At 45.7% G+C, this 72,089-nt stretch overlaps 1 protein-coding gene across 2 annotated transcripts; it reads right to left on the minus strand.

Annotated features, from left to right (window-relative positions):
• Positions 1–30,494: 30,494 nt before the first annotated feature.
• On the minus strand, positions 30,495–58,785 carry LOC132887162 (NACHT, LRR and PYD domains-containing protein 3-like). Of its 2 annotated transcripts, XM_060922626.1 has the most exons (11): positions 58,699–58,785; positions 58,390–58,459; positions 57,551–57,667; positions 57,340–57,397; positions 55,646–55,850; positions 53,627–55,400; positions 48,138–48,311; positions 39,220–39,393; positions 32,868–33,041; positions 32,606–32,782; positions 30,495–32,458 (listed from the first exon to the last, which is right to left on the minus strand). In XM_060922626.1, the coding sequence occupies exons 2-11, from the start codon at positions 58,440–58,442 to the stop codon at positions 32,440–32,442; spliced, it is 2,925 nt and encodes a 974-aa protein (XP_060778609.1). In that variant the 5' UTR covers positions 58,443–58,459; positions 58,699–58,785; the 3' UTR covers positions 30,495–32,439. The 2 variants fall into 2 exon arrangements, with proteins under 2 accessions (XP_060778609.1, XP_060778610.1); XM_060922627.1 differs by lacking the exon at positions 32,868–33,041.
• Positions 58,786–72,089: the final 13,304 nt, after the last annotated feature.

Consider the following 72,089-nt stretch of genomic DNA (forward strand, 5'->3'; position numbering starts at 1 on the left):
AAAGCCTTGATGGCCAACTGTACCTCCTCCAGCACTGACTTCAAAAAAGTCAGATACAAGATGTTTTGAGGATCATTGTACATGGAGTATAAAACTTCAGCCATGTAGCAGTGTTCACTGGACTTGGTGACTGTGAAATGCAGTTTAAGTGCCTCCCACTGGTCCAAAATGTGTGAAACCGCTGGTTCAATGGAGAGCCAACGTGTAGCACACACCTTGGTTATTTGTAAGGGTTTCTCCCCACAGTTGATGGTCCCATATAGTGCTTTGTAGGCCTCCCTGCGCTTTGGAGACACTGAAAACCAGTTATAAGTCTCCCGTACCAAGTACTCCACACTACGGGGGATGGTGTCATTGGAAGCATGGCTCACAGCAAGCTGCAGAGAGTGACATACACAGTGAATAAGAACCAGATCTTTAAGACCATACTCCTCCTTCAGCACTTTATGAACCCCATTGTTAATCCACGTCATAATAGAGGCATTAATGCTAACAACTGAATGTTTTAAAAACATTAGAACGTTGCTATTAAGTTGCGAGAACATTACCCTGTAACATTCAGGGAATATTAGGGTGTGGAGTTTTTGTTTGGTTTGCAGAACGTTTGGCCAGAACGTTAGAACAGGACATACTGAGAACCTCTTTAGAACATTATTTAGGAACCAGCTTTTGATTTCTGTTTAATGGAAGTAAATAATCATAATTATAATTAGGGTTTGGACTAATTGTTCTTTATTATGTATTCACTACAACAGTAAGCAAAGACAGTGTCACATTAATCTGATCTACCAGAAATTAAGCCATTATGTTCATCTCATCTCATTATCTCTAGCCGCTTTATCCTTCTACAGGGTCGCAGGCAAGCTGGAGCCTATCCCAGCTGACTACGGGCGAAAGGCGGGGTACACCCTGGACAAGTCGCCAGGTCATCACAGAGCTGACACATAGACACAGACAACCATTCACACTCACATTCACACCTACGCTCAATTTAGAGTCACCAGTTAGCCTAACCTGCATGTCTTTGGACTGTGGGGGAAACCGGAGCACCCGGAGGAAACCCACGCGGACACAGGGAGAACATGCAAACTCCACACAGAAAGGCCCTCGCCGGCCACGGGGCTCGAACCCAGGACCTTCTTGCTGTGAGGCGACAGCGCTAACCACTACACCACCGTGCCGCCGCCATTATGTTCATTTTAAACAAATTAGTCCCTGCATGTTCATTAGTCAATTGCTGTCTAGTCAACTGCTGTCTAGCACTGTTCCCTCTAAGCTGCGCGCCTGCGCAATCATGCAGTGCTCCCACGCTCTCCGCGCAGAGCAACTCTATGCCAGCACAGAGAATTCTGAATGGGTTAGCTTGTTAGCTTTACCTGCTTTCCTGGCACTCCTAATTTTTTTTTTTTTTTTTTTAGTCAATATTAAACTGATGGCCAGACACAATTATAGACAATAATACACAATAAAAATATTTTTCATTATTTTGTGTGTTATTACTATTAGTAAAATAAAATGTTTGTGACGTTGTAGCTTACGTATGGCACGTCCACTGGAACTGTTACGTGCCATCATGTTATGATTCTGTTGCTAGTGCTTGCCGTTTGAGTTCGGAGTGTGAAGCTGAGGTAAATGCAGCAATGGCAAAACGACCGGGTATGTCCATGCATCAAGCGAGAATAAAAAAGAAATGTGAAGCTTTTAAACTGGAATGGTTGTCAGAGTATGTGCGCACGGACGGACAGGATGTAAAACTTGGACATTTTTTCATTTTCGAGTGAGAAAGGGCTGCTCTGCAAGACGTGCTGCGAAGCCAAAGTAACAAGCGAGTTTTCGGAGGGAAAAGTATGGACTGAATGGAAGTTGGACTATCTCAAGCGCCACATTCAGCAGAAAAGTCATTTGAATGCTGTTGGGATTGTACGGAGGCTACGGATGGGAATGGGAATTGGTGCACTACTGCAGGAGAGCGCGAAAGATCAAGAGAGGAGGAATGAACAGTCACTGAAGAAGAAGTCAGACCGTGAGCAAGTCAAAATTCTTATCAACGTCGGAATTATCCTTTACTACTAGTTTAAATTGTTTCTGTATTATCATGATGGCTTTGTATAAAAGCATGTTAAATACTTTAGATGAAAAAAATATTTCTTCTCAATGCTCGTTTGCCACCTTTAACTTGTTGAATGTTGCCCCCTAGTGGACAAAAGACATACTGTTCTGATTTTTTTTTTTTTCTAGGCAAAACCAAGTTCTAGATACTAAGCCCAATGTACTTAAGTTATGGACTTTTATGGTCCTTATCTGTCAATCATGGACATAACAGGGAAAAATTGCATCCCCTGACAAAAATGTCACTGGTTATGTGTATAGTCCAATTTAAGGCAATGCTCACACTCGCAGCATCCCAAATTATTTCCATTGGTGCTGCAGGGAGTCAGGGACACTTTATAGGAAGGTATTATTGCTATTGGAGTGATATTTGCCTCAACACACAAAAGTGATGGGTAATGGGTTTGCTGTATGGTACTGTACAGATACGGTATGGTAAGATTATTATACAGTTGGCCTGCGTGTATGTCTGAAGTTGCTCACAATGGTACAAGGCAAGTGCTCAGGGACTTGGCACATATGCTCAGGCACATGAAAAATTAGAGGGAACATTGCTGTCTAGGCATCATTCTCGGTGTTGCTGTCATCTAGTTGAGGTCCTCCATTCTGGGTTTTATTCTGTAATAAACCAATGAAAAAGTAACTGAATAACACACCAATTTATAACCAAATAACATACGAGCTGATAACTGATTTTAAAATGTTACACCACAAGGTATGCATGTTTGTATGTATGTGTCATTTTCTTTCCCTTTTATATTAATTTATTTTGGGGTTTGTTATTCACCTTTGGCAGCTTATACTTAGACCCTTCAGGCCTGTGGGCTGCGTACTTCATGACATCGGCGACTTCTTGAAGCACATCTTTTTTTTTCAGATTCTTCTTTTTGTATGCAAAGGTTGCAGCCTCTGAAATAATGTACACAAAATTAAACAAGTAAGGACAGTAGGCATCTTCCTATTGTCAGTATCTAAAAGTTGATTCAACCTATGCATGTCCTGACAATATCAAAAAATACTTACTGACTAATACCCTGCATAATTGCAGGTTCTGAAAAGGCACTTTGCCTTTCCTCCCCTTCATGCTGTACTGCTCCCACAGCCTGTTTTCTGCAATGTGGCAGCACATCAATCTTATCCCTTCTGGTATGTCACGTCCTCCCAAGGCAGCCAGGGCCTTTATCTATGTGAAATAAAACAAGAAAATAAACATTAGTCAATTATTTCAAAGAATTTTTCATCTCTACTTATTTACCCATTCGTTTGCCATTCATTTCATGGAAGTCATTTTAGAGTGAAGACAGTACACAGCTAAAAATATAATAAATAATACCAGCAGATTAGATCCATCTAGAGGACTCGTCATTTATAGTGGATAGATTTACCATTTACAAGTATAGTTACCATTTTGCCCCGTATGTGTCATCCTGTTCCAACTTGTCACAGAGCTCCTGGAGCTCGTGTTTGGTACGCAGTGGCTGGGGGATGAGGTCCTCAATATCTACAGGCTCACTGCCATCAAGGCAGTTGGCTGACATCCTCCTGAGAAGGTGTAGGATTTCTCATTGGTTTTCAAGTAGAGTTTGAACCTTAATTTTCAGCTGGATGACTGCAAAGATAAAAAATATGATAGGCCACCATGTGAAATAGACGTGTTGTTCACAAGCAAATAGCACTATGGTCATGATCAATAACATCAACCTTAATGATTCAGAATATATGCAAAATATGACTCCCTTTCATTCTCAAGCCTCTGCTCTCTAGAGGCAGGAGTGCTTCTCTTAGGTGTCTCCATCGACGGGCTTTGCCTCCAGGGGGTTGGTGAGCACGGCTGCCTGGTCCCTGATGTGCTCTGCCTCGGGGGGGTGTTGGTGAGCGCGGCTGCCTGGTCCCTGATGTGCTCTACCTTGGGGGGGTTGGTGAGCACAGCTGCCTGGTCCCTGATGTGCTCTGCCTCAGGGAGGTTGTTGAGCGGGACTGCCTGGTCCCTGATGTGCTCTGCCTCGGGGGGGTTGTTGAGCGTGGCTGCCTGGTCCCTGATGTGCTCTGCCTCGGGGGGGTTGTTGAGCGTGGCTGCCTGGTCCCTGATGTGCTCTGCCTCGGGGCGGTTGTTGAGCGTGGCTGCCTGGTCCCTGATGTGCTCTGCCTCGGGGCGGTTGTTGAGCGTGGCTGCCTGGTCCCTGATGTGCTCTGCCTCGGGGCGGTTGTTGAGCGTGGCTGCCTGGTCCCTGATGTGCTCTGCCTCGGGGGGGGTTGTTGAGCGTGGCTGCCTGGTCCCTGATGTGCTCTGCCTCGGGGGGGGTTGTTGAGCGTGGCTGCCTGGTCCCTGATGTGCTCTGCCTCGGGGGGGGTTGTTGAGCGTGGCTGCCTGGTCCCTGATGTGCTCTGCCTCGGGGGGGGTTGTTGAGCGTGGCTGCCTGGTCCCTGATGTGCTCTGCCTCGGGGGGGGTTGTTGAGCGTGGCTGCCTGGTCCCTGATGTGCTCTGCCTCGGGGGGGGTTGTTGAGCGTGGCTGCCTGGTCCCTGATGTGCTCTGCCTCGGGGGGGGTTGTTGAGCGTGGCTGCCTGGTCCCTGATGTGCTCTGCCTCGGGGGGGGTTGTTGAGCGTGGCTGCCTGGTCCCTGATGTGCTCTGCCTCGGGGGGGGTTGTTGAGCGCGGCTGCCTGGTCCCTGATGTGCTCTGCCTCGGGGGGGGTTGTTGAGCGCGGCTGCCTGGTCCCTGATGTGCTCTGCCTCGGGGGGGGTTGTTGAGCGCGGCTGCCTGGTCCCTGATGTGCTCTGCCTCGGGGGGGGTTGTTGAGCGCGGCTGCCTGGTCCCTGATGTGCTCTGCCTCGGGGGGGGTTGTTGAGCGCGGCTGCCTGGTCCCTGATGTGCTCTGCCTCGGGGGGGGTTGTTGAGCGCGGCTGCCTGGTCCCTGATGTGCTCTGCCTCGGGGGGGGTTGTTGAGCGCGGCTGCCTGGTCCCTGATGTGCTCTGCCTCGGGGGGGGTTGTTGAGCGCGGCTGCCTGGTCCCTGATGTGCTCTGCCTCGGGGGGGGTTGTTGAGCGCGGCTGCCTGGTCCCTGATGTGCTCTGCCTCGGGGGGGGTTGTTGAGCGCGGCTGCCTGGTCCCTGATGTGCTCTGCCTCGGGGGGGGTTGTTGAGCGCGGCTGCCTGGTCCCTGATGTGCTCTGCCTCGGGGGGGGTTGTTGAGCGCGGCTGCCTGGTCCCTGATGTGCTCTGCCTCGGGGGGGGTTGTTGAGCGCGGCTGCCTGGTCCCTGATGTGCTCTGCCTCGGGGGGGGGGGGTTGTTGAGCGCGGCTGCCTGGTCCCTGATGTGCTCTGCCTCGGGGGGGGGGGGTTGTTGAGCGCGGCTGCCTGGTCCCTGATGTGCTCTGCCTCGGGGGGGGGGGGTTGTTGAGCGCGGCTGCCTGGTCCCTGATGTGCTCTGCCTCGGGGGGGGGGGGGTTGTTGAGCGCGGCTGCCTGGTCCCTGATGTGCTCTGCCTCGGGGGGGGGGGGTTGTTGAGCGCGGCTGCCTGGTCCCTGATGTGCTCTGCCTCGGGGGGGGGGGGTTGTTGAGCGCGGCTGCCTGGTCCCTGATGTGCTCTGCCTCGGGGGGGGGGGGGGTTGTTGAGCGCGGCTGCCTGGTCCCTGATGTGCTCTGCCTCGGGGGGGGGGGGTTGTTGAGCGCGGCTGCCTGGTCCCTGATGTGCTCTGCCTCGGGGGGGGGGGGTTGTTGAGCGCGGCTGCCTGGTCCCTGATGTGCTCTGCCTCGGGGGGGGGGGGGGGGGGTTGTTGAGCGCGGCTGCCTGGTCCCTGATGTGCTCTGCCTCGGGGGGGGGGGGGGGGTTGTTGAGCGCGGCTGCCTGGTCCCTGATGTGCTCTGCCTCGGGGGGGGGGGGGGGGTTGTTGAGCGCGGCTGCCTGGTCCCTGATGTGCTCTGCCTCGGGGGGGGGGGGGGGTTGTTGAGCGCGGCTGCCTGGTCCCTGATGTGCTCTGCCTCGGGGGGGGGGGGGGGGGGTTGTTGAGCGCGGCTGCCTGGTCCCTGATGTGCTCTGCCTCGGGGGGGGGGGGGGTTGTTGAGCGCGGCTGCCTGGTCCCTGATGTGCTCTGCCTCGGGGGGGGGGGGGGTTGTTGAGCGCGGCTGCCTGGTCCCTGATGTGCTCTGCCTCGGGGGGGGGGGGGGGGGTTGTTGAGCGCGGCTGCCTGGTCCCTGATGTGCTCTGCCTCGGGGGGGGGGGGGGGTTGTTGAGCGCGGCTGCCTGGTCCCTGATGTGCTCTGCCTCGGGGGGGGGGGTTGTTGAGCGCGGCTGCCTGGTCCCTGATGTGCTCTGCCTCGGGGGGGGGGGTTGTTGAGCGCGGCTGCCTGGTCCCTGATGTGCTCTGCCTCGGGGGGGGGGGTTGTTGAGCGCGACTGCCTGGTCCCTGATGTGCTCTGCCTCGGGGGGGTTGTTGAGCGGGACTGCCTGGTCCCTGATGTGCTCTGCCGCAGAGGGGTTGTTGAGCGAGACTGCCTGGTCCCTGATGTGCTCTGCCTCGGGGGGGTTGTTGAGCGCAACTGCCTGGTTAGGGCCAATGATATTCTGTTCTTACTGGTGATGAAATGGAATTAACGGAATTTGGGGTTTTGGAGGCAAATAATCAATTTCATATTTCAAAGCCTTCTGCTGTCTCTACAGCAATTTTGACTTCTTAAAGTAACTTGTACTCAGTATTTAACGTGTTTTAATATGTTTTGGCAACACTACGAGGTCCCACTACTAAGCTGTATCTCAAAACTCAAAACAACTGGCAGAAGAACTAAACAACATAACTTCGTCATGCTGCATTTTTTTCATCACACGACGTCATATCTCTTTTCACCAGAAAAGCCACAGAAGCCACCATACAGGTAGTGCAAGACAGATTAAAAACAGACAGGACGCTCAGGAAATGCACAAACCTCACAGTACAAGACATCACTCAACTCCTTCAGTTCATCGCCACATCCACATACTTTCAGTTTAGGAATACAATATACAGACAAAAGGAAAGTTTTGCCATGGGAGACCCACTATCGGCCATCATGTGCGGCTTTTTCATGGAAGACCTGGAGCAGAAAGCACTCACTACAATACCGGCAGAATACAGACCAACACTCTAGAAATGTTACATGGATGATATACTGGAAAAAGTGAAAATGGGATACACTCAACAACTCACCGACCATCTCAACACCATAGATAATACCGGCAACATAACATTCACACATGAAGAGGAAACGGAGCAGTCAATAGCATTTTTGGACTGTGGCAGTGGCGTGGTCAAGCGTCGGTCTGTGACCGGAGGGCGGAGTCAGGGAAGGTAAGTGGCAGAATCACTGCACCTGAGGTTGATTTAATGTGTTTGTGTGTCTTCCCCAGTGACTGCGCCCTATTTAAGGAGGAGAGTGAGAGCAGAGCAGGCTCTCTCCTGACCAGAACACGTGTGTGTGGCATGTGTGTGTGTGTGTGTGTGTGTGTGTGTGTATATAGTTATATATAAATAAACAGGTAGAAGCTGAAAAGCTGTCAATAAAAGAGTGATTGAGAACTCAGTACTGGCCTGCCGTGCTTCTGTGCTCCACCCACCTAGAACGCTTGCTACAGTGGTGCCGAAACCCGGGACGGAGTGCAGGAGTGAAGGTTCGAGGCCCTGGTGCTGGCGCAGCAGGAAGATCGCCGGGCGTTCCGGCACCTACTCGCGTCAGCAGGGTCCACCACCTCCACCACCGCGGGCCCTTCCCACCTCACCCTGACAAAGATGGGCCCGCACGATGACCCCGAGGCCTTCTTCATTCTCTTTGAGCAGGCAGCAGAGGCGTGGGGTTGGCCGGTGGAACAGCACGTGGCATGCCTCCTCCCCCTCCTCACGGGCGAGGCGCAGCTGGCCGCACTACAGCTCCCCACCGACAGCCGGCTGGTCTACGCAGACCTCCGCAGGGCCGTCCTCCAGCACGTGGGTCACACTCTGGAGCAGCAGCAGCAGTGCTTCCGCGTGCTGCGCCTGGAGGAGGTCGGCTGGCTGTTCGTGTTTGGCCGGCAACTCCGTGACGCCTGCTGCTGGTGACTGAGGGCCGACAACCGCACCGCTGAGGATATCATCGATCTGGTGGCGCTGGAGCAGTTCGTCGCTCAACTTCCAGAGGGAACCGTGGAGTGGGTCCAGTGCCATCGCCCGGCGTCACTGGATCAGGCCATTGAGCTGGCGGAGGACCATATGGCGGCCGTTCCAACGGCAGGACAGTGTGTCTCCCCTTCTCCCCTCCTCTCTCTCTCTCTCTCTCTCTCTGTTCCTCTCCCTCGCCCCATTCCCCCACCGCGGAGGCGGGGGCCAGCTCCACCCCAGCCGGCCCGCCGCACCCCCGGTGTCCAATCTTCTCCTACTTCTGTGTCTCCCCCCCCCCTCAGGTGAGTGATATCCGGAACACTGGTGCAGAGAGCCAGCCCAGGCCGGTGTCCTGGCGCTGCGGGGAGCCGGGGCACCTCCAGCATCAGTGCTCGGTGATGGAGGTGGGCGTGGTGGTCCGGATCCCTGACGCGCCAGGAGCCGCCCTCGATCGGGCCGGAGCGTACCGCATACCGGTGAGTATCCAAGGGGATACGTATCAGGCTTTGGTGGATTCCGGCTGTAATCAGACCTCAATCCACCAAAGCCTGGTGCAAGATGAGGCATTGGGGGAAGCACAATTGGTGAAGGTGTTGTATGTGCACGGGGATGTTCACATTCTGTTTCGAGGGGAGAAATTTATAGTAAAGGTGGCGGTTAATCCTCGGCTCACCCACTCTATAATTTTGGGGACTGATTGGCCGGGATTTCGGGATTTAATGAGTCATCTAGTGAAGAGTGGGTCCTGCCATAGTTTAATAAGGGGAGGTCCCGGTGTTGCGTTGGCGGGAGCAGCTGTCACAGAGCCATCTACGTCAGCTCCGAGTCAGAGGGAGGAGCCGTTGGCCCCTCCTCTCTCTCTTGGGGAATCCCTCGCGGATTTCCCATTAGAGCAGTCGCGAGACGAGACTCTGCGGCATGCATTTGACCAACTGAGAGTAATCGATGGTCAAATGCTCCAGCCAAATGCCACCCTGTCCTTCCCCTACTTTGCGATTATAAAGGATAGATTATACTGAGTGATGCAGGACACTCAAACTAAAGAGCAAACCATGCAGCTTTTGATTCTGAAGAGCTGCCGGGAATTGGTATTCCAGGCGGCTCACTTTAATCCCGTGGCCGGACACTTAGGGTAGGATAAAACACTAGCCTGAATAATGGCCCGGTTCTATTGGCCAGGGATTTGTGGCTATGTCCGTAGGTGGTGTACAGTGTGCCGCGAATGCCAGTTAGTAAATCCAGTGGCCATTCCAAAAGCGCCTTTGCGCCCTCTACCATTAATCGAGACCCCGTTCAAAAGAATTGGGATGGATCTCGTCGGGCCATTAGATCGGTCAACATGAGGGTACCGCTTTATATTAGTTGTAGTGGACTATGCAATGTGATACCCGGAAGCAGTGCATCTTTGCAATATCTCAGCACACCATATTGTGGAGGCACTTTTCCGCATTATCTCCCGAGTTGGAATCCCGAAAGAGATTCTGACTGACCAAGGCACCGCGTTTGTGTCACGTGCACTAAAGGAACTGTATAAGTTGTTCGGGATTAAGCCGATCCGCACCAGCGTTTATCACCCACAAACAGATGGTTGAGTTGAACGGTTCAATTGCACCCTCAAAAATATAATTTAAAAATTTGTAAGTGAGGACGCACGTAATTGGGATAAGTGGCTCGAACCCTTGTTGTTTTCAGTGTGAGAGGTCCCACAAGCCTCCACGGGGTTCTCCCTGTTTGAATTGTTATATGGGCGTAAGCCGTGCGGCATTCTAGATGTGCTGCGGGAAAATTGGGAGGAGGGACCTTTACAAAGTAAAAATGAAATCCAATACGTTATTGATCTGTGCGCAAAACTCCACACACTCGCCCACCTAACCCAGGAGAATTTGCGGCAGGCCCAAGAATGACAAACCTGCCTGTACAACAAGGGTACACGCCTCAGGGAGTTCGCACTGGGAGATAAAGTACTTGTACTGTTGCCCACATCGAGCTCTAAATTAATCGCCAGGTGGCAAGGACCCTTTGAGGTCACACGGCGAGTTGGGGACGTCAACTATGAGGTGAGGCGAACGGACAGGGGTGGGGCGTTACAGGTATACGACCTCAATCTGTTAAAATGTTGGAGTGAGGAGGTCCCCATGGCGCTGGTGTCGGTGGTTCCTGAGAAGGCGGAGCTGGGGCCGGAGGTTCAAAAGGGAAAATTGGCATCACCCACCACTCCGTTCCCCTGTGGAGCCCACCTCTCACCAACCCAGCTCGCGGAGGTCGCCTGGTTGCAAACAGAATTTTCTGACGTGTTCTCGCCCCTGCCCGGCTGCACCCACCTCATAGAACACCACATTGAGACGCCCCCGGGGGTGGTAGTGCGTAGCCGCCCTTACAGACTGCCCGAACACAAGTAAAAGGTGGTTCGGGAAGAACTCGAGACCATGCTCGAAATGGGCATTGTCGAGGAGTCCCACAGTGACTGGAGCAGTCTGGTGGTCTTGGTACCCAAGGCCGATGGGTCGGTCCGGTTCCGTGTAGACTATAGAAAAGTCAACACGGTGTCTAAATTTGATGCGTACCCAATGCCTCGTATTGATGAGTTGCTCGATCAACTAGGCACGGCTCGCTTTTACTCGACACTGGATTTGACAAAGGGTTATTGGCAGATCCCCTTGACTCCATTATCCCGAGAAAAAAATGGCCTTTTCCACACTGTTTGGCTTACACCAGTTTGTCACACTTCCTTTTGGGCTGTTTGGAGCGCCCGCTACGTTTCAGCGACTGATGGATAGGGTCCTCTGCCCCCACGCCACCTATTCTGCCGCATACCTTGACGACATCATTATTTATAGTAATGACTGGCCACGACACCTACAACACCTGAGGGCCGTCCTTAGGTCGCTGAGGCGGGCGGGTCTCACAGCCAACCCAAAGAAGTGTGCGATTGGGCAGGTGGAAGTATGGTATATGGGCTTCCACTTGGGCAATGGGCAGGTACGTCCCCAAATTAACAAGACGGCAGCGATTGCGGCCTGCTCGAGGTTCAAGACTAAAAAGGGGGTGAGACAGTTCCTGGGGCTGGCTGGCTATTATCATAGATTTATACCTAATTATCCGGACGTCATCAGCCCGCTCACTGATCTCACTAAAAAGGGGGCACCAGATCCGGTCCAGTGGATGGAGCAATGCCAGCGGGCTTTTTCTGAGGTAAAGGTTGCACTGTGTGGGGGGCCACTGTTACACTCCCCTGACTTTTCTCTCCCTTTTATATTGCAGATGGATGCGTCGGACAGAAGGCTGGGGGCTGTTTTGTCCCAGGAGGTGGAGGGAGAGGCTCGCCCAGTGCTGTACATAAGTCGTAAGCTGTCAGTGCATGAGGGGCGCTACAGCACCATAGAGAAGGAGTGCCTAGCCATCAAGTGGGCAGTCCTCACCCTCTGTTACTACCTGCTGGGATGCCCTTTCACCCTCTGTTCAGACCAAGCGCCCCTCCAGTGGCTCCACCACATGAAGGATGCCAACGCACAGATCACCCGTTGGTATCTGGCACTCCAACCCTTTAACTTCAAGATGGTCCACAGGCCGGGGACGCAGATGGTGTGGCGGACTTCCTCTCCCATCAAGGGGGGGTGGAGTCGGCTCCAGGCCGGACGGCTGCCCGGCCTGAGTCGGGCGGTGGGGGTATGTGGCAGTGGGGGCGTGGTCAAGCATCGGTCTGTGACTGGAGGGCGGAGTCAGGGAAAGTAAGTGGCAGAATCACTGCACCTGAGGTTGATTAATGTGTTTGTGTGTCTTCCCCAGTGACCGCGCCCTATTTAAGGAGGAGAGCGAGAGCAGAGCGGGCTCTCTCCCGACCAGAACACGTGTGTGTGTGTGTGTGTGTGTGTACAGTTATATATGAATAAACGGGTAGAAGCTGAAAAGCTGTCAATAAAAGAGTGATTGAGAACTCAGTACTGGCCTGCCGTGCTTCTGTGCTCCACCCACCTAGAACGCTTGTTACATGGACCTAAAAATACAACACACAGAGAATGGCAACATCAAAATAAAAGTACACAGAAAACCCACACACACCTACCAATATTTGAACTGGACTTCCGAACACCCCATAATGCACAAATTATCAGTAGTCAGAACATTACATGAACGCGCAACAATAATCACGGATCCACAGGACAAAGAACAGGAGGAACAACACATACAACACGCACTGAAGGCATGTCAATATCCACAGTGGGCAATATCCAAAGGGGCAGAACAGGTCAAGAACAACAAAACACAGAAGAAAGAGAAAAAACAAAGCAAAAAACAAGAACACAGGGGAGTAGTAAGATTGCCATACATCAGAGAAATAACGGAACACATCCAAAGAGTAATGAGGAAACATAACATCAACACACCTGTTAAACCACACACAACACTCCGTCAGATCCTGGTTCATCCCAAAGACAGAATACATCCGGAAAACAAATGCAACACCATATATGAAATTCCATGTCAATCATGCAATAAAACCTACATCGGGGAGACAGGAAGGAGCTTCACCACAAGGAAAAATGAACATAAGAAAGTGTGAAAAGGAGACAGCTACAAGACAAACCCGAACAATAAAAGAAAAGGCACAACAGGAAAATTACAAGTCAGCCATAACAGACCACTGCAAAAGAGAAAATCACATTATGGACTGGGGGAATGCCAGAGTCATCTGCACAGAAGATAACAAACATCAGTGCTGCATCAGGGAGGCTATGGAGATCCGAAAGCGAAGCCCGAGGACCATCAACCGGGATGAGGGAGCATACATGCTCTCCCATACCTGGAGTGCCATCTTGCAGGGGACGAACGGACAGCAGAAGACGTGACCGACCTGTCAAACCAGACAGGAAGGTCACGCCTTCCGAAACATCAGCTGATAAGATGCGTCACCAACAACATCCGGTAACACTCTGAGGAAGACGACAGTTACATACGTCAAAACATTTCAGGTAACCAAACCTAAAATTAGATGTCTGATAAAAAAGAAAAAACTAACCATAAGATGTATCTACTTCAGATTTTGGGTGAAAATACCCGAAAGTGCCCGAAACAGAATTTTTATATGCAAATGTACTAAATGAAATGGAATTACACTTTTCTGAAATGGAAAACATCAATTTTTGAAACGGAAAGTCATTGGCCCTACCTGGTCCCTGATGTGCTCTGTCTCGGGGGGGTTGGTGAGCGCGACTGCCTGGTCCTCTGTGACCCCAATGTGCTCTGCCTGATCCTGTTGCAGGCATGAAAACGGGTCAGGGGTGAAAAAGGTGAGAAGGGTGCGCGAGTGGTGACGTGGCCTCTGGTGTTGTTTTATTTTGTTTGGGGGGGGTCCTCCCTCAGAATAAATATTATAGCCTCCTTACTAAGTATACTGTATTGACATTTGCACAAGGACATACAGTACAAATACATGTAGTTATAGTGAAATTATGCCCTGGAAAAAAATGCGAATAATAGAACGAAGAAAGTGGAGAACACACAAGGAATAGTGATCATTTTTTCCTTTTATTTGCCTGGACCACCAGTGTCTCTATGGCCTGCTTTCGCCGAGTTGCCACATGTTTCAGCCTTGCCTGCTTCTCTCCTTCAGCAGTCTGTTTCTTGGCCTGCTGAGCACTGCAAGTTGCTTGAGAGCCATACTTGCTCTGCTGCTGTTGCTTTTCCTCCTTGTTCACACTCTGCTGGTGTTTGTATGTGGCTGCTGCAGAGTTAATGTTCTGTCCACTTCCCCAAACTTCACGTCCTCCCTTCTAAAGAGCTGCATAGCTGTCTTCCCCCTGGACATCAGCATGTACTTGACCGTGTGTATTGCATTAAATGTTTCCATGTTCATGTTGCCACTCCTTTGATCAATTACATCATTCATCAGACTAAATGAGGACTCGACTCTAGGTCCATGAAAGATGGAGAGGCAACACTTAACCAGTGCACCCAGGGAGGGGTACTTGTCTGGTTTGTCGAAGACATGACCCCACCACTCCACGATGATCTCTCCCTCCTTGAAGCTGGGGATGGTCAGGTCAACACTGAACCGCACAAGTTCCCTCTGGATATCCTGGTCTGCTGGCAAGAGGTGCCCCAGCATACCACTCAGCCTGCCGAGATATGGACTAACCTGCAGCTTTCAGTTCTTTTTAAATCAAGGCTGAATACTTTCTTCTTTGCTGCTGTCTTTTATTAAATCAAATTTGAGACTTTTAATTTGATTTCTTTCAGCACGGACAGCACTACAAAATGGCGTCTCCACTATACAGTGCCCTATATAGTGAGTAGCGAGCAATTTCGGACACAGGGATTGTCAAAAGACGGGCACGCCCTCTTTCGAACGCTGACGTAATCAAGCAGGAAGTTTTGTTTGTTTTGATAGCAGTCAGGAAAGTTTGAAAAAAGTAGGAAATTCAGTCCGATGACTCAATCCAGCTTCCAGCTTCTGGTGGTCTGGTCTGCACTCTGACTGATGTGTGCACGCTCTGGCCAGCAGGAGAAGAGGCGCAAAATGATGCTGCTTGCCCTTCACAGCGAGATGTACTCGTCACTATGGCATCAATATCAAAGCAAGAGGAGGAGGCGCAAACCGGCATGAGCTGTCTATGGGTGCGAAGTGACCTCCTTGCCCTTTGGGTCAATATCAACCCCCCCCCATTTTTTTCTCATCGGATCTACACGATTCACGTAGGTCGCCCATTTTGGTTTCAAAACGGCAAATTTCGCCGAAAGGTGAGGGATTTTCATGTATGCTGTTGACAGATGAGCGGCAGGAAGAAGTGGTTACCCCATCAAAAGCAGGAGGATTGGGCATGGGGACAACATAGTCCTCTTTCATTCTCTTCCTTGGTGTTGGTAGCTCATCATCTTCATCTAAAAATCAGCCAAACATCACAAAATTCAGACATTTCCAAAACAACTGAATTTTATTGAATGGCAAGACTTGCTGCTGTCAAGGGGGGATATGTTTTCAGTTTTTGTTTACAAAAAATAATTCTTCTAGTTCATTTTAGTATTGTCCAGTCTTCAATACACATGCCTTGTAATGAAACACAAATATGATGAAAAAAGATGAAAAGCATTTGACCAGTACTCACCATCACCATCGGCATCTACTGATTCATGGTCTGTCTCTCGAGTTCGGAAACGTTCTGGTGTCCGGCGTGTCCTCTTGCCTGGGCCCGTCTCAGGATCAGACTCGATGGTTGAGGTATCCTCAGCCTGTTGCTCAAACCAGAGGGCTTTCTCTTAGCTGTCTACAATAAAGTAGCCAGAATGATATACTGAATAAAATGTTCACAAAATTTGAATGTTCTTGCATAGAAAATTAATGTTATTGCATCTGTACATGTATGTACAGCAGCGAATTACTCCAGTCCATTACATTAGTCATAAAAGGAGAGACTCCTTACCAGTAAAGGTGTTCGCAAAGATCCTGACTGGCACCCTTTTCCAGCGTTGCTTGTCAGGTTCCTCACATTGCCGGACTCTACTCGAGCAGCTTGCTACTGAGCCGAGTGGCCAGTAGCAGAAATGACCCTAGGTACAAAAACAAAAAGGGATCACAGCTCTTAGGTTTGTCTTGAGTAAGGGAAGTAGTGACAGTCATTGGTTATTGTTACCGGTACTTTAGGTTAAAATCCATAACAAATCTTTCCTGCATACCTCGGCTTCCGTGCCTGTCCAGATCACTGGCACAACAGAAACTGCACCATGTTTGCTCAGGAACTCCACCACAACGTACATCTTGAAAAACAAAAGCATATTACAAAAATGGAGTTGAGAGGTTCACAAATTAAGGTTATTAATGCAATAATTAAGAGACCCACAAACATTTGTGAGAGGTTCACAAATTAAGGTTATTAATGCAATAATTAAGAGACCCGCAAACATTTGTCCAAGTCACTTTGTATCTATGTCATGCATTAATTGGCTAGTAGTCTAGTTTACTATTTGCATAATTAATGCTACACTGCTATTTTCAAACAGACCTACTAGTATATGCTTATTCATGCAAGAGCCTCATGAATGTTGATTTTCCTGTGTCATCATGCTCTACTCTGATAGCACGCATGGTCAAGCGTTCTGCAGAAAAAACTCTCATGTGTGCATTTCTCCTATGCACACTATACACCCCAATGATGCGAGAATCACATGGCTCAGTGAAGACAGCTTCAGAATGTTCATACACTCAACACGTGAAAGAGTCCTCAGGCATGTTGACAGCATGAATCACCTCGCAGCATGAATGATTAGGCAGTACAAAGGCATTGTTTGGTGACTTTGTTGATACTGTTGGGTTGCCCTTCACTGCTAGTTCTGGCTTTGTACTCCTTTCACTTAGTCTTTTGACAATTTGTGCCATTGGCCTTCTTCCTGATCTTACAAGCTTTTTGAGCTCATGCATGTAGTTTTCAAATGGAAAAGCTGAACAGGCATCTAAATATCCATGCTCCTTCACTTCATCAGCTAGATGAAGCAGAGAGTGCACATTGTATACAAGGAACTCGTTGCTGTATAACTTGCGGCCCTGTGAAACAAAGTGCACAAGTAGTACGTTGGCATAGCCTCTGTGCGTTTGAGCAAGCTCAGGACTCACAAGGATGGAAAGGGCAACACTCAGAGTCATGAAATGATCATACAAGTCCTGCCTAAGAATTTGATGCAAGGCTATTTTCCCTGTATAAAGCAGGAATTGTCTGTATTCTGTGGCTTTCCACCAGTCCACATCTGTCAAGGGGCGTGGTTTCCGTGCGAAGGTAGAGGGGATAAATGTTTTCATTCCCTCCAGCCGGAGACTTATCTGATGGATCTGGTCTGCTGAATGCCTCACATCTCGTCTACCTCGCATCCATATAAGTAACAGCCTCTTCATGCAACCCAAACACACTTGATGCATATAGTCTATAGGGAACAATTTCACCATATCAATGGGTAGCAAACATAGGAGAGATTCCCCATGGTGATGTTCTTCGTTCGAGTGGTTCCAAAATGAAGAATCTGTATGAAGATCTAGGTTTTCTACTTCTGGGTAGGTTATCTGTCTGAACCTCTGACCTCACTGAGCACATTTGTCACATCCAAAATACCCAGTAAATGACTTCGTCATTTTAACCATGGCCCTTGCAGGTGCATCACAGACTATGCATCTGAGGGTGACGTGAATGGTTTCCTCGCCATCTTGCAGACCATGCTGAAGAATCATCTTCAGATCTTGAATGGTATCATTTAAGAAATCCAAATCAGTGGGCTTGGATTTTCTGCAGGTCAAGGCTACAGGGAAGACTGTCATTGGCTTTATGTTCACTATAGCACACAGTACTGGCCACAATGACACAGTTGAGCTTCTAAACAATGGCAGGCCATCAATGTTCAATGAAAGTTCTACTCTATCCACTTCTGCTCTTTTATGCAGTGGATACATCTTCAAATGTTTCACCAGCTCACTAGCCAATCCAAAATAATAATAGTCCATTCCAGATTTGACTTCAGTTTCCACATGGCTAGCAGTGTGCAGCAAAGTACGAGCTGTACTCGGTAGATCAGGATGGCCAGATGTCTTGAGTACTTTTAGAAGACTGTCCACAGCTTTTTGTTTGACTTGGTACTCTGTCACCCAGGATGATAATTTGTCCTCAAAACTATCACTTTCACTTTCTGAATCTGCATCTGATGACACTGTTTCATGTTCGTCAATGTAGTCCCATCCACCATCGGAATGATCATCATGATCATGGTAACCATCGGAAGCAGCATCTTCAAATTCTGATTCATTGGTAGCCGTAGAACCTTCATTTGTAGTTGTTGTCCTGATTTCTGCCTGTACTTGTAATGCTGGTAGTGGTGGATGTGATGCTCCATTATTATGCAGGTCTACGCACTCTTTGTTAGACGATTTGTCACTTTCGTCACTTTCCACAAATGTGTCTCTGCATGGCTTCTTCAAAGTTCTAGTGGCTGCAGCCCACCTACGTTTTTATTCCTGCTGTCGAATTTTCTTCATGGTGGATGGAACTAGTATTCTCTGGAAAGCAATCAATGAAAATAAAAAATATATATATATAGCATGCAGACATGCACCTGTACCATGCAAATATGTATTTTAGAACCTTGACTGTTCAAGACTGGTCAGTATTTTAATCTAGTTTAGATATGGATGCAACTGAAGGTCCAGAGATTTCTATATATATTAGTCTTTATTAAAAATTAAACATGAATAAATAATATTTTCAGGGATGTAGCCTAGGGAATCTAGCACTAAAATGGGCGGACCTAGAAAAAAATTTCTTTTTGCATGACTGGTATCTATATATAGCCTAGTACTCCAGAAAAAAAAAATCTAAAGAAATCTAGGTGGGGGAACATGTTTAAATATTGATGTTTCTTACCCCCTACCCCCTGTAGGGTTGCGGATGGACGTTTCAAGATGTAGGCATATATTTATGTAGTGTATGTAATTTTTATCATCAATTACTGGTCTCCTCCCATGACAAGATATGGCAGCATGTTTATGCTGCAAAAATACCCGTTTTAAACTTTTTAAACAGTATTTGGAAATGGAAAATGTAAAAAATTGCATATTTTCACTGGGAACAAAGTCAAATGTAATAAAATATCATAAAATATTATTTTAACTGACTGGTGTGAATTGTTATACTGGTTGAGTAGAAGTATGAATCTCGTCTAGATTCATATATTTTATTAAGTCTGTTCCCAGTGAAAATACAATATTTTTTTTTACATTTTCTGTAAATTAATAGTGTTTAAAAGTACAAATTGGGTATTTTTGCAGCATAAACATGCTGCCAAATCTCTAGCCATGGGAGGAGACCAGTAATTGATGATAAAAAAAAAACACATACACTACATAAATATAATGCCTACATCTTGAAACTTCCATCTGTGCCCTCCTGGACAAATTTTACCAGGCACATTTACTTTACGGGAATGTTCTGGGTCTAATTTAGACTTGTCTAGAAAAAGCCTGAAAGTGCGCTTTCAATGCTTTTCGCAAACACCAGGCCCCATGTGCTCTCTACAGGACCAATTTCTAAAGACTTAGAAACTGTGCAGAAATGTTTTCTGTGCAGAAATGTTCCTCGTACTTCCTTATTCCACCTTACTTATGTTTGGTTGATGATGGAACGATGACCCACAAAACAGATGGATTTTTCTTGATAACTCTTCGATGATTCAAATCCCTCCTTGCACGCAGCAGGAGATATGCAGTGCGCATGCACATGGCCTTGAGCTAATCGGTTGGAAACTCCGAATGTTCGTTCCACGTTCCCCTGACGTTCATGCGCAATGTTCTCTAAATGTTTATGGTAAACATTTCTAAGAACCTTCAAAGAACGTTCGCGGAATGTTTTCATTTAACAGAACCAAAATAGAACTTCTGTGGAATGTTAGTTTAACATTTGGTGCTAGTGTTAAGTGTTGTCTTAAAAAAGAGAAACTCCTGGGGATAGGGACTGACAATAACTTACCATATCCCATGATTTTGGGTCAGGATTTTCCTCTATTGTGTCAGCTCGTAGCTGGTAATAATGAGTGTATTGTGGCTGTGACTAGGGCAATGGCTAAGAGTAGTGAGGAGGAAACTCCACTTTCTGCTTTGCCCTTTTTCAATGCAGATGTTGAGGCTCTGCCTGGTAAGAGCTGTAAGTCAAAAAGACAGAGGAGACAGGAGAAGTTCCAGTTTGGAGTTTCTGGTAGTCAGGAGGATCCTTGTCCAGAGCTGGCAGAAGTCCCTGTAAAAATTCCCCAAGATATGGCTCTAATGCAGCAGCAAGACCCAGACACTGGCTCTTTGTTTTGGCAGGCTCAGCTCAGTGTTGGGGAGGAGATACCAGGGCAAGGTTTTGCTATCAAAGATGGAGTTTTGCATAAAATGGGAGGGGCTGAGGCCAGGATGGTGGTTCCATTGAAGGCTAGGGGGGTAGTCTTTGACCTGGGCCATTCCATACCATGGGCAGGCCATTTAGGCAAACATAAAACTGTTGCCAGAATCAGCCGTTACTTTTATTGGCCAAGTATGGCAAAAGACATTGCAGATTTTTGTAAGACCTGTCCTGAGTGTCAGAAAACTGCAAGCAGAGCTCCCCCTAAGGTCCCCTTAGAACCTCTTCCTATAGTGGGCACTCCTTTTGAGCAGTTGGGTATGGATGTAGTAGGTCCCCTTGAGTGCAGTAAAGCTGGGAATAGGTTCATGCTTGTGATTACTGATTACGCTATGAGATATCCAGAGGTTTTTGCTCTTAAAGCTGTTAAGGCTAAGACTGTTGCCATGTGTCTGATCCAGTTGTTCTCAAGGGTGGGGTTCCCTAGAGCTATAATAACTGACCAGGGGTCCAACTTTATGTCCAAACTTCTCAAGCAGGTGTATGGGTTGTTAGGCATAACAACCCATACACCTGCTTGAGGATGGGTTTGTCTCACCCACAAATGGATGGCCTGACTGAACGGTTCAAGCAGACCCTTAAGCAGATGCTATGCAAGTTTGTAGATGAATCGGGCTCTGACTGGGACAACTGGCTCCCCTACCTTTTATTTGCTTATCGCGAGGTGCCGCAGGCCTCAACTGGATTTGCACTTTTTGAATTGCTCTACGGATGTGACGTTCAAGGCCCCCTGGTACTCCTGAAAGAGACCTGGATGAAAGAGGAGACCCCACCATTGCAGGACACTCTTTCTTATGTGTTGCAGATGTGTGAGAGGCTGAAGAGCATGGCAGAACTGGCACAGCAGAACCTTGAGCAAGCCCAGCAGCGCCAGAAATCCTACTACGACCACAGGGCTCATGCTCGGAGTTTCAATGAGGGAGACAAGGTGTTGGTGATGCTGCCGAGTGACTCCAGTAAGTTGCTCGCCAAATGGCAAGGTCCCTTTGCGGTGGTGCAGAGGCTCGGCTCAACCACCTATGAAGTTGTCAAGCCAGGAGAGAGGCGCTCCAGATGAGTGCTGCATATCAACCTTCTGAAGGAGTGGAGGGAACGTCCAGGTGTGAGTGCAGAGTCCCTGATGATCCGTCGGGTGCAAGAAGAGGATGAGGTCGAGGAGCAGTACCTACCTTTACCAACAGAGGGTGCCCTTAACCTTGACCATCTCTCCCCTGACCAACAGGTGGCCATCAAGTGGCTCTGTGGTCCTCACCTGTTTTCAAAGAGCAACCAGGTCACACTCAGCTGGTGAGTCATCACGTTTCCCTGTGTGAGGGGGCAGCTCCTCGTCGCATGAGTTACAGGATTCCAGAGTGACTCCTTGATGGACTGAGGAAGGAGACTGACCAGATGCTCGCCATGGGGATTATCGAACCATCCAGCAGCAAGTGGTGCTCCCCAATAGTCCTTGTCCCAAAGAAGGACGGCAGTCTTTGGTTCTGCATTGATTTCAGTTCTCAGTCATGCCGTTTGGGCTCCACGGTGCTGCTGCCATCTTCCAGAGATTGATGGATCGTGTGCTGGAGGGAATGCAGGGGTACGTGACTGCTTACCTTGATGATGTAATTATTTACAGTGCGTCATGGGTGGAGCATCTACGTCACCTGCGCGAAGTCCTGAGGAGGATTGAGGAGGCAGGCCTGACCATCAATCCAGTTAAGTGTGCCATCGCTCGGAAGGAAGCAGAGTACCTGGGGTATGTAATTGGCGGGGGTGTCATCAAACCGCAGGTGCAGAAGCTGGAGGCTATCCAGCAGTGCCCTTTGCCTCAGACCAAGACCCAGGTGCGGTCATTCTTAGGCATAGCTGGGTGGTACAGGAGATTCGTGCCAAACTTCTCGGTCAGGGCAGCCGCCCTCACAGAATTGACCCGAAAGAACTCCCCAGTCCAGGTCCGGTGGACAGAGGATGCCAGGAAGGTGTTTGAAGACATTCAGAATGCCCTTTGCCATAAACCTGTGTTGTACTGTCCTAATTTTGAAAAGCAATTTGTTTTGCAGACAGACGCCTCTGATACAAGTTTGGGGGCAGTGCTCTTGCAGGGTGAACCAGGCGAAAGACATCCAGTGGCGTACATTAGTCGGAAGCTGTATCCTAGGGAGGTGCGCTACTCAACCATCGAGAAGGAATGCATGGCGGTGAAATGGGCCCTTGACACCTTCAGGTATTACCTCCTTGGCCATAAGTTCCTGCTGGAGACAGACCATCATCCTTTGCAGTGGATAGACTGCATGCGTGATTCCAACACATGCATCACCAGGTGGTACATCTCCATGCAGCCCTTCCGATTTACCATCTGCCATATCCCAGGGAGGGATAACGCCACTGCAGATTTCCTCTCCCGCCTGCCGGCGTGAGACCAGAGGTGTGGGGGGGTGAGGGTCATGGATGGACCGCACATTTCCCTTGCCTCGGGGCTGTGAGGCAGCCCTTGTTTCACTGCCTACCTGTGCCTAAATACACACATACACACACACACGCCAACTGGCAACTCCAGGAACATTGAGTTAAATGCTAAGACGCTAAACTTTGCTGGTACTCTTTTGCCCATGAACACTGTTTCACCAAAGACATTTATGGAAAGAAAAACGCAACACAGACTATTTCGAATGTTTCTTTTAATGTACCAAGTTGCTGCAGAGACTTAGGTGCTGAAAAGAAGAAAAGTAGTATACCGTTTCTTGCAGTGGTGATGAACTGTCTTGTTGCATCCTGCAGGTGGCAAAAGAGTGCTGACATGAAACAGAGACTCATTTATTTCATTCCGGCCGCAATTGTTCCAGTCCATTTGCTAGAACATCATAGGGAAGACAGAGACGGCCTTGATCAAGCCACTTCTATATCTCTGTATTACGGTGATGTTTTGCAATGTTTAGTTTTAATGTTTATGTTGTCAACTTGTTGTTTAAATATTGTAGAATGTCCTTATGATGCATCAGAGTCTGTAATGTTATTGTTTGTGTTTAGTGATTGTTATGTGTTCCCCTTTCATGTTGGAATGGTGCTGGTCACCTTCTTTATGTATGTTAGTCTAGTCCTGTGTCTTTAGTCTAGCGTTTGACCTCATGTGGTGAGTTTGTGTTGACATTGACTTTGCTGCTTGTTGTTCTCTGCTCTTAAAGAGACATAGCAAATATTTTCTGGGATATTCTAGTTGACAACTTTTGTATTTTTTTTTGAAAATTTATTTTTGTACAAATCTATTTTTCTAAAAATATCAAAAATACCAAAAAAAAAGGAACAGCATGTTTTGAACATTGTTTGGCTAAACATTGCCACCAAGTTTTAAAATAAAAACTCTTGCTTGGATTTTTTTGTCCTCTCCCTCTGTTTTTGGCCTGATCCATTTGCCCTTAGAGGCGCCCGCTCATCCATCCCATTACAGACACCCTAGGCCGTAAATCGATGATTGACTTTGTAGTCGTTTCATCTGATCTACAGCCATATGTCTTGGACACTCAGGTGAAGAGAGGAGCAGAGCTGTCAACTGATCACTACCTGGTGGCGAGCTGGATCAGATGGTGGGGGAGGAGGCCTGACAGATCTGGTAGGCCCAAATGTATAGTGAGGGTATGCTGGGAACATCTGGTGGAGGCTCCCGTCTGTCAGATCTTCAACTGCATACCGGGGGAGGATGGGGACGTTGAGTCCAAGTGGACCATGTTCCACACCCCCATTGCCGAGGCAGCTGTGCAGAACTGCGGCTGCAAGGTTGTTGGTGTCTGTCGTGGCGGTAATCCCCGAACCTGGTAGTGGACACCTGTGGTGAGGGGAGCCGTCAAGCTGAAGAAGGAGTCCTATCAGGCTTGGTTAGCCTGTGGGTCTCCAGAGGCAGCTGACAGACACCGAAGGGCCAATCGGAATGTGGTTCTGGCAGTCACTGAAGCAAAAACTAAGGTGTGGGAGGAGTTCAGTGAGGCCATGGAAAGTGACTTTCAGTTGGCCTCAAAGAGATTCTGGCAAACCACCCAGCGGCTCAGGAAGGGGAAGCAGTGTTCTGTCCCTACTGTTTACAGAGAGGATGGAGTGCTGTTGACCTCAACCAGGGACATCATCCAACGGTGGAAGGAATACTTTGAGGATCTCCTCAATCCCACCTTCATTTTGTCCAAAGAGGACACAGAGTCCGAGGGTGCTTGGGAGGACTCGCCCATCACAGGGGCTGAGGTTGCCGAGGTGGTTATAAAGCTCCTCGGTGGCCGGGCTCCAGGGGTGGATGACATTCGTCCTGAGTTCCTGAAGGCACTGGATGTTGTTGGGCTGTCTTGGCTGACACACCTCTTCAACATTGCGTGGAGGTCAGGGACAGTGCCTCTGGATTGGCAGACTGGGGTGGTGGTCCCTCTTTTTAAAAAGGGGGACTGGAGAGTGTGTTCCAACTATAGGGGGATCACACTTCTCAGCCTCCCTGGGAAAGCCTATGCTGGGGTGCTGGAGAGGAGAGTCCAGTCGATAGTCGAACCTCGGATTCAGGAGGAACAATGCGGTTTTTGTCCTGGTTGTGGAACACTGGACCAGCTCTTTACCCTTGCAAGGGTACTGGAGGCTGCATGGGAGTTTGCCCAACTGGTCTACATGTGTTTTGTGGACCTGGAGAAGGCTTACGACCATGTCCCTTGTGGTGCCCTTTGGGGGTTGCTTCGGGAGTATGGGGTTCAGGGCCCACTACTGCAGGCCATTCGAACCTTGTTTGACCACAGCAAGAGTTTGGTTCGCATTGCCAACAGTAAGTCGGACTCGTTCCCAGTGCATGTGGGAGTCCACCAGGGCTGCCCTTTGTCACTGGTTCTGTTCATAACTTTTTTATGAATAGAATTTCTAGGCACAGCCAAGGGGTGGAGGGTGTCTGGTTTGGTGGCAGCAGGATCACGTCTCTGCTTTTTGCGGATGATGTGGTCCTGTTGGCTTCATCAATCTGTGACTTACAGCATGCGCTGGGGTGGTTTTCAGCTGAGTGCGAAGCAGCTGGGATGAGGATCAGCACCTCCAAGTCCGTGGCCATGGCACTCAGCCAGATACGGGTGGAGAGCCTACTCCGGGTCAGGGGGAGTTGCTACCTAAATTGGAGGAGTTTAAGTATCTCAGGGTTTTGTTCATGAGTGAGGGTAAGGGGGAGTGGGAGTTGGCCAGATGGATTGGGGCAGCGTCAGCAGTGATGTGGACACTAAACTGGTCTGTTGTGGTAAAGCGAGAGCTGAGCCAAAAGGCAAAGCTCTCAATTCACTGGTCCATCTATGTTCCCACCCTCACCCATAGTCACGAGCTATGGGTAGTGACCGAAAGAATGAGATCGCGGATACAAGCGGTACATATGAGTTTTCTCCGCAGAGTGGCTGGGTTCTCCCTTAGAGACAGGGTGAGAAGCTTGGTCATTCGGGAGAGACTCAGAGTAGAACTGCTGCTCCTCCACACCGAAAGGAGTCGGTTGAGGTGGTTCAGGCACCTTGTTAGGATGCCCCCTGGATGCCTCCCAAGGGAGGTTTTCTGGGCATGCCCCACTGGGAGGAGACCCCGGGGGAGACCCAGGACATGCTGGAGAGATTACATCTCTCGGCTGGCCTGGGAACGCCTCGGTATTCCCCCAGAAGAGCTGGTGGAGATGGCTGGGAAGAGGGAAGTCTAGGCTGCTCTGCTTAGGCTACTATCCCCGCGACCCAGATCCAGATAAGCGGTAGAAGATCAATGAATGGATGGATGGGTTTTCACCACCACAACCAATTCTAGTTACTCTTAACACCCAGGATCAAGCTCACACTTTGTTTCCTCCAATACACACAAGGAACACACACATGGCTGGTATGCAAATTAGCTCTCCCTCAGCATTTTAATGGCTCACCAGCTGTCTGTAGCCCATAGATTTATCACAACTCTCTACTTTTACCCCTTTTTAATCCAGCTATATTTAAAAACATTACAGGTCACTGATCTACCCTCCACAACACAGTGACATCAATTAGTATCCCATAACACATACGACAAACACAGAGTTTTTAAAATGCTTGCCCTCTGTTAATGCAGCATTACTATAAAATAATTACAGGTTTGATGATACACTTCCTCAACACATCAAACATACACCATGACTTGCTGTAGATCTTTTCATGCAACACCTGATCATTGCAGACTGATGTTTATCCATATCTCAATACCTCAGGATTTTCTGGCCATAAAAAAAAAAAAAAAAAACTGCCCATTCAGACCTTCATCCACCCACACCAGGTGGATCATGAAGTGGTATTCACAGGAGTTACTCTAATTCTGCATGACCTGTCTCACTCTTTTCAACTCTGCCCAGGACATAATCACAAAAAATCACATCTTATAATTATTCCTAGCAGAGATTTGTATGCAAATTTTCAAATTGGGCAATTCTGTTTGTGTTTCTTATTATTACAAAAAAAAAAATATTCCCCCCCCCCCCCAACACCTCATAATCTAATCTCTGAGCTGCTGGAGTTTACACACAGCCACAAACATGCAGCTGCAATGATGTCATGAGAGCCAGCTCCATAAGGCAAATGGCTTCCCTAGCTCACACACAATCTCTCCTGCTTTAACCAACCCAGAAATGACCTATACAAATATCCTTACAACTACACAGTTAATTTGAATTTATCAACCCCTGTAATGGCATTCAGCATTTGCCAAACTTGATTCCTCTTAGCGCTACACTGACCAATTGCCACCTTGCCACCCAACTATCTGATTAAAATCATAAAATGTCATTGCACAAGTGGAAATTTGCATCAACATTAGCCCTGATACATCAGACAAGCTGAAAAGCAGTCAAATCAAAGGAAGCGTAAGGTCAGCATGTATGAACCTGGGCCCATACACACCAAACATGTGCATCTGAATGCAGACATGTGTTCAACTCCAGAGCTCAGATTCAAGCCAAAACAAAAATATAGCATGTTCACTGAATTTGGAGAATTTAAAATCTTAACAGCTGAACTTGCAGATGGAACCATTTGCACAGAATATTAATTTACTTCAAAAAAACACAAACCATGTACCTCTGTATGGCCAGCCATGTTCTTTGCAAAGCCTCCAGAAATCAGAACAGCTATTATAAGTATTCTGACCAAATCACATAGGGGTCACCAAACAGTATGTCATGGAAGTCTATACCTCAAAAGTAGCCAAAAAATACACTTACATGAAAGAAGTTGCCTTAAATGCTTTTATTGCATAGACCCAATACAAAGCACTGAGTGATTCCTTGAAAATCAGTGAAGTCTAAGTTCCCTCCATTCATTTTTAAGTTGGGTCCCTTTTTGGGAGACCCATCCTAGGACTGCCCCAGGACTGCCCCAAAACAAAATGGCAGCTCCTATTAAAATCATTGTGAAAGGACTTTCTTTGTTGGAAACATACTTCTGATTGGCTGCCTAATATGGCATTTCTCCTTGGCTGAAACAGATTTCCCACTATTTTTAAAACAGACATACTTCCATTTGCCATATGGCTTTTTAAGAGTTTTATTTCTTTATGTCAGGTCTGTGTTTGTCATACGAAATGCTTTTACAATGATGATCAGTGGTGGAGTCCAAAAGATGATCACATATACACGCTAAACATTTAAACTCAAAGTGTACTTAGGCTCAGCTTGAAGGAGTTTAATGTTAGGCTCACCTTAATGAAGCTTAAAGTATAACATAATCATAAATTCATGCTAATACAACAATTTCACCATGATCTCAATTTCACCAGAGCCTCAAAAATAAATGTACCAAGATAAAACAGCTTTGTGTGTGTGTGTTTGGGGATGTGTGTGTGTGTGTGTGTGTGTGTGTGTGTGTGTGTGTGTGTGTGTGAAGCCTCTCAAATATTGAAACAGGAGAGGAATCTTTCTAAACTAGCTCACAGTGGATCAAAGGAAGATAACTGTGGCTACAGAGATGGAAATCTTAACATGTCTGATGCTCCCAAGACAGTCAGTCTTCAGGAATTCTAACATACGTACAGTATGCTGATGCCCCCAGAGACATAAAATACTCTCACAGTTGCTGAGAAGTATCGATAAACAGGCAAAAACAGGGCAAGACTAGATCAGAAACAAAAAAACAGAACAAGAGTCAGGAAGCCAGGAAGGCAATAGGATTACAATGGCTTGGTAAATGTGATCAACAATGCAATAGTTTGCAAAGCCTAGGAGTTGGCAGCATCCCTTTTATGCACGCGCTGATTGCACCTTAATCCTGGACAAGTGCTAGTCATTAGAGGCACATGCTGTACAGAGCGTGTGAGTGAAAGTTTATTACATGCACCAATGCGCATGGATATGACATGTATGGATTTTTTTGAGGGAAATAAGAAGAGAGCGGGGAAACTTGGGACAGGTGAGACATAGGACAGTTTGTATTCCCATAAATTAATTTCAACCAATCGGGTTTTAAATTACATCAGAAGGTAGATGTTGCCCCTTTGAGTAACTTTCTTCCCTTGAAGTCATGAAGTTGCCCACTGCAGCAAGGTTTGTACAGTTAAATATTTTTCTCAACTAAAACTTGTATTTTCTACTTCACATCCACCTCCATTCTATGGTGTAATGTATGCTGGTGAATTTGGGATTTGTTAGGAATTAAAGTATGTTGCCTCAAGAACTTTAGAAGTTTAGAATTAAACTTAAAATGTGACGAGCTGAGAAACAAATGCCAGAGGGAATTGCAAATACTCTCTAATGCAATATGAATGTGATGCTACCTGCAAAGAATTTCACACAATCTACAAAAACTGAAAACTTGTCCCAAGTCTCCCCACTCTCCCCTACCCTGACATGAAGGATGAGGCTGATGCTGAACTGAAATACATCTTTGCTGGACAAAATGCATCTCCGATACTTTGTTCCAGTGGACGGCTCTTTTCCTTACCAGACTGGCGTGATCTGGAAGAGTCTTATTTTTCCTACAAAAGACTGTACTATTGACACTGTGGCTAACATCAAGAAATGGTCCGTGGGACATATAAAACTCAGAATAAAAGTGTATCTTTTAGCATAAAGTGTGAGGTATGTGCTATTGTACAAAAGTCCATAGTTTTAAAAGAAATAATAATAAAAAGGTGTTGGATTTAGCTGAAAGTATAGAATTCAAAAAAGGCAGCCATGATATGATAATTAGGTTACTTAATATGCAAATTAATAATTTGTCATTAAATTTGAAATCTTCAACATTCAATGTTCAAAATTCAAATTGTTCAATCTTTGGACAATCTTCAACATTCAAATTGTCCAAAATTCCATGGTTTTAAGAGAGATAATAAAGTTGTAGTTATTTGCAGAAACTTCTGTAAATACACAAAAGTTTTCCATTTTGTGATACATGCATGTTTCTAGTTCTACTAGGTCACATTTCCAAAGAAGCCTCCTGATTATTTACCTTGATATGACCATATTGCTTGATCTAATTGTTCAGGGTTTTTTTTGTTTGTTTGTTTTTTAATAAAAAGTAATATGTGTTTGTTTTAACTATTTTTAAAGATGGTACGTTCCAATTATTTAAAATTTCCACTTGGCTTAGCTAATTTTAGCATGTTTAAACATTTTAGTTTTAAAGTCCTGCACAATCCCAAGAACCTGTGAAATGTGGAGCATTTATACTGGGGTTACGCTCATCAGAATAGCAGACACAGACAACACAATAGCCCAGTGACAGGTAGGATCATGTAAAGTCTCATCTGTGTCCCCAGCACATCTCAAACCAAAATGATGCCCATGGTTCGCCAAGAGGACGAGTGATCTGGTGGTTTGTGTGAACAGGGTGGCCTGGGATGGAGTTAAATTCTCAGCTTGAATTATTGTTTCAGTCCATCCCACCAACTCATGTCTTAATTTAAACCCTGTCCTGGAAACAGCCCTTTTTTTTCTCAGATGATATCATTATTGAGTAAAAACAAACTATTCTCAAGCTTTTGTTTATTTATCTCAGCTGCTTCATGTTTACAATCCTGGCATGTACATCATTGAACATGCTCTGTCCCATAGATGAACATCTGATGACTTATGCTGAAGTTCTTGATTTTGAGTGTAAGGAGCCATCTCTAGGAGCAAACCATTATTTCAGAGACACAGTAGAAGAAATGCTCCTTCATTATGACTTTCCTAGTACAGTAGAAAGGGTGGTGAATTCCTATCTGTTGCTGATGGAAACATTTGCCAAAGCACTTTAAAAAATTGGTCCCAGAAGAGCCACATTCTCTGAGGTTCATCTCACTGATGAACAGTTGGCCCAGGAAGACTGGAGATAAGGATAATTAAGGGGCATTTGACTTGTACAATAAAGAAAAGAATGCATTTTACTTTAAATACTTTTTTTTTATTTGTGGTAGGTAACTGGTAAACAAAAAATTATGTTGCATTATACTGTCATTGTCAATGTTATAAATATTGCTATAAACATTAATGTTACAAGTATTCTTCAAACAGTAGTGCAATGGAAGCATAAAACAATAACAAAAAAAAAACCCTTTGTTTTAAAACATTCATTGCTCATATGTACTGACCACTGCTGTAGTACAAAGAGACATGATTTGTTTTGGGATTCAACAATACCTTTATGCAACTACTGTACAATGTGTCCTTGGCTCTGCATGTTTTATTTCTGCCTGATCAACAAAAGTTGGTAACGTAGCTACATTTGGTTAATTTCAAGGCCACAGCAGAGAGTATCAGTTTAGCACTACTCAAATATGGTGCCTTTTATTACCAAGTATGGAACTGGGTTGTTAAAAAAAAAAAGTTATAGCATTACTGCTTCCTCTTTCATTTTAGCTGTGTTTCTTGGAGACACAATTATTTAAAAAAAGTTATGATGAAAGTTGTTTAAGATATTTGGCATCTCTTTTTTGGATCTTCTTGATGAACACCTGATATTACCAAGCATAGCCAGATCTCATCTCATCTCATCTCATCTCATTATCTCTAGCCGCTTTATCCTGTTCTACAGGGTTGCAGGCAAGCTGGAGCCTATCCCAGCTGACTACGGGCGAAAGGCGGGGTACACCCTGGACAAGTCGCCAGGTTATCACAGGGCTGACACATAGACACAGACAACCATTCACACTCACATTCACACCTACGGTCAATTTAGAGTCACCAGTTAACCTAATCTGCATGTCTTTGGACTGTGGGGGAAACCGGAGCACCCAGAGGAAACCCACGCGGACACGGGGAGAACATGCAAACTCCGCACAGAAAGGCCCTCGCCAGCCACGGGGCTCGAACCCGGACCTTCTTGCTGTGAGGCAACAGTGCTAACCACTACACCACCGTGCCCCATAGCCAGATCATATACTGAAATCAGGGCCATTTGGATGTCGAAAAGCATCTACATGATCATCTGCCTGTGTCTGCTGGCTTGAATCCTCATGAAGTACTGAAAGGAACTGATCTTTCCCTCAGCTTGTTAAGAGCATGTGGGGGTCTGTTTGGACTCATTCTCTTTTTAAAAAGTGTAGGCTCATTGTTTTGTGTGTCCAGTCTTGTACATTTGTATGTGCTATGCTTGATGTATTCCTCATGAGTTTTTGAAGATGCACCCAGAAACATAGCAGATCTTGAAAACACTGAAGTGTTCTCCCTGCAGTGTTCTGTATCCACTGGCAATGAGTTGACAGAGATATATACCCTTTGTTTTCAGCATGTTTAGTTTTAAAGTCCTACACAATTTCAGTAACCTATGAAATGTGGAGCATTTGTATTGGGGTTACACTCATCGTAATAGCAGAGGCAGACTATGCAATAGACCAGTGACAGGTCGGATCATTTAAAGTCCCATCTGTGTCCCTAGAACTTTTCAGACCAAAATGATGTCCATGGCTAGCCAAGAGAATTAGCGGTCTGGTGGTTTGTGTGAACAGGGTGGCCTGGGATGGAGTTAAAGTCCCAGCCTGAATTATTGTTTCAGTCCACCCCGCTGACTCATGTCTTAATTTAAACCCTGTTCTGGAAACAGCCCTTTGTCCAGATAATCTCTTTATTTCATAAAAACTCAAACTATTCTCAAACTTTAGTTTATTTAACGCAGCTGCTTTGTGTTTATAGTCCTGATATGTACATCATCCAATTAACCAAAACAAAGCATTGGAAAAGCAAAATCTTAACCACTATCATCATTATTTTAAAACAGTAACAATCACACACACTCACTGTCCACTTTATTAGGAATACCTGTACACCTGCCCATAATGCAGTTATCCAATCAGCCAATCATGTGGCAGCAGCACAATCTATAAAATCATTCAGATACACATCAAGAGCTTCAGTTAATGCTCAGATTATAAAACAGTCCTGAACCTGTAAAGAAATGGAAAAGGGTTAAATGAACAGATGGTTATCAGATTTATCAGAATCAATAGTCAGACTCCTCACAAGAAAAATCAGTGTAAATACTGTGCGTGTGTGTGTGTGTGTGTGTGTGTGTAGAGACAGTCAGTAACTCACTGTAGTGTCTCCAGTGTACAGTGTGGATCCTTCAGTAGATCAGAGAGCAGCTTCACTCCTGATTCTCCTGGATTATTGCAGTTCAGATTCAGTTCTCTCAGGTGTGATGAGGGATTTGACCTCAGAGCTGAAACCAGAGCAGCACAACCTTCACCTGTGATACTGCAGTTACACAACCTGTCAAGAGATCAACAATTACAGATCAACACACACACACACACACACACACACACACACACACACACACACGTGATGATCTGACCTCAGTTTCTCCAGTGTACAGTGTGGATGTTCCAGTCCAGCAGAGAGCAGCTTCACTCCTGAATCCTGCAGGTTATTGTCTCTCAGGTTCAGTTCTCTCAATCTGGAGGAGTTTGAGCTGAGAACTGAGGACAGAACTCGACAGCTTTCCTCTGTCAGATTACACCCACACAGACTGGAAGAGAAATAATGAAATATCAGAACAGTGACGTGTGTGTGTGTGTGTGTGTGTGTGTGTGTGTGTGTGTGTGTGTGTGTACATTGCCAAACACCTAGCCACAATCCTGGCTCCTCTCATTGGGAATACGCCACATCACGTCAAAAACTCCCAAGATTTTGCTACTAAAGTTGCAGACCTCAAACTAGACTCAGATGAAACCATGGTTTCCTACGACGTCACTTCTCTGTTCACCTGCATTCCCACCACAGAAGCAGTTGAATCTGTTAGAAAACGACTCCTTTGAGACAGCACTTTATTGGATAGAACGAACCTCACCACGGACCAGATTTGCACTCTGCTTGACCTCTGCCTGACTACCACTTATTTCCAGTTTAATGAAAGTTTCTACAGACAGAAGCATGGATGTGCCATGGGCTCACCGGTGCCCCCTATTGTGGCCAATCTTTACATGGAGGAAGTGGAACATAAAGCTTTGACCACTTTTTCAGGAGTTGCTCCCAGCCACTGGTTCAGATATGTGGATGACACCTGGGTTAAAATCAAAACCCATGAAGTGGAAGCCTTCTCTAAGCACATCAATGCAGTGGATCTCAACATCGACTTCACTCAGGAGGACGTCAGTGGGAATAATCTAGCCTTCTTGGATTGTGATGTACACATTAGACAAGACAGAAGCCTGAGCATCGAGGTCTACCGGAAACCCACACACACAGACCAGTACCTACTCTTCGACTTTCACCACCCCCTGGAACACAAATTGGGTGTCATTAGTACCTTGCAACACAGGGCTCAGAATATCCCTACAACGATAGAGGGAAAAGAGAAGGAGCAGAATCACATCAAGAAAGCACTTCAGAACTGCGGGTATCCCAACTGGTCTTTCTTCAAGAGCAGAAAAAGGAACAGAACGGACAAGGGGGATAACAGGAACAAACGCAAGAACATTGTCATTTCTTCTACAAACACAACATTCCGGTACATTTCAGACCCAGTAACACTCTGAAGCAGAAACTGGTCCACCCTAAGGACAGAATAGCCAGACACAAACAGGACAACGTAGTGTATGCCATTCAGTGCAGTGAGGAATGCACGGACTCGTATATTGGTGAGACAAAACAACCACTTCACAGGCGCATGGCTCAACACAGAAAGCCAGTTCCTCAGGCCAGGACTCTGCTGTCTACCTTCATCTTAACAACAAAGGACACTCATTTCAGGATTGCAACGTATGCATTATAGGCCCTGTTTACATTATTTCGAATCAGTGGATCATCAGATTAACGTTTTTAAAACGATTCGCGCGCACACACAAAATTTCTGTGCCCGCAACAAAACCGTTCCCCGTGCACACAGCAACACCAATACACGGATATGCTAATCACATGACTAATTAGACGGCACGTCACATGATCCCAGTGCATATCGGGCATGCGCAAGTCACTCACCACTTGCAAGTGGAAGGATGTCGTTGTAAAAAATGAAGTATGCCAGTCTGTTATCGGCGGTACTACAATGACGCCTTTTTTACACCGTGTATGGCCTTCGTGTTTATGCTAGAAGGATCTAACAGTGTTCGGTACACTCTTCACGTCACAGAACGGCCGTTTTTTGCGATTACAACAAGACTATTTAGTGCTACGGTAACCAACACACTTCCTGTATTGCTCATTCACTTAATGACTTCCTCAACACACTTCCTGTATTGCTTATTCACATGACCAATGTGGCATGACCAACGCCAGCAAATCAGGAAGGTGGATGTTACAGTGACGTTGTCCAATGACGACGTCAGCTAGAGCTCAGCACTGCGTATCCTTGTTCCTCAATATTTACACAGCACCGGATCAGATACGTACTGGGTTGAATACGTGGGCCCTGGCGGATTCAAACTGTTCCACCTGTGGAGTCGTTTTCTGGCGTTTTAATGTGCACGGACAGTGCATCTGCAACGAAAACAATACGGATACGGTCTAATGTAAACACCACCTTAGCCAGAGAGGATCGTTGGTATGAGCGAGGAGTTAAAGAAGCCATTTTTGTCAACCTGGAATGGCCATCACTGAACAGAGGTGGGGGTCTAAGACATCATTTATCAGCCACCTACAATGCAGTCCTTGGCACACTTCCCAGACATCTGAATGCACACCAAAACCCAGCTGTTTTCAGTGACACACAGGAGGACAGAGAGAATCAACATTCCATTGATCACCCTAACAGGCAATCCATTGATCATCCTAATGACTCTCGAGGCCGTTCACAACCAGCCCCCAGTGACCCACACCAACAGGATGACTCAATCAGTGCGTTTACATGCACATAGAGAAAATCGAATTTCTGCCGTAGCTCGACTGAAATCAAAGTTCTAAATGCCATGGAAACACCTTAGCTCGGCAGAAATTGAACCGAACTTGATTTCTCGTAATCGAGCTACGCGACCTAGATTATGCGATTTTTGCCGAGCTACTTAGTGCATGTATACCCTATCGAGCTACGTAGTCGAGCTACTTACTTCAGCACTGCCCCTTCCGGAAGTGACGAGTGACGAGACCACAAGCGGGAAACACAACAGCCTCGGTCGGCATGACACTTCACCTTAGCCGCCACTTTATTAGGAACAGTTGTGTCTGGGCATGTACGCACCCATTTCCAATTAGTTGGTAAGTTATTAGCATGTCAGCAGGCTAACAGTTAATATGTTCACCATTACAGATCAACTTCAACTTAGTGGCCATTTTATTAGGAACACTTCTGTTCGTACATACAAACACTCTTCTTGTGAACACGGAACTGATAACTTTGTTTATACTCTTGAATAGCTCTTCTTCATGACGACAACCGGAAGTGTACCAACACGATGGGGCGTGTAGCGCCACCTGTGGCTCGGGTGCACAATGCACCTCACACAATAGCTCGATTTCCTTGTGTGCATGTAGGATTGGATTTCTCTGGCACCCCTGCTGGGACCCTTAGCTCGATTACCGACAGCAGCTTGATTTGGATGTGCATGTAAACACACTGAGTGACACCTTAGATGAGCTTTTCATCCATGAGAGGATAAATACCTGATGCTCCCTACCAGTCAGACAGAACTGAAGAAGCCTTTCGGATGAGAGGTGAAACGTCTTCAAGAATCTTCAAGCAAGTCCTGTTGCTCTCTTTTACCACCCACAGTTTTAGCTGATGGAGTTACTATGTGTGTGTGTGTGTGTGTGTGTGTGTGTGTGTGTGTGTGTGTGTGTAGAAGGTATGTTTAGCTGATGGATTTACTGTGTGTGTGTTAGGGTGCATCAGTTGCCCCCTAAAAATGAAAAGTTCCTCCGATCATGATGCATTTTTGTTTTTATGTTCCTTTTGGTAAGAAAACACACTGGGTGAAATATTTTTGACAAAATTCAAAAGTTTAATGGTGGCACCAGGAGCTCAAAGTTATGGAGAAAGCTGCTATTTTATGACTTTTATGACAAAATTTCGATGGCACCTTATAGAGTATACCAAATATCTTAGATACACATTTTTAGTCCATATTCTAAATATATTATCAAGCACAGTTTGAGTTTTAGCTGCTCATTGAATCATTGTTCAACTACTTTTAAACAATGCAAATGTATTATGAATCACATTAATGCTTCTCAATCCCTTGCAAAGGTTATTAACATGATCTCTGGGTCACAAGAAATCAATAAATGGAGTCCAACATTGTGATTCAAACCTTACGCGAAAACATAAAATAAGCGTTTTTTGGCAAAAAAATGAACCTCATGGTGCCACCATTAGACTTTTGAATATGGTCAAAAAATTTTACAGGATGTCTTTATTGGTGAAAAGGAACACCCAAACAAAAACGCATCAGATTTTATGAAAGTGAGGGCAACTGATGCACCCTAGTGTGTGTGTGTGTGTGTGTAGAAGGTATGTTTAGCTGATGTATTTACTGTGTGTGGGTGTGTGTAGAAGGTATGTTTAGCTGATGGAGTTGCTGTGTGTGTGTGTGTGTGTGTGTAAAAGGTATTTTTAGCTGATGGAGTTACTGTATGTGGGGCGGCACAGTGGTGTAGTGGTTAGCGCTGTCGCCTCACAGCAAGAAGGTCCGGGTTCGAGCCCCGTGGCCAGCGAGGGCCTTTCTGTGCGGAGTTTGCATGTTCTCCCCGTGTCCACATGGGTTTCCTCCGGGTGCTCCGGTTTCCCCCACAGTCCAAAGACATGCAGGTTAGGTTAACTGGTGACTCTAAATTGAGCGTAGGTGTGAATGTGAGTGTGAATGGTTGTCTGTGTCAGCCCTGTGATGACCTGGCGACTTGTCCAGGGTGTACCCCGCCTTTCACCTGTAGTCAGCTGGGATAGGCTCCAGCTTGCCTGCGACCCTGTAGAACAGGATAAAGCGGCTAGAGATAATGAGATGAGTTACTGTGTGTGTGTGTGTGTGTGTGTGTGTGTGTGTACACAGCAACATATCAAATTTCTATATTTTACTCAGAAATATAACAAAAAGATGGTAATAATCCACTTTGAACCAACAGATATCTTTATTTAAAAGTATCTTTTGGAGAACATTTACATTAGCGATGGACAGTTCAACACTAATTATTATTCAATTGCAATGTTAAATTTTAAAAATGTTAAATGTAATATTAATTTAATGTATAATATTGTGTCTCTGGGGCACAAATATAAAAAGTTGATTCTTCTTTTGTCTCTGACTTTTTTGAACTTTTGATGCCATTCTGTTTCACTGAGGTAGTGACTAATGTCCAATAACAGTTTTCAGTCTTAGTGGAATTTTAACATATAAATATAAATGTTGAATATAAATATTAAATGAAACTTTTAAATGTAAATGTTAAATATAAATATAGTGATGTCTAATGAATGATGCGAAAAGCAGATTTAAAAACATTCCTCTGGAGCCACAATCTTTTTTAAATCAAATAATCAGAATTAAATCAAAACATTTTATCTAAACATACTGTATGCTATGAAAAAGTAAAAAGCAGACTGTGTAGACCTGTCTACAATGTACAGAACCGTTTCTGTTTTCAGTTGAAGTCCAGAAAGGCCATGAGGTTTTTTTTTTCTTTTTTTTTGTGATCTGAAGACAAATGTTTTTTTTTTTTTTACTTAAAGACCTACTTTGACTAAATTTTACCAAAACGACAAAATTATTTCAAACTTTGCAGTTATAATGTTCAATCTTTCAGTAATACCTATCTGTAAATTTTTCTCAAAATGTGTTTGACAAATGCCTTTTCTAAGGTGAGTTTTCACCGCTGCCATTTCAGCCTTTGCATTTTTCTGAACTCAGTTGACACAGGGAGGTGACGTCACCCACTCAACCAAAACACAAGTCATATATAATGCTAGTGTGTGAAAATCACTATTCTTAATCTTCGCAGGCCTGAAAAGCACAATTTTAAAAAATGTATGTAAAAGATGCCTCTGAGTCATTGTGTTGTGCGAGACTATAGCAACACAGCTGATCTAGAGGGAAAGATTTCAATCCATAACTCACCACTATCAGGTCCTGGATTGATGAGGCGGATGTACAGAGGAAATCTCGTGTAGCCAGGAGAATTTCCTTGTGTATGTTGTTTAAGTTTCATGAAATTTCATCAAATTAGCACTTTAAGAAATGTTGCTTTTTTAAGATCACAACTTATTTTTCTCCTGATGTTGAAATGCAGGGTTGGGCTGACATGCTGTACATTATGGATGAGTGCATCTGTTTTTACTTTAATCAGCATCTGCCACAAGAGGAAACAACTGGAACTGTGTGAAAATTGCTGCCTGAGGTTTGAGGCTTGGGTTTAGTTTTATTTTTTCCAAATTTCCATTTGTGGTTCAGTAAATTATATCTATCTATTTATTTAGCTGTATGTTTGCTCGTGCTACACAATGTTCAAACTGTCCAAGTGTCCATCACTTGAGAAGGTGACTCATAAAAATGCAGCTCAATTGTGGTGGACACTACAGTGATCATGAATGGATGGTCTTTTCTGTTTTGGCCCCAGATGTTTAATAAATTCAGAAAAAAAAGAGTCTATTTTTACATGTGGCCCCCCAAGCATGTCAGCCCCTTGTTATACATCGGCCTAGATGATTTACAATTTTGCTATTATTTGTTTTATATTAGAATAATGACAATAAAATAAACAAAATGTGAAAGTGAAGATCTTACCTCAGTATCTCCAGTGTACAGTGTGGATTCTCCAGTCCAGCAGAGAGCAGCTTCACTCCTGAATCCTGCAGGTTATTGTGACTCAGGTTCAGTTCTCTCAGTCTGGAGGAGTTTGAGCTGAGAACTGAGGACAGAACTCTACAGCTTTCCTCTCTCAGATTACACCCACACAGACTGGAAGAGAAACAATGAAATATCAGAACACTGACATCCAAAACACAAACATACACAAGCCCTCTGTCTCAAACATTGTGAAAATAGGGGAAATGTCTAAAGTGTTTTTTTTTTTTGGTCTGTTTTGCACACCCTCGCTACTCTATGTGGCCTTCTCTATGAGATCTTTTGGGATGACTGGTGGCATCATGGGATGATTTGTCACATTGATACCATTTCTGATTTTTTGTTCAGAGACATTTTGTGAGTTTCTGATTCTAAACTCTTTTTCTGTAACTCTAACGTATCCTTTCCTGCTGTCTCTAATGATATCGAAGAGGTCAGTGTCCATTCAAGGGTTAGTTCTCTTTCTGTCACTCGCCTCTTTTGAGTTCTTTGATGATGCATGTCACATACAAGCCTGTCTCTTAATGAATCAGAAAGTCCATCTCCAAAGTCACAGGATTATATAATGTTTATGCAGCTCTGCAGTGTATTTGGAAATGATTTCATGCTTTGACTCATTACATAAGTGGAATCTAAATCTCTCAGCGATGATGATAACTATATAACAGTTTATAACAGTTATAGTTATAACAGCTATAACTATATAACAGTTTATAACACCTATAGTTATAACAGATATAACTATATAACAGTTTATAACAGCTATAGTTATAACAGTAAAAACTATATAGAGGGTATTACACCGTCATGCAAAGATATGAAGTTTATCCTCAAGAGGAGAATGGATATATCACAAGTGAGCAAAGCAAATGAGTGATATACAGTAGACCCCTGCCTATTCGCGGTTCAGTATTCGCGAATTCACATATTCGTGGGATTTTATATAGAACATATCTCCTATACATTCGCGGAAATCTCAGCGATCCGCGGTCATTTGCGGCGAACATATCGAACGTTTACGCACTGCAAACGTTTACACACTGCTACATTCTCGGAGCCGAATGCTCGCTCGCTATTGGCTGAAGTTTGAATGGTGGGCTGCTGCTCATTGGCTGATACGAATGAGCGCATTGTACAGTACAGTCTCGCGGTTCCCGTAGTTCAGACTCGTTCACGTGTTGTGCGTTCTTGGTATTTTTGAATAATTTTTATGCCCTACAATGGCTCCTAAACGCTCTGCATCTTCTAAGGCTCCTACCAAGGAACCTAAGCGCCAGAAGAAGGTAATGACGCTGCAGGAGAAGGTAGGACTTCTCGATATGCTAAAGGAAGGGAAGACTTTTGCGGCAGTGGCTCGTCACTATGGGGGGGGGGGGGGGGGGGGTTACAAGTATTCGCGATTTTGGCTTATTCGCGGCCATGTTCAGTCCCTAACCCCCGCGAATACTGAGGGCTTACTGTATTTTCCAACATGAGAAGATAAATTTCATATCTTTGAACCAACATGTAATGTTCTTTATACTATATGGACACATCCACAAAGAAAAAAAGTTAATCTAAAGAATTTTAATTTTGAACCAGTTCACCATTTTGACAATGCACGTCTAGTCTTCCGTTTCCCCACTTTATTTTTCTGTGGAAAATGACTTGAACATTACTCATGATTTGTAAATGTATGGTAAATAATGTGCTATTGTGTGAATGGCTGTGTAGTACAGTGGGTAATGTCACGACCTCAGTGATTAAAGATTACTTTTTTGAGTCTCAGCTTGGGTGAGTGCTTGCTAAAAATTTCCTTTTTATTCGAGGACTCTATCAAATCATGTTGGCTGTACAAAACAAACTGTAAACATAACTCAGTTCATTCACCTGCAATCAATGTACACATTTGTGGCAGCAGGGGCATGGTCAAGCGCCGGTCTGTGACAGGAGGGCGGAGTCGGGGAAGGTAAGTGGCAGAATCGCTACACCTGAGGGTAATTAACCTGTGTTTTGTGTGTGTTTTCCCCAGTAAACCGCGCCCTACTTAAGGAGGGAGAGGGAGAGCGGAAGGGAGCTTTTTCCCCAGCGGAGACTACAGTGTATGTGCGGGTGTGTCTCTGACTGTTGGTTAACATTGTTAGACTGAAAAGTACGGCAATAAAGCCTTCTCTTAACCTTGATCTCTGTCCTGCCATCCTCTGTGCTCCACCCACACACTATTCGCGCTACAGTGGTGCTGAAACCCAGGAAGGTGGAGCATCAGTCCTGCAGCCCCATGGAATCCTTCCCGTTCGCGGACTTGGTCCACGCCCTCGCCACGGCTCAGCAGAGCCAGCACCAGGCACTCGTCACGCTCCGGAAGGAGCAGGAGCGCCGCTTCAAAGCCCTGGTGCTGGCCCAGCAGGAAGATCGAGAGACGTTCCGGCATCTCCTCGCGTCGGCGGGGTCCACCAGCGCCCCGCCTGCAGGCCCGTCTCCCCTCACCTTAACCAAGATGGGCCCGCAGGACGACCCCGAGGCTTTCATCATGCTGTTCGAGCAGGTCGCCGAAGCCTCGGGGTGGCCGATGGAGCAGCGCGTGGTACGCCTCCTCCCCCTCCTGATGGGAGAGGCACAGCTGGCCGCACTACAGCTCCCCGCCGATCGCCGGCTGGCCTATGCCGACCTTCGCCGGGCTGTCCTCCAGCGCGTGGGGCGCACGCCGGAGCAGCAGCGCCAGCGCTTCCGCGCACTGCGGATGGAGGAAGTCGGCAGCCCGTTCGCGTTCGGCCAGCAGCTCCGGGACGCCTGCTGGTGGTGGCTGAGGGCCAAAGATCGCGATGCCGAGGGAATCATTGACCAGGTGGCGCTGGAACAGTTCATCGCCCGCTTACCAGCCGGAACCGTGGAGTGGGTCCAGTGCCACCGCCCGGCGTCACTGGATTAGGCCGTAGGACTGGCGGAGGATCATCTGGTGGCTGTTCCGGCGGCAGGACAACCAACGACATCGTCTTCTCTCTCCTCTTCTCTCTCTCTTTCTCCCCCCCTCCTCCCGTGTCCCGTCCTCGCCCCATTCCCCCACCATGGAGGCGGGGGCCGGCTCCACCCCAGCCGGCCCGCCGCACCCGTGGTGCCCTCCCGTTTCTCCCTTCTGTGTCTGTCTCTCCCCCCCCTCAGGTGAGTGAGCCTCAGAACACAGCTGCAGAGGGAAGGCCCGGGCCGGTTTGCTGGCGCTGCAGGGAACCGGGCCACCTGCAGCAACAGTGTGCAGCAATGGAGGTGGGGGCGGTGGTGCGGATCCCCGACGCGCCAGAGGCTGCCCTCGATCGGGCCGGAGCGTATCGCATACCAGTAAGTGTACAAGGGGCTACATATCAGGCATTGGTGGATTCAGGCTGCAATCAGACCTCGATCCGCCAAAGCCTGGTGCAAGACAAGGCTTGGGGGGAGCACAAGGGGTGAAGGTGTTGTGTGTGCACGGGGATATTCACAGCTACCCGTTGGTGTCGGTCCACATACATTTCAGAGGGGAAAAATCAATAGTGAAGGCGGCGGTTAATCCTCGCCTTACCCACTCTTTGATCTTGGGGACTGATTGGCCGGGATTTCGGGGTTTGATGGCACGCCTAGTAAAGAGTGGGTCCTGCCGGTTGATAGGGGAGGGTCCTGGTGTCGCTTTGGCTGGAGCGGCGGTCGCAGAGCCGTCTACGTCAGCTCCGCGACAGAGTGAGGAGCCCCTGGCCCCTCCTCTTTCTGTTGGGGAATCCCTCGCGGATTTCCCACTGGAACAATCGCGAGACGAGACTCTGCGACACGCGTTTGACCAAGTGAGAGTAATCGATGGTCAAACGCTCCAGCCGAACACCACCCCGTCCTTCCCCTATTTTTCCATTGGGAAGGATAGGTTATACCGAGTGATGCAGGACACTCAGACGAAAGAGCGAGTCACCCAGTTGTTAATTCCAAAGAGCCGCCGGGAATTGGTATTCCAGGCAGCTCACTTTAATCCCATGGCTGGACACCTCGGGCAGGATAAGACACTCGCCCGGATAATGGCCCGATTCTATTGGCCGGGGATTTGCGGCGACATCTGTAAGTGGTGTATGGCGTGCCGCGAATGCCAGTTAGTAAATCCAGCGGCCATTCCAAAAGCGCCCTTGCGCCCCCTACCATTAATCGAGACCCCGTTCGAAAGAATTGGGATGGATCTCGTCGGGCCATTAGATCGGTCAACACGAGGGTACCGCTTTATATTGGTTCTGGTGGACTATGCAACGCGATACCCGGAAGCGGTGCCTCTTCGCAATATCTCAGCACGCAGTATTGCAGAGGCCCTCTTCCACGTCATCTCCCGGGTTGGAATCCTGAAAGAGATTCTGACTGACCAGGGCACCTCGTTTATGTCATGAACACTGAGCGAACTGTATGGGCTACTGGGTATTAAGCCGATCCGCACCAGCGTTTATCACCCACAGACGGACGGTTTAGTTGAACGGTTCAATCGCACCCTCAAGAATATTATCAAAAAATTTGTAAGTGAGGACGCACGTAACTGGGATAAGTGGCTCGAACCCTTGCTGTTTGCAGTGCGAGAGGTCCCCCAAGCCTCCACGGGGTTCTCCCCATTTGAATTATTATATGGGCGTAAGCCGCGCGGCATCTTAGATGTACTGTGGGAAAATTGGGAGGAGGGACCTTCACAGAGCAAAAACGAGATTCAATACATTATGGATCTGTGCGCAAAACTCCACACGCTCACCCACCTAACTCAGGAGAATTTGCGGCAGGCCCAGGAATGGCAAACCCGCCTGTACAACAAGGGCACGCGCCTTAGAGAGTTCACTCCGGGAGATAAGGTACTCATCCTGTTGCCCACGTTGAGCTCCAAATTAATCGCCAAGTGGCAAGGACCCTTTGAGGTCACACGGCGAGTCGGGGATGTCGACTATGAGGTTAGGCAAATGGACAGGGAGGGGGCGCTACAGATCTACCACCTCAATCTGCTAAAACTCTGGAACGAGGAGGTCCCCGTGGCGTTGGTGTCGGTAGTTCCAGAGAAGGCGGAGCTGGGGCCGGAGGTCCAAAAAGGGACATTGGCATCTCGTACCTCTCCGGTCCCCTGTGGAGACCACCTCTCCCCGACCCAATTCACGGAGGTCGCCCAGTTGCAGGCCGAGTTTTCGGATGTGTTCTCGTCCCTACCCGGTCGCACTAACCTCATAGAACACCACATAGAGATGCCCCCGGGGGTGGTAGTGCGTAGCCGTCCTTATAGATTACCTGAACACAAAAAAAAGGTGGTTCGGGAAGAACTTCAGGCCATGCTCAAAATGGGTATCGTCGAGGAGTCCCACAGTGACTGGAGCAGCCCGGTGGTCTTGGTTCCTAAGGCCGACGGCTCGGTCCGGTTCTGTGTGGACTATAGAAAAGTCAACACGGTGTCTAAATTCAACGCATACCCAATGCCTCGTATTGATGAGCTGCTCGATCAACTAGGCACGGCTCACTTTTACTCGACACTGGATTTGACGAAGGGATATTGGCAGATCCCCTTGACTCCATTATCCCGGGAAAAAACGGCCTTTTCCACACCGTTCGGCTTACACCAGTTCATCACACTTCCGTTTGGGCTGGTTGGGGCGCCCGCTACGTTTCAGCGGCTGATGGACTGGGTCCTCCGGCCCCACGCCACCTACGCGGCCGCTTACCTAGATGACATCATTATTTATAGTAATGACTGGCAGCGGCACCTGCAACACCTGAGGGCCGTCCTTAGGTCGCTGAGGCGGGCGGGGCTCACTGCCAACCTGAAGAAGTGTGCGATTGGGCGGGTGGAAGTACGGTATCTGGGCTTCCACTTGGGTAACAGGCAGGTGCATCCCCAAATTAATAAGACAGCAGCGATTGCGGCCTGCCCGAGGCCCAAGACCAAAAAGGGGGTGAGACAGTTCCTGGGGCTGGCTGGCTATTATCGTAGGTTTATACCTAATTATTCGGACGTCACCAGCCCGCTGACTGACCTCACTAAAAAGGGGGTGCCAGATCCGGTCCAGTGGACGGAGCAGTGCCAGCGGGCTTTCTCTGAGGTAAAGGCTGCACTGTGTGGGGGGCCACTTTTGCACTCCCCTGACTTCTCTCTCCCTTTTTTGTTGCAGACGGACACGTCGGACAGAGGGCTGGGAGCCGTTTTGTCCCAGCGGGTGGAGGGATAGGACTGCCCCGTCCTATACATCAGCCGAAAGCTGTCAGTGCGTGAGGGGCGCTACAGCACAATCGAGAAAGAGTGCCTGGCGATCAAGTGGGCGGTCCTCGCCCTCCGTTACTACCTGCTGGGGCGCTCTTTCACCCTCTGTTCGGACCACGTGCCCCTCCAGTGGCTCCACCGCATGAAGGATGCCAACGCGCAGATCACCCATTGGTATCTGGCACTCCAACCCTTCAACTTCAAGGTGGTCCACAGGCCGGGGGCGCAGATGGTCGTGCCGGACTTCCTCTCCCGTCGGGGGGGGAGTCGGCTGTGGGCCGGACGGGCGCCCGGCCTGAGTCGGGCGGTGGGGGTATGTGGCAGCGGGGGCGTGGTCAAGCGCCGGTCTGTGACAGGAGGGCGGAGTCGGGGAAGGTAAGTGGCAGAATCGCTACACCTGAGGGTAATTAACCTGTGTTTTGTGTGTGTTTTCCCCAGTAAACCGCGCCCTACTTAAGGAGGGAGAGGGAGAGCGGAAGGGAGCTTTTTCCCCAGTGGAGACTACAGTGTGTGTGCGTGCGTGTCTCTGACTGTTGGTTAACATTGTTAGACTGAAAAGTACGGCAATAAAGCCTTCTCTTAACCTTGATCTCTGTCCTGCCGTCCTCTGTGCTCCACCCACACGCTATTCGCGCTACAACATTTAAATTGGGTAAATTTTTAGTATTATTTTTTAAGTGTAATTTCCTAATGAACACTAATTTCAGGATTTACTGGTTGCATTGATGACATCAGGGCAGCACCGTGGGCAGTGGTTAGCACTGTCGCCTAACAGGAAGAAAGTCCTGGGTTTGAACCTCATGGCTGACGGGGGCCTTTCTGTGTGGAGTTCATATGTTTTCCCTGTGTCTTCATGGGTTTTCTCTGGGTGCTCTGGTTTCCTCCTACAGACATGCAATTAGGTTAACTGGCTAATCTAAATTGCCCAGAGATGTGAATGATTGTTTTTCTGGCAAAGGTGCAACAGGCCTAACAAGTCAGCGGTAGATGAAGTGTGCTCAAGATAGATGTAGGCAGCCTCATCCATTAGTAAATTAAGATAATAAGTAATTAAGTAAGAGAAACTATAATTAAGTTGAGTAAGGTAATAGTGTAAGTCAAGTAAGTGTCTGGTGAAGCTGGTGGTAGATTAAGTGTGCTCAGTGCAAGAGGCTGGCAACTGACAGGCAAATTGGCCTGTATAATTGATGACATCGTGTATATATCGGAAACCAGAAATGGCCATCTGTTGAGGATCCTACAGTATCCATAACAGCATTGCAGATTTCTGAGTCACCTTCTCACGTGATGAACAGTAATTTGGAAATTGTATAGTAGTGACAAACATACAGATGGATGGATGGATGGGATTGGATTGGATGGATGGATGGATGTACATCACTGATTCCAGAGAGGAAAGGTGGGAAAAATAAAATGAAACTCCACACAGTGACCTGAGCACAGCCTCGAGCCCATGATTTCATTGCCGAAAAAGGGAAAACAGAAGTTCTACCACTGTGCCACTTATTACTTGCATGTTTATTGGATTGTGTGGAGATTTTATTTTCTAATACCGGTAGCTATGTAAACATGCTTCCTTTTCTCTGAAAAAATTAATGCAACTGAGCTGCCTGGTCACACAAATCACAGTAATACAAATACACACACAAAGAAAAATCAAATCCAATATCAGTGGTTTACAACATTTGAATCATCAGTATCAGCATGATAAATTTCATGTGCTATAGAATCGCATAAATGTATATCTTCATGATCACAAATTGGACTGAGGCTGTTACAAATGATGATTTAACGTCCTGAAATTTAAGAGTAAACTTAAGGTTTAAGTTTAAGGTTCATCTAAGGTTTTATTTTTATTTTAAAGAAAATAGTAATAATAAGGGATAATAATTATAATAAGAATGTTTGGTTGTCGTGTGACATGGGAATAATGGAAATGTGAGTTCTCTTAACGAGGCATTGCACATGAGGACCCGATAAATCAACAAGCTATTTTAGCATTTCGTATTTTTCTAAGCTGTACTTGTGTATAAATTAATTCAAAGACAACCCACAATGCACCTATAGGGGGCTTATGTGTGTTCTAATTGATCTACTGTATCCAAAATGCATGTGTAAATAAAACCAAGAAAACATTTTAGTTTATTTTGTTCAACTGCAATTCCAAAAAATGTTGTGATACTGTGTAAACTGTAAATAAAAACAAAATGTGATGATTTGCAAATCATGGAAACCCTACATTTCATTGAAAATAGTCCACAGGGGCGAAAAAAACGTACCACGTGTTGAAACTGAGAAATTTTATTGTTTTTTGAAAAATATATGCTCAATTTGAATTCAGTGCCAGCAGCATATTTAAAAAAAAAGTCTGGGACAGGGGCATATTTACCACTGTGTTGCATCACCTCTACTATTCATATTACTTGGAAATATGGTTGTAGCGTTACCCGATTATTAATCATCCCAAAATTAGTATACAGCTAAATGTATCACTGATACATAAAATGCAATTTTAATTTGAAAGCTTTAAATAGTAAAATGTTGAATATTTTGTCAAGCTGTTTTTATACATCAGGCTTTTGCTCTACATTTTACTATTATTAGGCGTATACTATAATAATGACCATCAAATAAACAAAATGTGAATGTGAACCTCAGTATCTCCAGTGTACAGTGTGGATTCTCCAGTCCAGCAGAGAGCAGCTTCACTCCTGAATCCCGCAGGATATTGCGACTCAGGTTCAGTTCTCTCAGTCTGGAGGAGTTTGAGCTGAGAACTGAGGACAGAACTCTACAGCTTTCCTCGGTCAGATCACAGTCCCACAGACTGGAAGAGAAATGATGAAATATCAGAACACTGACATCTATCTTTCTCTCTCTCTAACACACTCACATGCACGCACACACACACACACACACACACACAAACCAAGTACTTTCTGAGTTCAAATGAAAAATTTATATTTTCTGCCTGTGACACAACCACAAACCTCAGATTAAAGCCACATTTTCATGATTACGGTTCACTCACAAAATCAAGGTATAAAATCTGTGTAACTGTGTAACATAAGCAGGTTGCCATGTCACACAGAGCAGCACAAAATAAATGTAAACACGTCAATGTAAAAGGGGCAGGGTTTTAATGAATTTTCTTTTTTCTTAATTTCAGTAGATATATGATTTGTCTTGTCACTAGATTCTATGTTTAAATTTAGTGGTAATTTAATGGTAATGCATATACGGTACAGATACACAACCAATAATTAAACTTAAATTTAAAATTACAATATTTTGTTAGCATGAAAATGGTTAAATATACAGATATTAAGTTTAGGAAAAAGTAAAATGTATTAAAAACTCCCTATAATTGTTTACTTATTTAACCTTTGTTTAATCAGGAAGTCTCTTAAGATGAGCATCAAGTCTTCTGTGAGAGAGTCCTGGCCAAAATGGACCCACAATTACACACACATCCCATTACACACTAAGATATGCACAACAGTGAAACACAAAGTGAAAAAAGTAGCACTATATCAGGCAAGAAAAAAAGTGAATCAGGATAAATGAAACACTGACAGTGACCTAACGTACTAGGTGTATTTTCAGTGACTCTGTATTTAAAGTCATTAAAAAGACTGAAAGAATTTAGCTTCAAACATTCTGAAGATTATTCCAGGTTGTAGATGTTACACACATAAATTGACTTGGATGCAGAATGTGATTGGATGTTAGAGCAGGCAAACAAATCCAAATCAACAGACACGAATCAGCGTGAGCAAACAGGCACAGGTCGAGAGATCAGCAGACAGAATATCACAGAAAGATAGAGAAATCAGAAACCAGGTCCACAGAACTAAGATCAGTTATCAAAAAGGCAGAACAGACACAGTGATAATGGCTTGGCAAGATCACGCGTCCTCAGATATAGAGTGTTTTGGTAAACTGGGATGTATGAATGCTGTCAGTCCCCCACTCGCTTGCTCACTCGAGTTTGTTGACGGTGTAGTGGCTGCTGCTTTATGTCCCGGGGCTCCCTCATGCCTGTGTTACCTTCCGGCTCTCCCCTTTTAGTTATGCTGTCAAAGCTAGTTTTGCCGGAGTCCCTGCTTGCAATCAGCCCAAAATGTATACTGTTCTTATTCATCAGGTGACATTGGGCATACCCAACAACCTGTGTTTTCTCTCCCCTCCCAGTCTGTCCCTCTGAGTTACATGTCAATCCTGAGATCGAGATGCTGACCTCTTCTGCTCCTCGGACCTGCCTGATCCATCCTGATGCCCTATGTCTGGCTGGAGTCTCATCACATCACTCCTGTGGAGGACGGCCCCATATTGACAGTTGAAAGTCACACTTGGAAGATGCTCTGGACTCTTACAGTAATGCTTTTATGGCTGAGGACTACAGTTGACTTGCTAATTTTAGGACTGCAGTTGTCATGAACAATTTTACATTCAAGTTTCCATCAATGAAGAGTTATAACACGAAACTGACTTCATGTTAAAACTGTTAAAATGTTATAATCACATTATCTGTTATCACCCAAATGAGGATGGGTTCCCTTTTGAGTCTGGTTCCTCTCAAGGTTTCTTCCTCATGTCGTCTGAGGGATTTTTTCCTTGCCACCGTCACCACAGGCTTGCTCATTGGGGATAGATTAGGGATAAAATTAGCTCATGTTTTAAGTCATTCAAATTCTGTAAAGCTGCTTTGCGACAATGTCTATTGTTAAAAACGCTCTAAAAATAAACTTGACTTGAAACGTGAACATACTGAGCAATTGTTTCACAACTACTGAGAGAATGAAGAGTCTTTATATAGTCTGTGATGCATGAGAGATGAGAGGCAGGTGTGTGCAATCAAAAGCTGGTGAGTTACAGCAGAGAGGATTGAGGCGGGGCCAGAGCCTCAAACGTATAACCACTTCCTTGTTTAACTTTTGGAAAGGGGAAGAGGGTCTGATCCCTCTTTATGCAAACCAAAAAGACCCAGTACTCCATTAAAGTCAATGAGGAGGTCGACATATTTCACAAAACATTGGCCGTAGTTAATGGTATTTGATGGAATTTACAGCATATTCCCAGGTACCTATGATAATTGTGAGACCACGATAGTATTTCTGCAGTGAACTGTTTCAGAAAAAAACTGACTTTATTTCAAGATATGCAGCTATATGGCTTCTTAACCTCCGCAGCAAAATTTCATTTGTGACGTAAGGCAACACGCCCAGTTATGAGACCAGAACTGCTCCACTGTTGCTCCCATCGGGTGAATGATATTGCTCTATCTTTGTGGAATTTTCTGTGAATTTTCCAGCGTACTGTTAAAGAGGTCCAGTTCACTTTAGCATACAGTGTGCAGTGATGAGTTACACAGGCACACAGTATCTAACCAGTATGTAGACAAGAAGTGTGAGCAGTACTGTTCAAAGCATTGCCATCATCAACAATGGGGAAAAGGGTTATGTTGACCAGTCTTCTGCATGCATAAAACAAAAAACAAACAAAACTTGTATATTTCAGAAGTAAAATTCCAGTCTTAAGACCTTTACACATTGGACATGACACAAAAATGTGATGTGAAAATTTCACACACACACACACACACGAGAGAGAGAGAGAGCACACATGGCAAGTGCTGATCATTTGGAAATTTGCCTATAGTTATTACGATGATGGGGTTCTCCACCTTTTAGCAGCAGTAGGTTGAAGAAGTAAGGTTTAAGAAATAAGCATCTAAACCATCTAGCTCTGCAGATTTTTAACCTTCATCCTACCAAGTGGGGTCCATCTGGACCCTGCACCTATATATTTGTTTGCCATTTTAAAAATATGTGACATACTGCCTCACCATTTTATGAATTTTCGGAATTTATGTCTTAATTAAAACACTAAAGCACCGGAAGATCAGCTTTTTGCATTGTGAAGGTGTAATTCATTTGTTACTGGGGTCCAACCGGACCCCAGAGTAAAATTTATGTCTTTCATTTTATAATTGAATAGCACACTGAATCTGCCCAAGGAATGCTGATAAGAAAGTGAGAAGAGTTTGTTCTGTCAGTGTAATGTCTGTGCTGAGCATAGCACTGAGCAAGTCATCTGTGATGACTGCTTGTAAGATGTGCAAGATTCAAACAAGTGTGTACAAGTGTATGAGATTCAAAGAAAAGTGACCCCCTGAAACTTACTCATTCCCTTGGTCACATAGATTAAGACATTATATTGCAATTAAGTAAGTTGATAAGAACTGACACCAATAATTACTTTATAATACCTCAGAGAAGATGGGAAGTACACTAACATGTTCCATAATCAAACTACCAATGATTGCTGTATTCAATGTATTGCTGTATTCAGTTTTGCCTTAATATAAAACTTACAAGGCATTCCTTCTTGGGGTCTGTGTGTGTGTGTGTGTGTGTGTGTGTGTGTGGACCCCACTGCTGCAATAAGCACAGGCTGCAAAACAAAAGCCCTAAATTATTTTACAATTACTTTTTTGTTTTAAATTCTGTAAGAAAATACCTAAGTTGTAATCCAGAATGTTTTACAGCTGCATGAGCTGCAAAAATCATGTATATACTGTAATGCCATTTTTTTTTGTGGCGCTATAATTTGCTATGTGTATGCTAGTTATTGCAATATTAAAGATTTTTTGGGGGGCTTTTTGCACCTTTATTGGATAGGACAGTGTAGAGACAGGAAATGAGCGGGAGAGAATGACAGGGAGGGATCAGGAAATGACCTCAGGCCAGAATCAAACCCAGGTCCTTGGATTTATGGTATGGCGCCTTAGCCACCTGAGCCACGACACCCCCAATATTAGTGCAATGTTATTGCATTTATAATACATCATTGATATTCAGCAGTAGTGGATTTTGTTCTTCAATAAAGTTATGTCTGTTTGCTGCCTTGAATTGGTTCTTACTGCATTGATTTCAAGGTATTCCCTCCTGGGGTCCATACGGACCCCGCCTGGTTGTTTGTGTATGTAAAATTGGCTACTAGGATGAAGGTTAAGGATTGAGTGCTTTCCATACTTCAGGCACTTTGAAGAGGATAAAATCAAATTATCCTCTACTGAATAGAATGCTCTTTCAGTGAAGAACATTTGTGAACAACATGTAGGACAACGATGAATTTACACAGAATGTTGTTCAGCTGCCACACTTCAGTCACACGCATTTCACTATAGAATACAATATTCAAGCTATATCATGCAGTCCAGATCTACAGTTAAAACAGTGTATGAATATTTCTGTTTATTAATTAAATTAACTGTACATATAAACTAATTATTTTATTATTACATTTCAAACAAACGTGTGTTTATAGGGTTGAGGTCTGACTTTTGTTATATTTTTCTCAACAAATTAATATATTTTCTCTATTTTTACTGTCATGATTTATTTTAGATGTATATATTTTATGTACATTTGATCTTATTTTGACTGTTTTGTGTTTTTAAATGAATATGTCATTGAATGTGAATAAATTAGAAGTAAGTTAGAAATAAGTTAAATCTTGCAGTCTGCGATCTTATTTTCCCTCAGTAATTATATTTGGTATTTAAAAATGCAAAGATGAGCAGAAAAATCACTTAAAAAGAAAAAAATAGCTATTTATGTCATGATAATATCTATAAGCTCCTTAATTCTCCTGACATATAGAATAACAGTGACCTGATGAGAGTAAGGGGCAGCACGGTGGTGCAGTGGTTATCACTGCCACCTCACAGCAAGAAGGTTCTGGGTTTGAGCCTGTGTGGAATTTACATGTTCTCCCTGTGTCTGTGTGGGTTTCCTCCGGGTGCTCTGATTTCTTCCCACAGTCCAAAGACATGTGGATCATGTCAACTGATTACTCTAAATCTCCCATATGTGTGAATGTGAGTGTGATGGTTGTTTGTCTCTGTGTAGCCCTGTGAGAGATGAGGGACCTGCCCAGAGTGAACCCTGCCTCCCACTTTAAGTCAGCTGGGATTGGCTCCAGATTCCCCTGTGACCTTGATGGATAAGCGGTATAGATAATGGATGGATGGTTATTGTAATTAATGATAAACATTATCCTAATTGGTGCAGTGTAATGAGCGTTAATTTAAAATAACAAAAACTACACTTATGAAACAATGGTAAAATGACTCACTCAGCTTTTCTAGAGGCTTTGACCACTGGCAGCAGCTGCAGAAGACATTCCTCTGATTGGTCATATTTCCTCAAATCAAACACATCCAGTTCCTGTTCTGAGTTCAGTAACACAAACACCAGAGCTGACCACTGAGCAGGAGAGAGTCTGACTCCACTGAGAGGAGTATAATTTCCTCTGTTCAGGTAACATTGTACTTCCTGCACTAGAGAATGATCATTCAGTTCATTCAGACAGTGGAACAGATTGATGGATTTCTCTGGAGGTGGATTCTCCCTGATCTTCTCCTTGATGTACTCGACTGTTTCCTGTTTGCTGTGAGAGCTACTTCCTGTCTGGGGCAGTAGGTCTCGTAAGAGAGTCTGATTGGTCTCTAGTGAGAGACCCAGAAGGAAGCGGAGGAACATGTCCAGGTGTCCATTCTCACTCTGTAAGGCCTTGTCCACTGCACTCCTGAGGAAATCAGACATGGTTGACTTGCTGAAAAGATCAGACAGATCAGTGGTTTGTTGCTCTGTTACATTTCTGCTGAGGAAGGAGAGAAATGCATATAAAGCAGCCAGAAACTCCTGAACACTCAGATGTACGAAGCTGAACACCTTCCCCAGGTGAAGCCCAAACTCCTCTCTGAAGATTTCCGTACACACTCCTGAGTACACTGACACTTCTCTCACGTCAATGCCACACTCTCTCAGGTCTTCCTCATAGAAAATCAGGTTTCCTTTCTCCAGCTGTTGGAAAGCCAATTTTCCCAGTGCCAGGATACTCTCTCTGGTCTGCTGAGGATCAGAGTCACATTTCTGATGGTACTTTTGGTCCTTGTGTTTGATCTGAAAGATCAGGAAGTGTGTGAACATTTGAGTCAGAGTCTTGGGGATCTCTCCACTCTCTGCTTCACCCAACATTCTCTCGAGAACAGTGGCTGAGATCCAGCAGAAGACTGGGATGTGGCACATGATGTAGAGGCTTCTTGAAGTCTTCATGTGTGTGAAGATTTTATTAGCCAGGCTCTGATCACTGATCCTCTTCCTGAAGTACTCCTCTTTCTGAGGATCACTGAACCCTCGTACCTCTGTTACCTGGTCTACACACTCAGGAGGGATCTGATTGGCTGCTCCTGGTCGAGAGGTTATCCAGAGGAGAGCAGAGGGAAGCAGATTCCCCTTGATGAGGTTTGTCAGCAGCACATCCACTGAGGCTGACTGTGTCACATCACACAATCTCTCATTGTTCTGGAAATTTAGAGGAAGTCGACACTCATCCAGACCATCAAATATGAACAGGACTTTGTTGATCTCGCAGTCTATTAATCGCAATTCTTTCATTTCTGGGTAAAAATGATGAAGAAGTTTCATCAGACTGAGATTGTCCTGCTTCATCAGATTCAGCTCTCTAAAGGGAAGTGGAAACATGAAGATGACGTCCTGATTTGTTTTTCCTTCAGTCCAGTCCAGAATGAACTTCTGCACAGAGACTGTTTTTCCAATTCCAGCAACTCCTTTAGTCAACACACTTCTGATGGACATGTCTTTAAAGAGATCATTACATTTGATGGGTGTCTCCTGTATAGCTGGTCTCCTGGACGCTGTCTCAATCTGTCTCACCTCATGTTCTTTATTGACGTCTCCACTCCAACCCTCTGTGATGTAGAGCTCTGTGTAGATCTCATTCAGAAGTGCTGAGCTTTCATACTGTGAGATTCCTTCATTAATTCTTTTAAACTTTTCTTTCAGGTTGGATTTGAGTTTTCGCTGGTACACAGAGACCGCAGACTCTAATAAATAAAGTAAAAATGTGTCTTAATGCAAAATCACTGAGCACAATATAAATTAAATATTGATGTACATTTCTGATTAATGTCTAAAATTTACAAGCAAAAACATATACATTGCAAAAAAAACCCCTAATTTCAGAGTTCTAATGTCACTGACTTATTCAGCTTGATAAATTTAATATGATGTATTTAAATATGAACCAAACTGAAGTAGATAAAATAAAGTGATGACTCAGAGTTCTTACTGTTGCGCAGTGTGTGAGCGAGATCTGTGTGGTTCATGTTCTTCAGGAAGTGCAGTGTGATCTTCAGCACTCCCTCTCTGACACTGCTCTGATCCTCCTCATCCTCCACCTCCCTCTCAGAGCATGCTGGGGAATCTGGACTCAGGAGCTTCTTAAACCTCTTCAGCTCCTTCTGTATCACACTGATGACTTTGTGTTCCAGCTCCTGATGTGAAACAGAAAGAAAAAAAAATTAAAAAAAACACTATAAAACTAAATTTTTGTCTGATTAATCATAAAACTTCTCCAAGCAGATGTAATAAATGTAAAGTTTTGCACCAAACACAGCTTTGTGATTTAAAACGGTGTGTTCCAGGCCTGTACAATAGAGGAATCCAGACAAACTGATTTCAGCTGAGAGCACAGATAAGTAAAAACATGAAGGTGAGTAGTGACTACGTTTACATGCACGTCCAAATCGAGCTGCTGTTGGTAATCGAGCAAAGGGTCCCAGCAGGGGTGCCAGAGAAATCCAATCCTACATGCACAAGTGAAATCGGGCTATTGTACAAGGTGCATTGTGCACCCGAGCCACACGTGGCGCTACATGCCCCATCGTGTTGGTACACTTCCGGTTGTCGTCATGAAGAAGAGCTATAGTGTTGCCAGATACTGCTGACGTTTTCCAGCCCAAAACATTTTCAAATCCGCTAAAATGCACTTAAAACCCCCAATCTGGCAACACTAGTCCGTGTTCAAGCTGTTCGGCTTGCTCTAACAGACTGTATGGCTACAAACTGTCCGGCGCAGACCACTGTTTTGTAAGACAACTTATTTTGCACAATAATATTTTTCTAAAGTCCATTTTTTGCTTACAAAAAAATATTTTTTTTTGCTTACAATTTAACTTATGTTTTAATAAACACAAAAAGTTCAATTGTTTTGTTTTTATTGACATTCTTCAGATGTTGGACATATATACACACACACACACACAAATACAATGACTTGTTTATGTACACAATTCACAGCTACACTGTAAAAAATGATTTGTTGTTTTAACTTAAAAAAGTTAGTGCAAGGGCTGCCTTAAAATTTTGAGTTCACTGAAATTAATATAGTAAGTTCACAACAATTTAACTTACTATGTGAATTCCAGTGAACTCAAAATTTTAAGGCAGCCCTTGCACTAACTTTTTTAAGTTAAAACAACAAATATTTTTTTACAGTGTATGCAACAGCTGTACAGATGTATGTGGTGATACAGTAAGTGAGCTAAATTTTAACAGTGCAAACAATGCCACAAAAAGAAAAGATTCATGCCGTTGTCATGATTCGTTGTCATGCCGACCGAGGCTGTTGTGTTTCCCGCTTGTGGTCTCGTCACTCGTCACTTCCGGAAGTAGCTCGACAGCTAGCTCGATAGGGTATACATGCACAAAGTAGCTCGGCAGAAATCGCATAAACTAGGTCGTGTAGCTCGATTCCGAGAAATCAAGTTCGGTTCAATTTCAGCCGAATTAAGGTGTATACATGGCATTTTGAACTTCGATTTCAGTCGAGCAACGGCAGAAATTCGATTCTCTCTATGTGCATGTAAACGTAGTGTTGTTTGCTCAAGATTTTATTCTGTCACATTGCAGTGAGAGTGAAATAGGTGTAATGATTTCTCAAAAATGGTGGGATTTCTAAATATCACACACACACACACACACCTTGAATATGGCCTCCAAATGACTCTTCTCAGTGATTTTTGATTCATTCTTCTGTAGGCTATGAACAGGCAAAACACTTGTTAAAAGTTGAACACAGATTATAAATCATATTTATAACTACAAACACAAACCAGTGAATACACATATATTTGAGAGATGTTTGATTAAGTGAGAGTGATAAAATACTGTGCTCACATTAAACTATACTGACCTCAGATCAGCAGTGCAGTCTTTGTCTCTAAAGGCTATTGGACGCTCGATTGACCAGTCACTCTTCATGGACACACAGCTGGGTTCAGGTGAGTCTGATCTCTTACCCTGAATCAGACTAAACACACACAACCACCGCATCATTATTATTGTTCTTCAGTAAAACTGAATAATTAAACTGGAGTTAAAATCTGATGATATTCTTTATTAACACTGGCATGATTCTTTAATGGGGCGGCACGGTGGTGTAGTGGTTAGCGCTGTCGCCTCACAGCAAGAAGGTCCGGGTTCGAGCCCCGCGGCCGACGAGGGCCCTTCTGTGTGGAGTTTGCATGTTCTCCCCGTGTCCGCGTGGGTTTCCTCTGGGTGCTCCAGTTTCCCCCAAAGACATGCAGGTTAGGTTAACTGGTGACTCTAAATTGACCGTAGGTGTGAATGTGAGTGTGAACAGTTGTCTGTGTCTATGTGTCGGCCCTGTGATGACCTGGCGACTTGTCCAGGGTGTACCCTGCCTTTTGCCCATAGTCAGCTGGGATAGGCTCCAGCTTGCCTGCGACCCTGTAGAACAGGATAAAGCGGCTAGAGATAATGAGATGAGATGATTCTTTGATCTGCATACTTTATCCAGCTACAGGGACAATTTGGGATTAGACGTGTTGCTGAGTAGATTAATGTCACTAATCATCAACTGGTTTTTGAATGTATTTGTAAAAACTGCTGAATTAAACTCTCAATGAATCACTTTTCACAGAAACATGTCAGTGGTCAGAGTCTGATCTGTTTAGTGTTGGTGAATGTGAGAATATTTATGTGTTTCACAGAGTCACACTCTTCACTCACCTCTCATCTTTCTTTGTGTCCTGTTCCTCAGAAACACTCATTTTGGAGGTCATGTCTCCTTCAGATTACACTTGTAAACCCAGAGACAGAGAGAGAGAGAGAGAGAGAGAGAGAGAGAGAGAATGTACTTCACTCCAACACAGGTGTGTTAAATCTAACTCTGTATCATCACATGGTTTACTCACAGGGAAATCAAGTCCTACAATAAACTGTGTAAGTTACAACTTTGATAAAAATCAACTGAACTCTTCTTCATCTAGTGTAGATTCACAACATTCACATATTATAGCTTTAGATTGAAATACTTACTGCGTTTTTCTCCTGAAACCTTTTACAATCCTTTCGTTGCAAAATGGATTTTCACTTTCACTCAAACCAGCTTGAACTGGTTTGATAATCAGTTTTCCAGAGAAGAGGGCGGAGACAAGAACACACACAGATTAAAAAAATAAATAAATAATGGTCAGGTTAAGGCTGGGTTTACACTGCACAGTTCCTGCTGTCAAGTCAAGTCAAGTCAAGTCAAGTCATTTGTATCGTGCTTTTAACAATAAACATTGTCACAAAGCAGCTTTACAGAATTTGAATGGCTTTAAATATGAGCTAATTTTATCCCTAATCTATCCCCAATGAGCAAGCCTGTGGCAACGGTGGCAAGGAAAAACTCCCTCAGACAACATGAGGAAGAAACCTCAAGAGGAACCAGACCCAAAAGGGAACCAATCCCCATCCAGGCAACAACAGACAACATGACTATAACATTAACAATCTTAACATAAAGTCAGCTTCGTTGATGCTATAAACCCCCCACTGACGGAAACCCGAGCGCAAAACCGTTCACGACAACCATAGGGGTCATTCCATGTCAAATAAACAAATATCTGACAAATTTATGCTTGACCATCTCAGATTTCAATGAAATTTGGAGGGCTCAGAGATACTATTAAAAGAAGTTAGTCCCCAAAATTTGAGCTTCCTATCTCCAACGGTTTCAGAGATACAGGCATTTGAATTTTTCGATTTTTTTGCATTTTGCTCAAAACATACATATTTCAAAGTGTAATATAATCTTTATTATGCAAGATAGAAACCTAAAATTTTGCACAGAGAGACTCAATGTCTTGTACTACAAGCTTCCACTTAGAATTTCAAGGGTCATTGTATATTAGATGGTGATTTTAACAAGGAAATTAAAAAGACAAATTTGCATTTTTTTGCATTTTTAACTCATTCTGGAAGCTTGCCTGTGGCAGTAATGCTTAAACTAAGAATGTTATTCAAATCTACACAGAAATATCTACCAATTTCAGTTTTACCAAGTCTCCACTATTCCTAGTTTGTCTGTAATAGGGTTTTGAAATTCGCCGATTTCTAAAACATGCCATTTTCAGTAGCAAGAAATCCAATGTAGGATAGCAGTTAGGAACTTGTAAATTTTTTTCAGTAATCCCCAAGACCCATATTTTATATTTCCAAATTTTTGTTCTGTGTCTCTCAAGTATTTTTAAACTACAGGGGTTTAAAAAAATCCATTTTCACCAAATTCGAATTTTTGATATATTTTCATATAACTGATATTTGAGGGGGCGGCACGGTGGTGTAGTGGTTAGCGCTGTCGCCTCACAGCAAGAAGGTCCTGGGTTCGAGCCCCGGGGCCGGCGAGGGCCTTTCTGTGCGGAGTTTGCATGTTCTCCCCGTGTCCGCGTGGGTTTCCTCCGGGTGCTCCGGTTTCCCCCACAGTCCAAAGACATGCAGGTTAGGTTAACTGGTGACTCTAAATTGACCGTAGGTGTGAATGTGAGTGTGAATGGTTGTCTGTGTCTATGTGTCAGCCCTGTGATGGCCTGGCGACTTGTCCAGGGTGTACCCCGCCTTTCGCCCGTAGTCAGCTGGGATAGGCTCCAGCTTGCCTGCGACCCTGTAGAACAGGATAAAGCGGCTAGAGATAATGAGATGAGATGAGACTGTGTAACATTAGCAATCAATGACCAGCTATTGTGTACCAGTCAACAGCCAGCCTTATCAATATCAACACAGCACACTAGGTGACCTTTGATACCAGAACAGGTGACTCATATCTTAGAGTCTGTAAACTGCATACTTGTTCAGATAACATTATATTGCTTGGATTATGTTAAATACATTGTAATACAGAGCACTGAGAACATTTACCAATGTTATTAACTGAATGTGTTTCTTTGCAAGGATTGGATATTTTGAATAGTTGACTTGGGAATTTAATTGTAGTTACTTTCAATTTGAGATCAGTATAAATGAGTTTGTTCTTAGACATCTAGAAATGGCTGAACTTCCTCCCTGTTCTATAGGAATTGGACTAAAGAAAGATTCTGACTGCCATAAAGAACTTCAAATTGGAACTTCAAATTGTTTCCATAAAGAACTTCAAATTTTGATTCGTCTGACCACAGAACAGTTTTTCACTTTGCCACAGTCCATTTTAAATGAGCCTTGGCCCAGAGAAGACGTCTGCGCTTCTGGATCATGTTTAGATACAGCTTCTTCTTTGAACTATAGAGTTTTAGCTGGCAACGGCAGATGGCACGGTGAATTGTGTTCACAGATAATGTTCTCTGGAAATATTCCTGAGCCCATTTTGTGATTTCCAATACAGAAGCATGCCTGTATGTGATGCAGTGCTGTCTAAGGGCCCGAAGATCACGGGCACCCAGTATGGTTTTCTGGCCTTGACCCTTACGCACAGAGATTCTTCCAGATTCTCTGAATCTTTTGATGATATTATGCACTGTAGATGATGATATGTTCAAACTCTTTGCAATTTTACACTGTTGAACTCCTTTCTGATATTGCTCCACTATTTGTTGGCACAGAATTAGGGGGATTGGTGATCCTCTTTCCATCTTTACTTCTGAGAGCCGCTGCCACTTCAAGATGCTCTTTTTATACCCAGTCATGTTAATGACCTATTGCCAATTGACCTAATGAGTTGCAATTTGGTCCTCCAGCTGTTCCTTTTTTTGTGCCTTTAACTTTTCCAGCCTCTTATTGCCCCCGTCCCAACTTTTTTGAGATGTGTTGCTGTCATGAAACTTCAAATGAGCCAATATTTGGCATGAAATTTCAAAATGTCTCACTTTCGAAATTTGATATGTTGTCTATGTTCTATTGTGAATACAATATCAGTTTTTGAGATTTGTAAATTATTGCATTCCATTTTTATTTACAATTTGTACTTTGTCCCAACTTTTTTGGAATCGGGGTTGTATTTATTTATTTATTTAGATTTTATTTCATTTCATTTCATTTTGGTGGAAAGAGTTTTATGTAAAAGTTTTCATCCCGACACACCACACACCTCAGGTTTCGTTCAGCGCAGGTTGTCAAGGAGACGCTGAGACTTGGTGTTCCAATTCACCTGTTTCGTGTCACCAGTGTGCTCAGGCTCCTTCTCCAAGTCCAGCGAAGACGGGAGATCAGCTCTGAAGGAAACTCCTCATTCAGATCCTAATAGAAAAAGTGGGCTGAAGCCGAAACAGTAAAGACATTTGTGGTAAAATAACATCTCATTATCTCTAGCCGCTTTATCCTGTTCTACAGGGTCGCAGGCAAGCTGGAGCCTATCCCAGCTGACTACAGGCGAAAGGCGGGGTACACCCTGGACAAGTCGCCAGGTCATCACAGGGCTGACACATAGACACAGACAACCATTCACACTCACATTCACACCTACGGCCAATTTAGAGTCACCAGTTAACCTAACCTGCATGTCTTTGGACTGTGGGGGAAACCGGAGCACCCGGAGGAAACCCACGCGGACACGAGGAGAACATGCAAACTCCGCACAGAAAGGCCCTCATCGGCCACGGGGCTCGAACCCGGACCTTCTTGCTGTGAGGTGACAGCGCTAACCACTACACCACCGTGCCGCCCTGTAAAATAACATAACCCTGAAAAATATAATTTCAAAGTGACCTAAATTTAGCCTTTTGGTTGAAGTCATGATAAAACTCAGCAAAAAATAAAAAAATTTAAAAAAAGTCTTACATGTTTCTCCACCCACTTTTTCCAGTCATTTGGGAGGAAAAGAAGATACCAGACGACTGAGCCAAAGGCTTAGTAATTGCAGCAACTGGCATGGGATCACCTTACTATCCATTCTAAGCAAGATCCTTTCAAAGATCTTCATACAGAGAATCTCTGACACAGTGGATAAGCAGTTAAGGAGATAGCAGGCGGACTTCTGCAAAGTAAGAGGTTGGATTGACCAAATATTCACCTTGCGCAGTATCATAGAGCAGTGCACAGAATGGCAGAGACAGCTGTACATCATCTTTGTGGATTTTGAGAAAGCCTTTGACAGTCTCCATCAAGACAGCTTATGGCGTATACTTCATGCATATGGCATCCCCCAACCTATAGTTCTACTCATCACGAGTTTCTACAGCAAGTTCACTTGCCTAGTGGGAAACAGTGACAACACTTTTGAAGTTAAAATTGGGGTCAGGCAGGGGTACGTCATGTCAGCATTACTCTTCAACCTGACCACTGACTGGGTAATGTGATGCACCACTGAAGACCAACCAAGAGGCATAAGGTGGAGCCTCTTTACCACCCTGTTATAGAAACATCCTTTAACACAGCGTACACTGGAAGAAAAAAGAAAATAAAGGAGCTTGGACCAGAACAGCCCAGTTTAAACATTAAGAAGCAGGTGATTGAGGACAGGCTTACACTCAAGGCTTCTCCTTCTCTTGTTATGACAAACGGAGCTGCAAGCTGGATAGATGATAATGAAGAATGTGATCATGGAGATTTTGTTGATCATACTTAATGTCATGCATTCTTTCATCCTACCTTTTTGGCTTGTTTAAATAAAGGCTTTCCTCATAATGTGAATATGAGGAACTTTGGGAATTTGGGGAATTTTTGGGAGCTATGATCTGACCAGGTTACAACAGTTTTCATGGCTCCCAAAAATTCCTCTGGCTATTACAGTTTTCATGTAATAGCCATCCATATTATAACAGATCTCCACTGTATATGTACAAAAACCAACAAAGTTTATCAGTTTGAAAATTGATTATCTTGTCTTTGGTATGTATTCAATGCTCACCGGCCACATGTACCTACTGTTTTATGCAATTATCTAATCAGTCAATCCCTTGATAGCAGAACAATGCATAAAATCATGCAGATACAAATCAAGAGGTTCAGTTAATGTTCACTTCAAACATCAGAATGGGAAAAATTGTGATCTCTGTGACTTTCACTGTGGCATGGATGTTGGTGCCACATGGACTGGTTTGAGTATTTCAGAAACTGCTGATCTCCTGGGGTTTTCACACACAACAGTCTCTAGAGTTTACACAGAATGATGTGAAAAAACAAAAATCAGTGAGTGAGTGAGTGAGTGAGTGAGTGAGTGAGCGAGCGAGCAACAGTTCTTTAGGTGGAAACTGCTTGTTGATAAGAGAGGTCAGAGGAAAATGGCCAGATTGGTTCAAGCTGCCAGGAAGGATATAGTAACTCATATAATCACTCTTTACAACAATGGTGAGCAGAAAAGCATCATCTGTAATAGCAGAAGACCATAGGCAGCCAAGAACAGGAATCTTAGAATCAAGAACAAGTTCCTGTTAAAGTGAATGGTGAGTGTAGGTGGAAAATGATTTATAAATCATTGAATTCTGTTTTTATTTATGTTTTAGACAGCATCTCAACTTTTCTGGAGTCAGAGTTGTATGTTTATTGTCAATGGTTTAAATGAGACAGTGAAAATATGCAGATGGGAAATTACAGTAATATATAATGGATTTTTTTGCTCATGTTCTTTAAAACTGATTATCTGCATTATCCTAATATATTTCTTTGTTTGTTTTTTTATTTTACATGAAGTTGCTTGACATCAGGGTACCTGAAAAATGCAAGTTTAATAAGTCAACCCATAAGGAGCTGAACAAGATGAAGAGACTGGATCAGGACAAGATCTCTTCATCAAAACATAAGGTTGAAGTCAGGGGCAGGACTATCAAGGATCAACCTGTGGGGCAGAAGAACTTGCATCAACACATGAGCAATGTAGAGGTAAAAGGTGCTGAAGATAAAATTAAAGCAGAACCTCAAATCAGTAACAACTCTGAGGATCAGTTAAGAGCCAATATTAGCAATATTGTCCTGGATTACATAACCTCTGCATCGTTCAGTAGTCAGTTGACACAGTGCATTATGGGGGAGTTCAGTGTTAGAATAGCAAAAGCTGTGTCCCACGTTCATGGGCAACAACATGCCGTGAGATTTGGTACAGCAAAGGGTAAAGTACAGAAGATCTCCCAGGATTGACAATCAAGCAACAAATCTGATAATCAGTCCAGAGTTCAGACTAAGGCTTCAGCAAGAAGCTGTCAGAAAGAACATAACACAAGCTTGGATTCAATTACTTTGTGGAATCTCTAATTGGTATTACACTGGCAGAATCTAGAGACAAAATGATGGAAAGATTTGAAAGCAAGTCATCCAGACTTTCAACAGCAAGCAACAGTGCCACAGAAATAGTGGAAAATGTCTTTAAAAGCGTCTTTGATTTCATCAATAATACTGGCCACCTGAACCCAGATGATGGCACTGATACAGATGCTTCTGCTGGCATGATCAATACTCTTGATAGTCATGATTTCAATAGACCATGTGAACATATCTTTCACAGCATTAACTCAAACAACTGCCAGATTCCACTCCATGAACCAACAGGTAGTGCAGATAAAATGTGTAGATCTCAAAGTGTGATCATACCTGCATATTAAATCGGATAAACACCAGGCTTTTTCCTTGGCAATCATGATGGAGGAGGATGAGGACATCATGGGTGCTTCAGGAAGCCTGAGCCACCTTGATGACCCTCTGACTTCAAGTGTCAAAACATCTGGCTCTGACTTGAGTAAAACTGTTCTTGAGGAGGTCACTGCTAATTCTGAGCAAGTGAGCAACAACCTCGAGGGCCCTATTGAAAAAGCAGCCACTGATGTCAAAAGTAATCTTGAGAGGTTGTTCACACATGACATTGACTTGAGTGTAGTCAGCAAGCCAAAAGAAAATGTTAACCACAAATCTATATCTGATGAAGTAGCAAAAGAATGACTTGTGGTTGAATCAGATTTTGACCATGAGCAAGTCTTGGGTACTCCTTCTGAGGAAAATAATCCAACTGAGCTTACTGCCCAAGACCTTCATCTGATTGGACACCACACTGCAAAAAACTGAAAACTGAATTTGAGGAGAAAATTCCTTAATACTAGTGAAATTATCTTGCTGCATGGACAGATAATTTACTTGACAATACATATTGGAATAAGTTGGTTACAATCTAGAACAAGGTTTAATAATCTCAGAGTTAGTGTCTTGTATTCTTCTAATAGGAAATGCTAGATTGTTTCAACTATATTCAAGATATTCTAATATTGTTAAGATATCATTTTTGCAGTGCAGGAACACGTTAGCCCTGTCCCTTCACCACCCTCTAGTGAGAAGCCAGGTAAGGGAATCTTCATGTTACATAGTTAAATTCTGTATGATTTTCTAATAATTTTAAGGTGATTGATGTGTGACTTATAGAAAGTACTTCTTAATTTCCTACCACTATGTTAAATTTCTATTCAAAGTATTAAAGCTTAGCAAATTTAGAACCTTCCATTCACAGTCTTTCTGCACTCTTCTTTCTTGTGTCCAAATTTAGACTCCTCAAGAGGATCTGCTGAGAAAAGGACACGTCCTACCAAAAAGGCTAACCCTTTACCAAACATTCCCCTTTTCATCCCTGACAAATTTGACACTGACAGAAGTACCATTAGCCAGACTTTGGCAGTTCGTAAGAGTGGGAGGAGCACAGAAAGACGGCAGGCCAAAATTCAAGTTCCAAAACTCGTTTTATTTTCAGCTTTTCACCAACTCTCCCAGCCATGCACGCATGCACACAAGTTGTCTGGTTAGGGAGAGAGCTCTCTTCCTCTGCTCTCTCTCTCCTTATATAGGGTGCGGTCACTGGGAAGACACACAAACAGGTTAATTGACATCAGGTGTAGTGATTCTGCCACTTACCTTCCCTGACTCCACCCTCCGGTCACAGACCGGTGCTTGACCACGCCCCCGCTGCCACATACCCCCACCGCCCAACTCAGGCTGGGGAGCTGTCCGGCCTGCAGCTGACTCCCCCCCCCCCCCCCCTTGACGGGAGAGAAAGTCCGCCACAACCGTCTGCGCCCCCAGCCTGTGGATCACCTTGAAGTTAAAGGGTTGGAGTGCCAGATACCAATGGGTGATCCACACTTTGGCATCATTCATGCGGTGGAGCCACTGGAGGGGCGCGTGGTCCGAACAGAGGGTGAAAGGGCATCCCAGCAGGTAGTAGCGGAGGGCGATGACCGCCTGCTTGATTGTGAGGCACTCTTTTTCAATGGTGCTGTAGCGCCCCTCACGTACCGACAGCTTTCTGCTGATGTACAGCACTGGACGGTCCTCCTCCTCCACCTCCTGGGACAAAACGGCCCCCAGCTCTCTGTCCAACGCATCCGTATGTAACATAAAGGGGAGAGAAAAGTCAGGGGAGTGTAACAGTGGCCCCCCACACAGTGCAGCCTTCACCTCAGAGAAAGCCCACTGGCATTGCTCCGTCCACTGGACCGGATCTGGTGCCCCCTTTATAGTGAGATCAGTCAGCGGGCTGGTGACATTCAAATAATTAGGTATAAACCTAAGATAGTAGCCAGCCAGCCCCATGAACTGTCGCACCCCCTTTTTTGGTCTTGGGCCTCGGGCAGGCTGCAATTGCTGCTGTCTTGTTAATTTGGGGACGCACCTGCCCGTTGCCCAAGTGGAAGCCCAGATACCGTACTTCCACCCACCCAATTGCACACTTCTTCGGGCTGGCTGTGAGACCCGCCCGCCTCAGCGACCTAAGGATGGCCCTCAGGTGTTGTAGGTGCCGCGGCCAGTCATTACTATAAATAATGATGTCGTCGAGGTACGCAGCCGCATAGGTGGCATGGGGGCGGAGGACCCTATCCATCAGCAGCTGGAACGTAGCGGGCACCCCAAATAGCCCAAAAGGAAGTATGACAAACTGGTGTAAGCCAAACGGTGTGGAAAAGGCCATTTTTTTCTCGGGATAATGGAGTCAAGGGGATCTGCCAATAACCCTTTGTCAAATCCAGTGTCGAGTAAAAGCGAGCCATGCCTAGTCGATCGAGCAACTCATCAATACGAGGCATTGGGTACGCGTTGAATTTAGACACCGTGCTGACTTTTCCATAGTCTACACGGAACCGGACCGACCCGTTGGCCTTGGGTACCAAGACCACTGGGCTGCTCCAGTCACTGTGGGACTCCTCGACGATGCCCATTTTGAGCATGGCCTCGAGTTCTTCCCGAACCACTTTTTTCTTGTGTTCGGGTAGCCTGAAAGGGCGGCTATGCACTACCACCCTCAGGGGCATCTCAATGTGGTGCTCTATGACGTCCTTGTGGCCGGGCAGGGGCAAGAACCTGTCCGAAAACTCGGTCTGCAACTGGGGAACCTCCGCGAGTTGGGTCGGGGAGAGGTGGTCTCCACAGGGGACTGGAGAGGTACGCAATGCCAATGCTCCCTTTTGAACCTCCGGCCCCAGCTCCGCCTTCTCCGGAACCACCAACACCAACGCCACGGGGACCTCCTCATTCCAGAGTTTGAGCAGATTGAGGTGATAAATCTGTAGTGCCCCACCCCTGTCCATTCGCCTCACCTCGTAGTCAATGTCCCCGACTCGCCGTGTGACCTCAAAGGGTCCTTGCCACTTGGCGATCAATTTGGAGCTCAATGTGGGCAACAGTACGAGTACTTTATCTCCCGGTGCGAGCTCCCTAAGGCGCGTACCCCTGTCGTACAGGCGGGTTTGCCGTTCTTGGGCCTGCCGCAAATTCTCCTGGGTTAGGTGTGTGAGTGTGTGGAGTTTTGCACGCAGGTCAATAATGTATTGAATTTCATTTTTACTTGGTGAAGGTCCCTCCTCACAATTTCCTCGCAGCACATCTAGAATGCCATGTGGCTTATGCCCATATAACAATTCGAATGGGGAGAACCCTGTGGAGGCTTGGGGGACCTCTCGCACTGCAAACAACAAGGGTTTGAGCCATTTATCCCAATTACGTGCATCCTCACTGTAGCGAGTTCAATGTGTGGGTGGAGCACAGAAGACGGCAGGACAGAGATCAGGATGCAAAACGGCTTTTATTGCCAAACTTTTCAGTCTAACATTTAGCCCAAACACTCGGAGAGTGACTCGCGCACACGCAGACTGTAGTCTCCTCTCAATGACTCCCCTCCGCTCTCACTCTCCCTCCTTAAGTAGGGCGCGGTTTACTGGGGAGAACACACACAAAACATAGGTTAATCACACTCAAGTGTAGCGATTCTGCCACTTACCTTCCCCAACTCCGCCCTCCTGTTACAGACCGGCGCTTGACCACGCCCCCGCTGCCACATACCCCCACCGCCTGACTCAGGCCGGGCGCCCATCCGGCCCGCAGCCGACTCCCCCCACCTTGACGGGAGAGGAAGTCCGCCACGACCATCTGCGCCCCCGGACTGTGGACCACCTTGAAGTTGAAAGGTTGGCGTGCTAGATACCAACAGGTGATCCACGCATTGGCATCCTTCATGCGGTGGAGCCACTGGAGGGGCGCGTGGTCCAAACAGAGGGTGAAAGAGCGCCCCAGCAGGTAGTAACGGAGGGCGAGGACTGCCCACTTGATCGCCAGGCACTCTTTCTCAATGGTGCTGTAGCGCCCCTCACGCACTGACAGCTTTCGGCTGATGTATAATACTGGGCGATCCTCTCCCCCCACCTGCTGGGACAAAACGGGCCCCAGCCCTCTGTCCGACGCATCCGTCTGTAACAAAAAAGGGAGAGAGAAGTCAGGGGAGTGTAAAAGTGGCCCCCCACACAGTGCAGCCTTTACCTCAGAGAAAGCCCGCTGGCACTGCTCCGTCCACTGGACCAGATCTGGCGCCCCCTTTTTAGTGAGGTCAGTCAGCGGGCTGGTGATGTCCGAATAATTAGGTATAAACCTACGGTAATAGCCAGCCAGCCCCAGGAACTGTCTCACCCCCTTTTTGGTCTTGGGCCTCGGGCAGGCCGCAATCGCTGCTGTCTTATTAATTTGGGGACACACCTGCCCGTTACCCAAGTGGAAGCCCTGATACCGTACTTCCACCCGCCCAATCGCACACTTCTTCGGGTTGGCAGTGAGACCCGCCCGCCTCAGCGACCTAAGGACGGCCCTCAGGTGTTGCAGGTGCCGCTGCCAGTCATTACTATAAATGATGATGTCGTCTAAGTAAGCGGCCGCATAGGTGGCGTGGGGCTGGAGGACCCGGTCCATCAGCCGCTGAAACGTAGCAGGCGCCCCAAACAGCCCAAACGGAAGTGTGACGAACTGGTGTAAGCCGAACGGTGTCGAAAAGGTCGTTTTTTCCCGGGATAATGGAGTCAAGGGGATCTGCCAATATCCCTTCGTCAAATCCAGTGTCGAGTAAAAGCAAGCCGTGCCTAGTCGATCGAGCAGCTCATCAATACGAGGCATTGGGTACGCGTCAAATTTAGACACCGCGTTGACTTTTCTATAGTCCACACAGAACCGGACCGAGCCGTCGGCCTTGGGAACCAAGACCACCAGGCTGCTCCAGTCACTGTGGGACTCCTCGACGATGCCCATTTCGAGCATGGCCTGAAGTTCTTCCCGAACCACCTTTTTTTTGTGTTCGGGTAATCTATAAGGACGGCTACGCACTACCACCCCCGGGGGCGTCTCTATGTGGTGTTCTATGAGGTTGGTGCGACCGGGCAGGGGCGAGAACACATCCAAAAACTTGGCCTGCAACTGGGCAACCTCTGTGAGTTGGGTCGGGGAGAGGTGGTCTCCACAGGGGACCGGAGAGGTGCGAGATGCAAATGACCCTTTTTGGACCTCTGGCCCCAGCTCCGCCTTCTCCGGAACTACCGACACCAACGCCACAGGGACCTCCTCGTTCCAGAGCTTCAGCAGATTGAGGTGGTAGATCTGTAGTGCCCCCTCCCTGTCCGTTCGCCTAACCTCATAGTCGACGTCCCCGACTCGCCGTGTGACCTCAAAGGGTCCTTGCCACTTGGCGATTAATTTGGAGCTCGACGTGGGCAACAGGACGAGTACCTTATCTCCTGGAGTGAACTCTCTAAGGCGCGTGCCCTTGTTGTACAGGCGGGTTTGCCGTTCCTGGGCCTGCCGCAAATTCTCCTGAGTTAGGTGGGTGAGCGTGTGGAGTTTTGCGCGCAGATCCATAACGTATTGAATTTCATTTTTGCTCTGTGAAGGTCCCTCCTTCCAATTTTCCTGCAGTACATCTAAGATGCCGCGCGGCTTACGCCCATACAATAATTCAAACGGGGAGAACCCCGTGGAGGCTTGGGGGACCTCTCGCACTGCAAACAACAAGGGTTCGAGCCACTTATCCCAGTTATGTGCGTCCTCACTTACGAATTTTTTGATAATATTCTTGAGCGTGCGATTGAACCGTTCGACTAAACCGTCCGTCTGTGGGTGATACACGCTGGTGCGGATCGGCTTAATACCCAGTAGCCCATACAGTTCGGCCAGTGTTCGTGACATAAACGAGGTGCCTTGGTCAGTCAGAATCTCTTTCGGGATTCCAACCCGGGAGATGACGTGGAAGAGGGCCTCTGCAATACTACGTGCGGAGATATTGCGAAGAGGCACTGCTTTCGGGTATCGCGTTGCATAGTCCACCAGAACCAATATAAAGCGGTACCCTCGTGTTGACCGATCTAATGGCCCGACGAGATCCATCCCAATTCTTTCGAATGGGGTCTCGATTAATGGTAGGGGTGCAAGGGCGCTTTTGGAATGGCCACTGGATTTACTAACTGGCATTCGCGGCACGCCGTACACCACTTACGGACTTCGCCACGAATCCCCGGCCAATAGAATCGGGCCATTATCTGGGCTAGTGTCTTATCCTGCCCTAGGTGTCCAGCCATGGGATTAAAGTGAGCCGCCTGGAATACCAATTCCCGGCGGCTCTTTGGAATTAACAACTGGGTGACACGTTCCTTCGTCTGAGTGTCCTGCGTCACTCGGTATAACCTATCCTTTAAAATGGAAAAATAGGGGAAGGGCGGGGTGGCGTTCGGCTGGAGCATTTGACCATCGATTACTCTCACTTGGTCAAACGCGTGTCGCAGAGTTTCGTCTCACGATTGTTCCAGTGGGAAATCCGCAAGGGATTCCCCAATAGAAAGAGGAGGGGCCGGGGGCTCCTCACTCTGTCGCGGAGATGACGTAGACGGCTCTGCGACCGCAGCTCCAGCCAAAGCGACACCGGGACCCTCCCCTGATAACCGGCAGGACCCACTCTTTACTAGGCGTGCCATCAACCCCCGAAATCCCGGCCAATCAGTCCCCAAGATCAAAGAGTGGGTAAGGCGAGGATTAACCGCCGCCTTCACTATGGATTTGTCCCCTCTGAAATGTATGTGGACCGACACCAACGGGTAGTAATGAATATCCCCGTGCACACACAACACCTTCACCCCTTGTGCTCCCCACAATGCCTCGTCTTGCACCCGGCTTTGGCGGATAGAGGTCTTATTGCAACCCGAATCCACCAACGCCTGATATGTCGCCCCTTGTACACTTAC

This window comes from Neoarius graeffei, chromosome 5 (genome assembly GCF_027579695.1).
Source record: "Neoarius graeffei isolate fNeoGra1 chromosome 5, fNeoGra1.pri, whole genome shotgun sequence".
Lineage (NCBI taxonomy): Eukaryota > Metazoa > Chordata > Actinopteri > Siluriformes > Ariidae > Neoarius > Neoarius graeffei.

Excerpts from the sequence above, each read along its gene's own strand:
- LOC132887162 (XM_060922626.1), bottom strand. The coding sequence starts at position 58,442 with ATGACCTCCAAAATGAGTGTTTCTGAGGAACAGGACACAAAGAAAGAT. Across the intron at positions 57,668-58,389 it reads GACACAAAGAAAGATGAGAG|TCTGATTCAGGGTAAGAGAT; the intron begins GTGAGTGAAGAG and ends GTGTGTGTTTAG. Across the intron at positions 57,398-57,550 it reads GACTGCACTGCTGATCTGAG|CCTACAGAAGAATGAATCAA; the intron begins GTCAGTATAGTT and ends GCCTGTTCATAG.